The sequence below is a fragment of the Lonchura striata genome, chromosome 3 (assembly GCF_050655825.1).
Source record: "Lonchura striata isolate lonStrDom1 chromosome 3, ASM5065582v1, whole genome shotgun sequence".
In the NCBI taxonomy this organism is placed as follows: Eukaryota; Metazoa; Chordata; class Aves; order Passeriformes; family Estrildidae; genus Lonchura; species Lonchura striata.
In genome coordinates, this window is record NC_140705.1 from 101,550,738 (window position 1) to 101,622,826 (window position 72,089).

Below are 72,089 nucleotides of genomic sequence, written 5' to 3' on the forward strand. Positions count from 1 at the left end.
CAAGCCTGTCCAGTGTCTCTCAATCACATCCCTTTCCTCCATGCTGACCACACCACACAGCTTGGTGGTGTTGGGAAACTTGCTGGGGGTACACTCAACCTAGCTCTCCATGTTCCCGACAAAGATGTGAAATAATATAAGCTAAAATTAAAGAATTCTTATTTCCACCAAATGCTATTTTGATTTGCATTGGTTTCTTCCTTAGTTGGCTTGGTAAAGAGGTTGGTGGACAGTTCTAATCTGTCCTCACCACACACTGGCACATCCCACCAGGACAGTACCAACATGATGGAGCACAGGAAGTGGGAGAAAAAAACAGAAGGCGTCATGGGACACACATCATATTTTGGAATGCAAAAATTACAGAAAATCTGCATGAAAAATTGCCTGCAGCCTCAGTCAGGATTGCAGCAAGCCTGTAAGACTTGGATGAAATTTGCCTCTTTTCTCAATGCGTGCATTTCAATCACAACTCATTGCACTCTCTCAGATACCCTTTTAATTTTTGACTGGGGTCACTGACAAGTGCATTTGGGTTGTGCTGTCTAGAGATTGGTGAAAAGGCCTAGAGTTGATTTGGCTCTGCTTCAGCACTGGATCTGTGAACCAATACATCCAGAAGGTATCATTTAAAGTGTAAGTCAAAATGTGTTTCCTCAAGTTTTTCAGTAATCCACTTTCTGCAGATATTTCAGATGGTCAAGTCTGATCATACAAACATTATGGAAAGCAAACACCAAACAGCTGTGAGACAAATAAATCAATTTCAAATCCAGGGAGGACATCTGCAGAATTCAATAGGAACCATTATCCTTAGTTCCCAAGGAAAAGGGATCTCAGTTCCTCTTGCTGAATGTGTATTATTTGGTGCAATTAACCAAGAAGTTGATGTATCAAGGATTTGAGGCCCAAATCTGGGATATACTGTGAGGGGTGAATAGTGAGGAATATTTCTATCTACTTAAGCTTGGGCTTAGCCTGCAGTCACATGGAACATTTACTGTTGCTGTATGAGTGCTGTGCTGGATCCAGAACTGTTATACAATTATAAAATATCATACAATAATTTAAATGTGGGGGACTTAACTAGACCTCCTGCGTTGGGTACTTCCAATATTTTTCCCTTCCTTTTTTCTTCTTTTTAACTTTATCAATTTATTTATTTTCTCTTTGGCTTCTGGAACGTAATCACCTGGAAAAACCAGGCACAGAGAAAACAATGTTGTGGGGCTTCCAGGCAGGCCCAGCAGTGCCCCGGGAAACACCAGGGCACCGTGACTTTGTCTGGTATCAGGAGGCACTCAGCACCTGCACAGCTGGCCAGTGTAAATGAATGCTGGCAGCAGACCTGGACTCTGGGAGTAAAGGTGACACACCATTAGCCCGTATGACTTCTGCTGATAACAACTGCAGGTACCTGGCTGCATTCTTCCAGTCCAGATGACTGTCACCATGCACCCAGGGCACGTGTTATCTGCAGAGGTTTCATATTTCATTTCTAGCCAGGAGTTATCCATTAATAAAAACAGAAGGCGATTACACAAACGTGCTCTCTGCCAGGACTGCCCAGCAGAGCACTTGCAGAGCTTTTTTGGCCGTGCCTCCCCTCTGAGCAGCGCTGCCCCTGCGCCTCCCTCTGCAGCACAGCCGGGCACGGGAGGGGCTCCCAGGGAATGCTACAAACGCCTGAGTAATTCACTGTGGGGAAATGCAACAAGGAAATACTTGAACTGTGTTGTCCAGTGAAAAGGAAACAAGACCATCTTGCGGTGGGAGAAGGGGCATGAAAAGATGTTAATCGCATGAGCAGTAATCTCTTTGGCTGCTCAGTGTGCCACACTTGGGCTTTGTTTGCCTTTACTTATCTGGCTTACTTACCCCAATCCGTGTGATCATGGAGGTGCTGGAGGGCCTCTTTAAGTGTGCACGAGATCAGCTACTGGGGTAGGGCAATGAAACATTAAAGAAGAAAGGTGGAACCATTAAAAAAGCAACCTTCAAGGCCACCTATCTCGACAAAAAGGGCTCAGACGGGCAATAAATGCAGAAAATCATTGAGACAGCAATGAATTATGAAGGCTATTAAAACCCACAACTGAATTTACAGAATCAGCTTCCCCTGATGTATTATAAAAATGCTTTTCCCCAGGAACTGGAGATATCCAAATTTGTATTTCAGATTAATTACAGCTTTATTTAGCAGAACTGCAGAGGGGGAGTTCAGCTCAGTCAAAACAGCATGGGTGTTAATAGTGTTAAATTTTCTGAATCTCATATAGTGCCAGGAAATCATTAACATTACATTTAACAATTTCAGGTACTTCTGGTTTTGAACTCCAATTTTATTATTTATGGAATTTTGATTGCAGAAAAAACATACCCAGCACTTGTATTTAGATTCTGTTTACAAAGGAGCTCTGTCTTCTCCCTGGAACTTACATGAGAACAGAAAAGTAGATTATGTGGTTTCTTAATAGTTCTTCACAAAGAGTCTTCTGTTTCTGACAAATGGTTTATGCAAATGTATTCTCTCAACTGCTTTGAGCTGTACTCATGGAAAAATGACATTTTGCAAGAGGGAACAATGAATATTCAATGCATCATTTCTTAGGTGAGCTAATGGACAGCTTGTATTCTGCAGCTCCTGCCATTCTCTAATTTCAAAATTTTGACAGAGGTCAGAGAAGTATCAAGAGGCAGTGGGAACTGAAAAGCACTGGGTCTCAGACCTTCCAACAGAATTCCAATAAAGGCAATTCAAGACTTTAAATTACAGGCTGGAAACAAATTTTCAGTTTCCCCAAACTCAACCAAAGGGCCGTTTTACAAAGGGCATTACAGAGAAAAAAAAAAAAAATTATCTGCATCCTTGAAATCATAGCTACTGCTGGGCTGTGGAAGGGCAAGAGGGTGAAGGCTTCACAAAAGCCTCCCATAGATATTAATCCCTGGTGTGAATGGCACAAAAAAGAGGCAATTTGGAATGTACAGGCTGTATCTTACAGGCTTTATTCATAAGAGCAGGCACGCTGAAGTCAAAAGCTTTGTTTGTATTGGGCTGGGACTCGCCTGAGAGCAAAGGCTGCATGAGGAGCCCGCATTTTGCAGTCCTGTTCAGAAAGGGTGGGCTGCAGGAGGAATTTGACCTTCCTATGACAAAACCAATTTAAGTCATCAATTCACATGCAACTCCAATTTAAGTCATCAAATCACATACAACTGCTGTATAAAAATGATAGTGTTAATCTAATAGAGAGTAAGAAACCAAAAGGAGGAAGAAAGGCAAGTTCAAGAAGCTGGAATGTAAATGTCTTAAGCCTCCTTTGCCTCTCATGCACCTCACATGACAGAGGTAAGATTTTTGAGTAGAGTTCCACTAGGGAACACAATAGTTTAGGGAAAGTAGGCAGGCTTTTCTTTCTCCTCCTGATCTCTTTTCTGCACCCCTGCAGTTTTTCACAAGTATTTTTCTGGTTTGGAGATAGGACACAGGTTGTTCTCAAGTGTTGCTTTCAAAGGTAAGGGTATCTCATCCAATCCCTTTGTATTTAGCTCATATTAGTCCTCTACATTTACCAGAAAGCTGGAAACTATATCTGTGAAACTTAGACATTTAGAGATAAAGTACTGTTTAGAAAATCTTCACCCAGATTGAAAAGAGGATCAGGTTTCTTATGCTCATTTACAGCAAAGGTATTCAGCATGTGAAGCAGGGTAACTAATAACTTTGATTTCTGAGCTTCTCACAAGTTTATCACATTAAGTGCAACAAGAGATTGGAAAACGATTCAGGTATATAAATGAGTTCTAGTAAGTACATTTAAAGAATAGGTGACCTCAAAAGAGAAATTTTTGGACATGCTTTTAAACTCAGCCTTCCAAACAGGGAATTTAACAGCATTACGATAAAAAACATATACACAGTAGACACCTCATTTCCACACAGTCATCTGAAGTTAATAGTTCAAATTCAGAGTGCAGTTACCTCACCATAATTCCTGAATTAGTTCAACCTATAAGCCTATGCATTCAACAAGGTAATTGTGGACGAGAACTCAAAAACTGAGATTGGAAATCCTGCACTACAGTGTTGGATCACATTGAATCTACCTCAGTTGTTTTCACAAACTATGTATGCTCAGAAAAATCAGAAACTCACTGCTTAGTCCAGGTTTATATAATAGTAATATATGCCAAAAAAATTGCAGGGGGAAGCAATGAGTGATTCCAATCTGTCTGTAGAAATATCCACTGCTAAACATTAAAATTAATCTTCCAGGATGGTGAAAAATCCTACCTTCTTTGTGAGGGGGATGAGGTTTCACTGAACAAATGTTTTGAATGGCTTTCTGTGGGCTGTACCTGCTAGTTTCAAGATTCTATGCCGAGCACAGTTTCCAACTTCCTTTGGACAGCATTTCTGGCTGACAGACAAACAAATTCTGAATGCAATCCACGGAGGAAAAAAATTGCTGAAAACACCAAAGATGTGCTCCATTTGCAGATTTAATTAAGATATCATGCCAATAGAAAAGCACTTAGTCTTGGTGCATACACAGCAGCAGAAAATTGTTGTTCTGCCACTGAGCTGAGGAGCTTATTTTCAAAGAGGGAGATACTGGTCCCGCCACAGCTGCCAAGAGAAGTGATATAACACTCCTACAGACAATGTCTGGAGATGGTTTAATAATTTAAGCTCGTGGAAATCCTGATCGGCTGCTTGACAGGGAGGAGGAGGCTGTGAGAGGAAAGGTCAGGTCTGCACTTACTCTTCCCCTGGAGGTCAATTGCTGGACCCTGCCAGGCGCTGCAGCCGGGGTCACTGGCTGATTAGCCAGCCCCAGCAAGGCCATCCTGGAGCAGATGAAAGTTGCCTCCATGACAGACTGTCAGTGTCACCACAGCTTTGCATCTCAAACTTACGTGACCTTTCAAAATCCAGTTGCTGCTTAGTGCAGGGTAAGGAACTGGAATTTGTGACATCTGCCCAGTTTGCTTCCCTGGAACCACTCAGGACAAGTCCAATGCACACCTACACGTAAATCCATGGGGCAAAGCTGGGCTCTTCTCCCAGGGATGGTCATGGCCAGGGATCTGCACTGCTCACAGCTGGGAAAGGGGTAGAAATTAGAGACAACAGAGTAGGTGAAGCATTGTGACAGCTCCCATGGGGACCATGTTCCTCTGATGCCTCTACAAAGCCTAAACAAGAAGGAAAGGCCCTTTGTAACACGTGGGTAGGGCCAGAGGGAAAGGGAGATTTGGGATGCCATATCCAGTGCTGATCACTCCCTCATTAATTCTGGTGCATTCAGTTCAGGCTTTACACAGCAGAAGCTTTAGGCCAACTTACATCTTTTTAGCAAGCAAAAGGATAGCTAGGATACTTGCAGCAAATAAAAATGAATCATTAGTTTGACTGGAAATTTTCAGGGACTATTCTCTCTGACAAATAAATAAATAAGTACGAATGCATCTAAAACAGTAAATTAATGACCTCAGTTTACCCAAAGAATTGCATGTCAAGTTGCAGCTAAAATATCTCTCATCTATCCATGAGGCTGCTTTGTTTGTTATAAATAAATGCACACAAAACCATAAAACACCATGTCCCAGTAATTCTCCCCAGACTGGCACAGATAAGTCTTACTATGTTTGCAAATTACATTTCTGACACAGAGCCCATTCTGAAGAGAAAATAGATTAAAACTTGACCTGAATCAATACTGAGACTGCAACAGAAATGAGTGTAAACTCAGGCTCCTAATATTGTAACCTCAAAGTTTCTCTCGAATTCCTTCTTGGAAGTCATGCTTGCACTACTTAGAAAGATACTAAAATGTTTCTTATATAACTGCTCAGGAAAATCTGTACATGGGGAATAAACTACTGAGCTGGCATTAATTTAATTTTACTCTAGTGTTTTGAAATATGACATATTTCATATCAGCTTCACTGCATAAGGTTCTTCTATCTATCAACTTGAAGAGACAAGTTTGACATTAAATTTATTTCTTGGATAAATTACTGGATGCTTCTGAAGTCTACACTGAAGCATGAAGTGATAGTGTCTGCTGAAGCCATCAGTTCTTATTGACAAGTCTGGTTAAATTATCAGGTTGTATGTAATTTTATTTGAGTGTAGGAAAATGAAGGTTATAGCCAAGAACTTGGTGGGGTTTTCTTTCCTGAGATGATGATTTATTCATTTTGGCTTCAATAGCTACAGTGTCAGGCGTATTTTATATTTTTCCAACTTTGACACTTCAAACATTTGATTTCCCTTTGCAACTTCCAGCCTAAAACATGTTTCCCATTATATATATTCAAGTGACTGCCTTGCACACACTGACTCATGAGGCTGGTTTTTATTTTCACAAAATATATAACCCTATTTGAATAAAATACAGATGGTGTCCAATACATTAAACACAGCAAATTTGCCATTGCCTTCTCCATCCCCTCTGTGTTCCCCTCCCCAGATTTTCTGTAGCTGCATGAAATCTTATCAGCCTCAGCTTGGAAAGGACATGGCAACAGAAATTTGATACATTCATAAATGGTTTGCTGCAATAAACAATGTGCATTTTTTAATTATTAGCATTTTTCTGTAGGATTCTGCCTTTGGAGCTCTGCTTTAAAGTGAGCTTTGTGCCCCTTGGAAGGTACTGGACAGACAGCTTCACATTGCTCTGTGGTAGAGTTTGAATAAAGGGCAATCAACATGGCATATGGCACCAAGGTCCCAGGTGACAGCTGGAGCAGATTCAGCTGCCTCTTACGTCAACAAGCAATTTAGATGGGAAAAAAAAAGGGCCATATACAAGTGTACAGGAAATTACCTAAGTAAATTAGTAAAAACTGATGGAAATTAATTGAAGAAAAACCTGTTCTAGGTTTGCTCTGAAAGCATAATTATATTTCGTAGTGTAGATACATGTGACATTTACTTGGAATGCACAAGGTTTGGGGTTCTAAATAAGATTCTGTCAGCATCACTAGATGGCATTGGAGGGTGCTTTATCTAACCATAAGAAAATAGTCTATAGTAATTTTTATTAATTTTATTACCCTGCTGAATTTATCCCAGGCAAGCTGAAGGCATGTCCTATGGTGAGAGAATTGCAACATGAGGCAAGAACCAAGGCTGGCTGAGCAATGACAGCATTGCTGCAGTTTTCTTCTGTCACACATGAGGAGCCCACCACTGCTGAGCAAGAATGGGATGACTGAAACCTGGAGAGAAATAAATTGCAAAGGGTACTGAAGAAACTGTGAACTGGTATTACATGGGCTGGTGACTTTGGAGAGGTAAGAGTTAATCTCCCCCTGATATGTAGGGTGGAATTTTTGGACTGCATTTTTGTTTTTCCCCCACAGCAAATGATACAATTATTATAAAAATAGTATTTCTGTTTTTCTTATACACCTTTTTTACTATATAGTTCTCATATCACTTTCCTATTACTTTTAGAATGAGATGTGTTTGCCATCCAGTGATACTTTTTGGTTAGCTTCAACATCCACTTTGGAATTACTGCTAACTTTAGCCACCAATTCTTGCCTATTGATTGTTTTTGCACAGAAGCCATGCAGAGTCCAGTGCACTACAACTACCCTGGTTTCTGGATTGCAAGAGTATTTGTATATTCATAGAGCTCTCTTTTACTCCTGCTCTTTTGTATTCCAGGAGCTCAATCCCTAAGAAATGGACTGCATATCATAATAATTATAGGCCATGGAATACATTTTGCAATGTAAGGCAGCAAAATGGTGATTTCACATCTGCTACTTTGACTCACAATCCAAATCATTAAACTTTTCGGTTCTCCAGGTAGACAGAGCAGAGTCTCTTCATAAATTCACTGCATGAATGTGCATTATTTTTTGCTTCAGTAATATTCTTTCCTCTTAAGAGCTGTCATTGTCTATAATGAATCACAAATCAGGGCCATGTACAAATCAAAACCTGATATTTAATTGAAGTGTTTCCATTTTTTAAGCAGCCTTTAAGTTTGTATCTTATGGGGGTTAAAGGACAGGATGGTAAAAATGTAGAAATAGTAGCATGTATGATGATCAGCAGCTTGTGCCCAAGAATGAGATAGTACTTGCCAGTAAGTCATATGAAGTTTTTCATAGGTCATGAACTTGTACAAACCCAAGATCTTGTATAAAACATTAAATACACACACTTCTAAAAGTGCCACTGTGCCCCTGGTCATCTATTTGTCTGACTGGCTGCTCTACATTCCTTCTACTCTATTTATGGAAAGCTGTAATTTATAAATAAAATTTTGTACCATTATCTTCATACATGCCAGGTACTTGTAGTATTGAAAACTGGAACTTGTTCTTAGGGCATACTTGAAGTTGGCAGACGGATGATAAATAGGAATGGCATTATACCTATTAAACACTGAGTGTAAATGTGTAGAATATATTCCCTTCCTGACATTATTTATTAAATAATATGTCTTTAATTTTCTGTATCTTGTTGAAGCTTCCATCTAAAAGAAAGAAAAGCCTTCATGTTGTCATTGTTTAAATTTCACAGGAACCTATACATGTTCACATGGTCATGTATCTATGGGAAAATCAGTGCATTTTTCCTCACTTCTATGGCTCAAACATTTAGATCCAAGAGGTTGCTTTTACTGAGTTCCTTCTTTGCAGATACTTGAAAATCTAACAGTTTGATACTGTTTTACGTGAACATAAATCAAGGATTAATTGATCTATACTGGTAAAATCAAACTAAGTAAGATCAGATTCTGACTTTATCATTTCAAGTAGCCACTGGATAGTTTAGTCTCCCTTCTCAGCCTCCCAGTCATTTGCTGAAAAACCATGGTTAGCAGGGATTTTTTGTTTAAAAGCCACAATTTTCAATAAATGTGTTGTTTGCCCTCTGGCTTGACATCAAAGACAGTTTCATAATGAGGGTGGCTCCTACTGAATTATATTTTCCATCAGTTTGCAGAGAAGTGGGGCACCTATTACACAAAGGCAATTGTTGACTGTACACAAGCACAAAGGGAAGCAACACAGACTTGTTTCCTTCACATTTTTTAAATGCACCTCTTAAAAGCACCCATTCCAATCAGAAAAAACATCACTTGTACTTACTTGCAAGAAACCTACTTGTTAGAGCTCAAATGCCAAGGCACATGTCTGTGCAGAAGGAAGGCCAGGGAATCTGCATGCCCTGGGAGCCCTAATGGAGGGCAGCCCAACATGTTTTGCTCCTGCTTAAAACACACAGAGAGGAAACAAATATTATTTTCATGACCAATAAAAAAGGATTCAATGAACACATCTCAAAAAACATTAAGCAGAGTATGACTGTGAAGTCTTTTATACTGCATTCTTTACACTAATGTTCTTCTTCTTCTTTGAGTCCCATTTTTTGTTTCTGCAGTTGATTGATGAAAAGTTCAGATGAGTCTTTTCAACCCAAATCTGTTTGACTTCTTTCAACACAATTTCACATTTTGACCAAAAGGTTAGGGATATGTTTTCCTCAAAAAAACTTGTGAACAGTCTTGCCACTCCATTTTTTCTTTTTTTTTCCCCTCCCAATAGTAGGTTGTAGTTAAGCCTTCAAAGAATTTCGTGCTAAAGAATACAACATAAGCTCTCCCTACTAAATCTGAACAACAGTGTTCACATAATCACTGTTCATATTATTATTATTTCCTGACAGGTAACATAATATGATCTCTGGATATTCACTGCCACCTTCCATATGCTTTGAATTACAAACCCTCTTAGTACAAGTTGATAAGGTGAATTTCAGGGGCAGGGACAAGGTCTTCACTGTGCACCTACCATGGCCAGGTCCTGCCCCAGGTGAGTGTCCCCTGTGGCTGCACCACCACAGACAGTGACTGCAACAGGAAGAGCTGCCTTCATGCCAGGTTGCTGTCCTCCCTGCACCCCACTCCCCCTTCCCACAAATCCCACAAATCTTATGGGAAACTTGATCATGGCTGGCAGAAGGACTAAGCAAAATGCCTCAGTGAAGGAGTGAGAGGCAGGGCAAATCACAAATATTTGTACTACACTGAACTCCTCTATCTCATGTTGAAAGTACCTCTCTGACATTCTTCAGCAGCATCTCACTGCCCATCCAACCCCCTTCACTCCTTACACAAACTTACCTGAACCTCTCAGCTGGAAACAGGGCCCACTTGTTTTCAAGCTTTGTCTCATGGCAATGAATGTTCATGGCAGTTTTACTAATTCCACCATAGATCTCTCCCAGATGTGATGTGAGTTGTGAGCACCTGTTTGAAGCTGATTACAGGAGACTTCAGCTTTCTACTTAAAAAAACACACTGAAGTTGGGGAGAAAGCTCAGAAAAACGAGCTGAGATAAAACAGTAGGCTCAGAGAAGACAGAGAAAAATAGAAGAACACATTTTTATTTTGGTCTAAACAAAGATGAAAGCTCTTGGCACGAGTCCCCTGCAACCCTCAGGACATCAGGCTGAAGGTGATGCTGGTCAGTGCTTGTTTCATTGCCTGGAGCCTGTTCCCAGTGGTGGGGCTAGAACCACCTCCTCACCAAACCATCAGGAGACAGTGGGCAGCTCTTGGAGGTGCTCTGAGCCTTAGAACAGGCAGGACAACATGATGCTGGACTGGGCCAAACATTCAGCACAGCCCCTTGCAGAGCTGCAGCACCCATAGCTTCACACAGCTCTCACTTCTCCAGATGAACTCAACATCCTGTTTAGCACTTCATTTTGTGCACAGGCAATTGGTTTTTCACTGAGGAAATAAGCTCTCCCTGTTCAGCATGACACGTACATAAATACATATACACATACACACACGTGCATGTGCACACACAGACAGCAGTCGTTTAAAGCCCTGTGGGTGTCTTCTTTCATATTTCTACACTTGTGGCTTGAGGAAGCCAGGAAATGTAAAAAGCAGTCCAAAAGTTAGGGGGAAAACAGATAGAAATGCCTTTTCCACAGAAAACATGAAGCAGGCTGACTGGCCCAGACCTGCCAACTCGCTTTGTGCCTTTCTTCCTCCTCTTCCTCCTCCTCTGTGGCTGCTCAAGGGTATCCATGCCACATGTGCCAGTCAGGCACTGCTGAATCAGACCCCCTGCTGCAAAAATCACTTTCTCCACATATATTCAGAATTTTGCCAGTGCTTACTATGGTTGTTAAATTCTCTCATTGTAGTATCCCATCTAAGATCTTAATCAGCGTTTCCACTGGAAAGCCTTACTTTCAGAGTTATAAAACCTGCCTGTATAAATTGATTACCACTGAAATTTAAAATCCAGCTTCTTGGCTCCCAGCTATGCTTCTTTCTTGCTTACATGATCTCTGTTTGCAAAAGCTGATATAAATTGGTTTGGCAACTTTGTTTAATTCTAGGGATAAACAATTCCTGACTAAAGAGGCATTTTTTTTCCAGTGTACAGAAAATGATGGAATGAAATTATTGAGGTTACCTACTACAGCTTTAAAGTATTACCCTGAATGCCTTTTCTAGTTTTTTTTCTTTTAAATGTTGGCATTTTTTACATAGGAATGCAACTAAAGGATTTAAATTTAAAGAACGTTTTTTAAATGCTGAGTATTTTTGGAACTGTGCAGTGCTTAATGGGAAGGAAATCACAGGAGGTTAAAGACTTTCAAAATACATACCAGCACCTCAGTGCCAACAACCCATATCACTTCAATGAACTGTGCAGTATGTGTTGGCATGATTTATGCAGCGATTTTAAAAGAATCCATAGTGTTTGTTTATTACCACAGTATGATTGATGGGTTCCTAAGTGCACGGCGACACAATCAGCTGAGCTATTAGGGCTGGGAGTTTGATAATTTGTGAGTTACAGCCATTACAGGACTCACTTCAGCCAATTGCCAGAGCCATTAGGGCATCGGTGACCTCAGAGAAACCATGGGAGGCGAGACCCTCTGCCCGTGGTGCCACTGCCAGACCTGCCCTCCTGCCCCCCACACGCACTGCTGCCCCACCTCCCTGGCTCTCCTGCTCTCCCTCCCTGCCCTCCCTGCCAGGGGCTGCTGCCCGGCTTCCCTTTTGGCCCAACCAGCAATTTCATCACGTCCTGCTCTCACCATTGCCCCTTCCAAGTGCTAAAAGACCGATACCAGCCTAAGGCAAAGCACAGAGCAGCAAAGGCTGCTTAAGCACTGCCTGCTAACCATGACTCCCTCTGTGACAGGCACCACACAAGCAAAGCCACCAAATATTCCAGGTACCAGCAGACCCTTCCCTGGGAGACACTGGAACAACCTCAGTCCTTTCTATAGCAAGTCCTTTCATATCCCAAGTTTAAGTTTACATACAATACACTGAATTGAGGCATTTATTTGAAACATAAACACACAAAAAGAAAGAATAAAAGAAATTTTATTTATCTTTTATTTTTTTTACAAAAATAAACAATTTGAGAAACAAAAGCACATTTTTTCCTGACTGTACAAACTACAAAACAGTATGACATTGGTCACTTTAGCATTTACTTCATTGCTTTCACTGAAAGCAAATTCTCTAGACACACCCTGCCTTTAAGATGCATTTTATATAGAATTAAGGCTAGCATTCATTTGACATCATTAAGATCATTTACTTCATTCACTCTATGAATCAGCAAGCCATGCCTTAGAAAACTAAGGACCTGATTATAAAAGGTATGAATAATTGCAAGATAGTCATTAAATTAATACTGTTCAACCAGCTGGACTGCTTTGCCAGTCTGTCAAAGATGTGGCTTCCTGAACAATTCAAACTGATTCAACAAAAGTCTTAAGCACAGGCTTAATTGTAAGCATATGCTCAGGCCTATCCAGCAAAGCACTCGGCACTTGGGTAAGTCCCTGCCCTTTCAGAGGGACTATTCATATGCTTATGTGATTTGCTAGATCCACAAAATGGCTCTTTCAAATTAAAAATGAAACTTTATGATAACATTGGAAGCAAAAATGAAAATTAGTTGCAGTCTTGCAATTCTAAACATAAGCAATTCCTTCCGTTAGACAAATGTGCCGGCATTGCATGTTCCATAGCTTGAACACAAATGCTGATTGTCCTCAGCAACATTTGCTATTCAGCAGACAAACTGATATGCTTCAGTTCCTCTGTTGTGATTGTACGTGCTCAAATAAATACCAGTGTGGAGGATACAGGCTTCTCAGAGAAATGATCAGCTTTCATCCCTGGACACACATGTATAGGTCAGAAATGTTATGCTAACCTTGCTTAGAAGAGCCAGAGCTGCCAGCTGATTTATAACCAAAATTATACTCTAACAGTGTATCATCTCTTGTACTTTGCTTTGGGTTGTTTTGCTTTGTTTTTAAATCACATTTTCAAAATCTTGTTTTATTGCACATTCATCCTGGTCATGCAGGTTATTTCTTTAAAGTTTCCTTTAGCACTCTATAGATTAGAATGAGTAATAGTGCAATTATTCTCCAGCCACAGCCACCTTCTACCTAACAGCTGCCTATATTTATACACAAACAGCTCTTATCACTCACGTGTCAGACTGAGCCACTTTAGGTGTCAGTCTGTCACCTTCACATATGTTATCTTGTCAGGATCAGGCACAATATGATTTGAGGCCATCTTGAAGAAGACAAGCTGTCGACCTGCATTGAATAGGAAAAAGGGGGAAGGAGAAAATATTTAGAAGTGATGAGCAAAAGGTTGCCTACCTTAAAATGCTGACATTTCATATTCTACTTCAATATATGCATTCTTCAGGCCATGCAAGACTGAACTCTCTCTTAACTTCAGCTGGTATAAACCTGAACTGTTTTTGTATAAAATGACACCAAAGTTCCCCTGGTTTCAGTATCTTTACTCTTACCTAATTATGATTCAGATACAGCCATGTACAGCTAGCATAGTAAATGAAAGAAAGGTCTGAAGACTTTCATAAAAACTCGATGTGGTCTTTTAAAAAGTATTTTGAGATCCCCACTGATAAAATGAAGGACATTTGCTTGATTGTACAGAAACAGAATCATATTTGCACGCTTGATCTCTACAAAACTGATCAGCACAATGTGAATTAAACATGACTTTCTCTGAAACAGCTCTTTCTGATCACTTTGTAACTCTGGGTTTTAAACAAGCTGGAACAAGGTTTCTAGTCCTCAGATAAAAAGCAGCAGCAAGTGACAACAGCCTGGGTAGCATAAGGCACCTGCTGCATATATATTCAAGGCCAGTGGGGGCTGAATTTGGCAAGGTTTCTTTGTTTGGTCTCTGTGGGAGCCACAGCACAGCTCTTCTATCTCCCCACACTCACTGACCTGGCACCTTATTCACATTCCTGCCTCCCAACAAGCTCCTGCTGCTCCACAGACCTGCAAAATCCCTGCCTTTCCTTGCAGCCCAGAGATACATTCCATATCTGCTGTACTTCTGCCTTCCCTCTCTAAACTTGAGAAAATCAAATGCTATTTGCTCCCGGCCTGCCTCTCTAGGGGGCTCCCATAACACCATTTTCTTTAGAAGTATTACATGGCAAACGGGATGCCTTTAACTACGGAGCAAATTTCTGAGCTGCAGGTTTCAGGGACTCGAACGCTCATGCCTCAGGAATGGTATGGCAAAGGGAATGACAAATAAGAATACAAATATTGCTGTTAAGTCCCATTTGCTTTTAATATTGTAACCTGAGATAGAAGCTGCTCTAAACTTCCTATGTGCCAGAATAAATACTTTTTTAGTATAACAATTAATATTCCAACTACAGATGGCCTGACATGATGACCTAGTAGTCACTGGTTAGCCATAGACAAGGTTAACAGGAATTAGATTTTTCTTGGTTTCATGGAAGTGCTTGTTCACACCTCCCAGAAGCACAAAAATGCTAAAAAATAACATTTCAGATCCTGTGGTTTGGTAACCTGGGATCCACGTGCTTATCCCTCTAGTGCCAGCTCCTGTGAGCCTGTCTGTAGTTTCTGCTCTCCTTACAGCTGGCAAAAAAGAAGCTGCCTCAGATGAACATTCAGAAACTACCTCACTCCTAGATACTGCTCCTGGCTCCCACAGCCCAGCACAATACATTCCTCAAGCTGTATTAAAACACTTAGAGCAGCCAGAATAAGTGACCCAGTTCTGCTCCACAGCATCCAGGACCTACCTGTCCAAGTCGTCTGATTAGTCAGAACAAAAGCTTTGCACTGGGAGTAGCTGTCACAGATCTCAATGGCTTCGTTGACATCAAATACGGAGAGGAGGCAGCCCTTGTGATGGTAGGATGGCCAGCATCTGTAGTTCTCATCAGGAATAAAGGCTTCAGGCACCCGTCTGTACTCTGCAAATAGGAGCAAAGCAGTGGTTGGAAAGCTCCAGTAAACTGGTTGTTTTTAACAGGGTAAGTTTATTAGAACAGCTTAGGAGCAGGATATATGATGGAAAAGCTGACAGTTTAGACTGTACCAGCTCTGGTTTACTCCCAAACGTGTTTATAGCTCTGCACTTTCCTTTCCTTTTCCTTTCCTCCTTTCTTCTTCACACCTTTTTCTCCAGAAAGCATCTGTAAATAAACAGTCTGTGCACAAAACCCCTTCCCCTTCCCCACCGCGGAGGCGAGGCTTTGGTTTTATTAGAAGTTTTACAGGAAGAATGCCCCATTGAATAAACAGCATCCACTTGAATGAACTGACTCACTGTCCTACTTCTCAACAGCGAGCAGGATTGTCGGGGTGAGACCTGACCAGGCGTTCCCAGCCCTCCCTCTCCCTCAGAAGAGCATGCTATTTTTCTCTGGCTCCTTTAGAGAAGGAAGAAAAGACAGGCTTTTAATTAAGCAAACTTTTTTTGCTTGCTCAGATTAGGACAAAAGAGGAGTCGCTTGATGGGCCTCTGAAGAGAAGGGAGGGGGGAAGCAGCGGGAGCATGGCAGCGTGGTCCTCGCCCAGCCTCCGCTGCCCCACCGACTGCTCCTCTCCCTTGGCTGCCGTTCAGTCTCACTTGCCTTTATGAGCTGCCTCTTGTTCTCTGTTCACAGCTCCTCTCACTTTCCCAGCCACTAACAGGCCTTTCTCTAATGAATGCATCAGCAAATTCAACTGATCATTTATAAACATTTCTATTTAGCCTCCAGACGCACAAATTAGTGGTTCCCTCCTGTCTCTCCTCCCCACGTCCTATTCAAAAAACTAAATACATTCTATATTTCTTCTAATTGTATCTATTATGGAAACCAGAGCTGCCTGCCCTGACTCACAGTCTATTCTTGAGTCACTTTGGTTCAGGCATTTTCTGCCTGCTCTGCTGATTCAGCCTGCTAATATTTCATACAGCACATTGTATGAACACCACTAAGTCAAAGGCAAGTGTGTCTGCTACTCCAAACTGCCAATATTTCAACTGGGGAAAGAAGTGCACATTCATGAGTGCTCATTCTCACCACACGGTCTGAAATAGTTGGAAACAAATGTAGTAAATACATTCTATTTTAGGCCCTAGCTCATTTAAAATATCATAAGAAACATTCCCAAACAAGAAGTAAAATCAGAGCTCATCATGTCCCAGTTAAATCAAAAGCAAAACAGTTTTCTTAATTCAGGAAATGTAGATTCATGCACAAGAAAAAAAAAAAAATTGAAATGCAGTTCCACATTATGACTGATCATTTCTCCATCCAAAATATTTATGCATTTCTTCTGAAGAGAAGTCAGAGCATAAATCAAACTGTTGGCTAGGTAAAAGTCCCTTTTTTCCCAGTTTCTGTATCAACTGTAGTGTAACAATAATTGAATATAACAGAATGTTCTCTTATCTTCACATGGAACTGCAGAGTATTGATTTGTACCTTACAGCCTAGGACAGTAAAATAACGTGCACAAATTAAAAGCAAAAAAAAAAATCAATTCCTTGTCATTAGCACCGTATGTAACCATTTGTATCAGCACACATGCAGTGTTGATTAGATATAAAATGTGATTATCCACAGCTCCTCCTTGCACACCACAGAAAAGCCACTTCACACTGCACTGTGCCAAGCCCCATGCCACAGGGGGCATTCACAGAAGGATGTTCCTTGCTGTGGCAGCAGGAGATGAAGCACCTGCCTGATTCTCCTCGTCAGCAGGGAGCATGTCCCAGCCCTTCTCCAGGGCACTTTGGGAGTCTGACAGGCTCCACACTGGGCTGGAAGGAAGCTGTAGCATCCCTCAGCACCATCGCAGCACTAAGACCAGCCCTACATCACATCATGTGTTTTTCTTCACGCAAGGGAGAAAGCCCACCTTGAGGACCCTTATTTAATATTTAAAATATTTAAACTCCTCTGAGCACACATCTGCTTCTTAATAGGCCTAATGCCTATTAACAGCCTAAAGCCCTTCTCCTCAGCACTGCTCCCAATACAGCTCTCAGGGGTTAGGCTCTCAGCTGGCATACACAGACCTCAAAAGAGCAGCAGTGATTCTGAGGTAGGAGATAAAGTTCTCCCTTTCCATTGCCTTTTTCAAGGTGACCAAGCCTGGTAAATCATCTGGGCAGCTCAGACACATTAATCAATTGAGTTGAGCCAGCAGTAACTGCAATGGCAAGGCCCTGGTTTGAATCTGCAAGTGAGGATGGAAAAAGCCATGCAAGGATAGTGTCACCATGCAGCAGAGCCCTGTGGCTGTCCCTTCTCTCCTCCCTGCTCTCTGACAGTTCTGACATGAGGGAAAGCCACAACCATCTCCAGTGGCTCATGGGAACAGGTCACAGGCACATGGCAGCATGACACAAATGCAAAGAGCATTTTCTTTGGCTGTGAGATCACCAAGCAGCACGTGGGTGGAAACACTGCCACTGGAATCTGAGGGAAGGCACACTGTCACACAGGCTCCACAAGGGCAGCTTCTGGCTGCACTGGCAGGAGCCACTGGGTACCTGCAACCTGGGGACTGCTGCCCACAGAGAGGGGAAAAGCAGGAGGGCAGCCCCTGTGGCTGGCATGGCAAACAGCCAGGGAGTGCCTTCCCTTAGGAGCATCCCAATGGGAAGGCAGCCACAAGGAGTGGAGGGCAGGACATGTGATGATGGCCCTGCACCCGGGTTCCTGCTCCCACACCAGCCACGCACTTCTGCTTGCCCTGGGAAGCCAGCATGGGACCTCCTCTTAAATTATTAGTCAGAACTGATGAGAAACTCACTGCAACACCAAGTGATGATCTAAGCAAACTGCACTTCTCTTCAAAACTCACTCATCTCCAGAGATGTATGAGTTTTATTTGTATGAGTTGTGAAGAAATGCGCTCCTCTCACATGAACTAGAAGGACCCTCCTGAAGGATGCTTCTCCACTGACATGTGTCCCAGCAATGACATTAGGTCCAGCCCTCAGCAGAGGTGGGCTTCACCTACACCTTTAAATTGGACACCACAGTGCAGCTACTCAATTAAGCAGTACTCCAATGGTTTAAAGACAGCTCCAGCTCAAGTTTTTGTCCTGCCCAGACCTGGAACTTGCTTAAATGGAGTCCTTGGAATTTGAAGGCTCACAGCAGTAAATCACATCATAAAAAGGTCAAAGTTCTGGTCAATTTCCAGACTAATGGTGTTTAAAACCAATAAATGCTTGCCTAATACTATAAATGCAGCCATAAATTTACACTTTTGTGTACATATACATAGCTTGACAGAGAGTACATAAAGTCTATCAAGGTAATGGAAGGGAATAGATTAGAGAAATGCAAGGCATTCCTACTGGTATCAGCAGAAAAAGAATCCTTTCCTCCATGTACTAATTTTGTGAGGATTGAAGCAACTAAATGCAGTGCAGTAAGCCTGATCTTGATATCACTTACAATGGGTTTATTCCAGAATTTAACACAGGGGAGGTAATACAAGAGCTCACAGTTACACAGACAGATTCTACTCCAAAGCATTTTTTCTTGTAAACATTTTGGGTCTTTGAGATACTTTGCTATGCTGAAGCCAGGCAATCCTAAAAAGTTTGTTTTGTGATAGCGTTTATAGTTTTAAATATTTTTACACAGTTGTTCTGATCAATCAAAACATGCTGTTTTGTTCAGGCCAAAATCTCAGAAGTTTCTTACAATGTTAGTCACATCTCCATGATGGCCACACTGATCCTCAAAATAAGATCACTCACTTGTTTGTGACAAGTAAGAGAGGCATTTTTAAAAGCAATCTGCAGCATCACTGACCAGTGCAAGAGCTATTAAAAAAGCCAATGCTTTAAATTCTTATTCTATTTTTAAATTCTTATTCTATTTTTTCCATCAAAAACCAACTGCATTGTCCCAAAGCCTACTACAATCTATAAACATACTCATTTTCACTGTACTAGACTGAATTATGTAAAGAGCTCCACAAGTATATAATAAACTATGTGAAACCGCCTGTGGTTTCCCCCTTTTAGCCTGTCTGAATCACCCTAAATCTGACTTTAATCAGTCCTAATGACCGTTCATTTCAGCCACAGCAGCCAGACTGCATTTTTACTACCAACTACAGCTACTTGTTGGAGATTTGCCCAGTTCTCTTATCACCTGCCAATACACTGTGGGTCAATGACAGAGAGACAACCACGTTCATCCTTGAGAGAAAAGTCGTGTTGCTCCTTTTTCTCCCTCCTTTTTCCCTCCAGCCACAAGAGGAACACCGGCAGTCGACTCTGGAATTGCTTTCAATTGCTTTGCTCACAAGTAAGCAGAAAGAGTCTGATCTTGCCAATATCAGCAAAAAATGGTATTGAGCAGTGTTTTGCTCTACAAACAGTCCCTTCCGATTCCCAGGGAGCTCTTGGAGAACATTATTGGATCCAAAATAGACACTAATACACTGATGTTTTTAGTATGCTTCGTTTTATGCTGAACTTTTCCTCATGTTCCAATACCTCACATTTACACATGCTTCTGAGAGCAGGCCCCTGGGAGCGCCCTGCACGGTTTGCTACAGCGAGCGACGTTTTGGTATTTCTGAGGAAGCGAGGGGGCAGGCCTGTCCCGCGGGCTCTGCTTTCACTCAGGCTGACGCATCCCAACCGTTGGAAAGCCAGGCTGGCCTGGCAGGACACGGCTTTGCCATCGGGCAGGAGATCGCCCTGCTCCTCGGGGAGCGTCTTGGCCGCCCTGAGCGCGCCACCCTCGTGCCGGCAGCGGAGCCGCGTTTAAATCCGTGTTTAAATCCGTGTTTAAATCGGTACGCAGGCTGCCACCGAAACGCAAATAAATAACGAGGGAACGACATGTCCCCTTGCATTTTACTCCTGTTAACATGACACAGCTGGAGCATTTTCCTGCCCCACATCCTGGGGAGCTGTTCCATACCCACAGCCACCTCTGTGGTACACACCAATCTACCAAAGGCCCAAAATGTCCTACAGACACTTAAACATTGCACATGGTCCATTCGATCTAAAAACAAGGATGCTGATGATGGACAAAGCAGAAGTTGCCTAGGGTCACGCATTGGGGCATTTAAGCTTGAAGACAGATGCCCACAGGATCTAAAAGACATTCAGTGACTTCTTTAGTGTTCTGGAAGGGAACTGAGGACCTCAGCAGAAAGTATTACGCTGTGCATTGCCACGTTGGACAGGGAGAATTTTAGCATTACTCAGGGAACAGGGTAAATGGTTTGCACGGTGGTGGAGATACAAGTGAGCAACAAGCAACTGGATCTGCAGAGATCCACTGAACTGCCAGCATCACATGGGTACAAAGGAACGTGCTCCTGTGTTCTGTGTGCTGGGATTGCCTGGCTCCTGGTGTGAGAGCCCTCCCAGCAAGGCAGGGTGCAAAGGGAGACTTTCTGCCCTGTGCACTTTCCCCCTCAGGGCTCTGGGAAAGGGACACCAAAGGCACATGTATGAAGATAATATTTAAAAAAATATAAAGCTGATAAAATTTATTATAATATATTTTGATAGAGCAGGAATCTGGGCTGCAGTTTGTTCCTGATTTCAATAATTCTTGGGTAGACTTACAAATTCCTAAGCAGGTTGCTATAGTGACCCTGCAGAATATTTTTTTCAAAACACTGTTGTACTGTAAATATTTACATACAGCATAATCCTGCCAAATTGTCTTGAGACAAAGGAAAACACAACGTGTCTTTGCTTTATGTCCAGCCTTCCAGCTTTTTTAGCTTTGAGAATGTGCTTTCAGCTAACAACGGCAGCTAATTACAGCTTTCTGTGGGCTTGCACACCCCCAGACCTAATAATGGGTCATTTATTAGCTTTAATGAATAACAAAGCTATCTGATTTATGAGTGTTAGCTGATTTCATGCATTTCTGAGCAAATTCTGAGTTAGCTGAAGGGCTGGGGCTTAGCTCAAGGGCCAGATACTTGGTACAAATCACTGTTACTTGATTGAAGTAATAAAATCCTTGATACTGGGGCATGACTTTACTGATGAACATCAGTAGTTTTTTTATAGTCTCCTTAATCTGGATAATTAATGGAATTATTTAATCATTTTTAGATAACATATGTCAGAAGAAATACACGGTTCCTGTTTTAATTCACATTCTTCTGGATTCCAGCAGGAGAGGCCGACAGCCAATGGAATATAAAAGCATTTGTTCCTGGTGTTGTTTTAAATGCTGCAATGCTCCCATATCAACATGAACAGCAATGTGATTTATGATTGCAGAACACATACACAGCTATCAAATGTCTCCCACGCCTCTACTCTAGGATACTAAACCAAAGTCCAGAGCATAATATAATTTACAGCACTATAAAATCTTTACAACTGAAGCACAGTGAAAGCTTAATATCTAAGACCTTCTGTAATATGACTATGTCATCTTGTTAAACTTTATTTATGGGAACACGAGGGCTGACAAGAACTTTCTTGGTGCCACTTCCCTGCTGCTTATCAGTATCACCTTTCTCACTTTGTAGTGTTCATAGGAGGAGGTCTTCCTTTCAAAAACATAAGTTCACATAGATAACACACTGTTTCCTCAAGGTTAATGTTTTAGTTATGGCCTTACATGACATGCCCAAGATCATGATCTTGTCTTTTCTACTATGAATTTACAATGGTCTATCCAAGATAATGCCTAATTCCAAGTATTTAAGACCTAAGACAAATTCTGAAGCTTCTGTAGTTTCTTTTCAAAACCTGAACCTTCTGTAGTTTCTTTTCAAAACCAAACCAAAGCAAAACCTTACAATTTTTGGGTCTGAATTCTCCTCCTGTTCTTTTAGGATTTCAAAATAGGTTGTGCACCTGAAAGACCTTATTTCATCACTAACCCTTTAGATGCCAGGAGATTGACATCACAAATTCCCGTCATTTCTACTATTTGTGAGAGCAAAAGTCCCAGAAGTGAGTCACCTTGTGAGAGTTTTATCATCTGGAGCAAAATGGATGCAAACTTGTGTCTCCCCCATCTTGGCACCCATTGGGGTATGAATGCAAAGCTCATTAGCTCCAATCTGGCCTGAGAACCAAATGATCACCTTTAATTTTATCTTAACTTGGCACTGGGCTGAGAAACACCCTTCTTGAACTTTGTCTATCCTGCAGAGCAACACAGAAAATATTTTATAAAATTGTGCAGTCTTAAAATTTTTTTTTTTATTAAAAAAAAACCCCAAAGCAGAATCTCAACCTACAGCTTGGGGAAAATATCCCAGTTATTCCTTTTCATCCCTGTCTACCACTCTACCAAGATCTATACAAAATACTCAATTTGCTCAGCTGTTCAGCCTTGGTTTCAGGGTGAGGATGCAATCGCAGCTGGGAGCATCCTACCAGTAAAAGAGGCTGATTCCCTGGACACCACTCCCTTCCAGGACACTTGTCATCCTCTCCTGCAACTCCACTGTACCAAAAGAGAATTCCTCATTCTATTATCTCGGAATAAATTCTAATTAATCATTTCTAATTCCATAATCTCTGGATTGAATATTTAAAAAATTAATTACAACACAGTATTAGTATCAGATAGTCAAAAATCAGTTGAGGAAAGATTATGGTTGGAATTAAAATTATAAAAGTAGGTATATAGGCACATTTTAGCCCTCATGATATGACTTCTTCATATTTGTCTGGCAAGGAAAGGGAGTCTTAAAATAGAAATAGATTACAACACCTTTTCTGTTTGGTTAAAGTGGCCTTAGAACAAACTAGAAACAGGTCTTTACATCTTAAAAGCATGGCAGCTAAGTCTAAGAATCTAATCCAAGTGTAATTTCTAGTAAAATACCCAATTCCTCAGGCCTGTCCCTGGTTGAGAACATTTTCCTATCGATGAATTCAATATTACACTCACAGTATTTAATGTACATTATCCAATATGTTGCACAAAGCATCTACAGATTTTCAACATCTTTGGTCACACTGTGAAGTGCCTAAGTCCGTTAGCAGTGTCCTACAAATAAAACAGGCTCTTTGCAGAGCAGGGAATCTCCAACCATGGTTATGGGGGTAGTGGATTCTGTGTTACGTTATCCAGGACTCTACAGAATTAAAGGAACACAAAAATGTGTAATTATTACAGTAGCTAAATATACACAGAGCTCTGCTTCGTATCCGTGGAAACCTGCACTGATACATTGACTACTGCTGTCCAAAGCTTCTCTCCTTGTGAGTCTTTGTAAACATGACAGATCTCTAAAACTCAAAAACTTCACCTCATCCTAATATATCAGTTAGAGCTGGGATCAACCAGCATCACAGAACAACTTCAGCTCTCCTGGCACTTCTTCAACAAAGGATATGTTTGTACTATTGATTGTACTGCTGAAAATAATTTTGCTGTGTTGACAGGTATCACTCAGCACAGATGTGATGAAAAGCTGAAAATTAGAAAGTTAAATGAACACCTGCAACAATTTTCCTGCCAATTTACAACAAAATAAATATTGAATTATTCTGATAAGTGGGTCAAATTCATCCCTGGTATCATGGCCCTTTGAGGTTAACAGAGCCACAACCAGAACGAATTTGGCTCCTGTGTCTCTTTCACTGAGCAAATGCTTCACTGAACTTTTGAAACCCCCTGTGCCAAAATTCATCTTCATTTAGAACCCATCTTTCCCTCTTTACTGAGCTTTTGCAGCAAAGCCATAATTTTCCTATCAACTTGCAGTCAATTATGTTGACAGTTTGACATGAACATTGTACATACACAAAAATAATTTGCAAAACAGCTTTTACAATTGTTTGGCTTAACAGTCATTTCCAGCACACATAATATTCTTTGACATGTACAATTCCACAGCTATCCTTCTAGGAAGAACATGCACCACTTTGTACCACAGCTTGAATAGCACACAGTCATATTATGAAAAAGATACTGTTATTTAGCCTTGTTTTCATCCTATTCTTTTTTTCTATTTTTTCATTCTATTGCTAGCAGAAGATGAGGGACACACTATTTTTCCCTTGCAAAGGAAGTAAAAATTTTAGTCTTTCAATCTATAAACATTTATATTACAAGAAATTTAAGTCCCAGGAAACCCATGGGGCATTGCAACCTCATGACTGGATGCTCTCCAGTATATGTTCAGGCAGGTTCTGATACTACAACAGCAGTGTGTGGATGTGATGAAACAGGTTTTCCATAAATCTGTCATGGAGAACTCACTTTGGATTTCCTTATTCCCATTACAGCCTGCTCACACGTATGGATGTCCAGCTACATCACACAGTGATGAGTTACAGGAGGCTCCCAGGAAGCAAAAAGCAGATAAAATATTGCATGATTTCAAGGACCACTGATTTCTGCACATTAGCCCTTGCAAACCCCACAACAATGACAAAATCTCATATTTTAAGTTTCAAGAAAGATGACTTTACCAGCTTTTGGCACCCGGGTTGTGTTCTGCAGGTACTCCCCACTCTTATACAGATTCAAAACTCTCTCCAGCTGAGCAGCTGTCTCATCTATTCCCCAGTGAAGTTCTCCTTTAAAAGCAGAGGAAAAGAATTACTTAGATGAGGAGCAACCTGCACAGGACAAAACAAGGTTTAATCTGAATGAAGCCCTAAGCATGGGAGTCTCACGGTGCCCTGCTCCATGGCAGGGTGGTGATGTGGGCAGGAAATCCTTGAGCTCTACAAGTCAGGTCTCACACCAGACACAGCCCAGGCATTCCAGAGGCTGACTCAACCAGCTGGCAGCCCCAGGCCTGCAGGCACAAAGCGCTGAGGAGAACTCCTCAGGACACCAACATCAGCCAATACAGGGAACTCCAAAGCTTTGCTTGCTCATTAGCTTTAGCCCAGCATCACTTATTTTCCCTTCAGATGCACACTGGAGCAAGGCACTGAAAAACCCTCGAATCAGTGTCACAGGCAACTAGTCTTGTCTCAAAGCCATTCCCTTGGTGATCAGTGAAGATCTATGGAAATATCATTTGTGGCTCTGGCTCCTGAAGTATAAAATATCACTAGTATCATTGACAATGAGAAAGTATCCTGGGTTTTACCATTAAAATTTCCTTTTCCAGGGACAGAAGTTCTTTCAGACCCCACAAGAAATTGCATTCTGATGCATGCAGTTCACCCCATGCTGAGGTGTCAGGATGACACAAATATCTCTGTGAAGCCTAGATAAAATCTAAAAATGGGTTTTATCTGGTCTATGGGCCCATTCTTGCCTTCTTGGTATGGGAGGAATTTTAACCTGGATAGAAAAACCGTCTAGTTCTATTGCAGTGAGCACAAAAGCAGCACCCTCCCCTCCCAACCATAATAGTTACACTAAAAAAGCAACTACTTGGCATTACCATGTTTATTGTGATTACCTGTTGCATTGACTATCTTATCCAGCAATGGTCTTAGTGAGGATGGAGCACTGTGTGGAAGAAGATAGGTAAAAAAAAACCTGCAATAGAAAAGTAACCGATATTGACTTTTTTTTTTTTTTTTTTTTACAAGAGTTTACAAATATCTCTGGTAACTCCTGAACATCATAAAGAATAAAATTCCTATTACTTACATGCCACTGACCTATTCAGGAAATATAATAGCATTCTATACTCAAATAAATACATAGCTGAGACTATTCACACACAGCTGTCTGGCATACCTAGACCACACTGCTACATACAAGGCTGCCTTGTACCTATGTGTAAATGTTCCATTAATGCAGCAATTTGCTGTGAAGTCCCATGACTATTGGCAAAGCTGTCTGTGCTCCAACAAACTAAAAGGATGCCATCAACCCCATAAATCTTGGGCTTGCTTTTTTTTCAAACCTTGAAAGTGAGTAAATTGGATTTCTGTTCCTTTCTAATAAATGAAATTACTATTTTCTTTACTACAGTTTTCTTAGACTTTCAAATTAAGTGCCAGGAGAAAGCCAACTTCTATTGTTTTAATGCTGCTGGAATACAGAATGTCCTCTCTGTTCCTATCATTTATCTATAATCAAGATGCATTCATGTAGGTATTCACCAATGGAGGTAGAATGACAGAATGGGAGAGGTTGGAAAGCACCACTGGAGGTCAGCTAGTCCAGTCTCTCTGCTCAAGCATGGCTCCCTAGAACAAGTTACTTAGGATTGCATCCTCATGGCTTTTAAATATCCACAGAGAAGGAGATTCCAAACTCCTTTTTAATGATTACTACAAAAGAAAAAACAATATGCCATTACCATCCCTGGAAGTACATTTAATATTCATATTCCTCCTTCAGAGTTCTGCTACTCTGCCAATACTACTATATATTGCAACTAACTCAGTGTCACAGAAACCTAAGATGCAGATGGACAGGTCAGGATATGACAATACAAAAAGAACTAATGGTCATAAATATTAGCTAATGAAAAATACAGGAACACAACTGGAAAATTGCACTGCTTCACATCTAACTTGCAAAGCAAAGTAAACAATTTTTCATATACAAAGACCACATTGTCAACCCCCAGGGGAGTCATGCTCAGGAGGGAGACTAGCAGATGCTTTACATAAACACAAATTAGAAAATCCAGTTACTGATACCAAAAATTGATCATAGAGGCAGGTATTATTGAGCTGACACTCCGTTTGCACAATAAATATTTCTTTGAGAATGTAACTCCCTTTTCCATCCCAAACAAAAATAATGTTTATGGTTTTCCCAAGTGGGATAATCCACTGGTGGGTTGTCCTGATGATGAATATGAAACAGCCAATGTAAATACTTACAGAAATCCAAAGAGCAGCACAACATTTTTAACAAATAATTTGTCTGGTAAACTTTAGCTGATTGTTTTTGCTTAGAAATTATCCCTAAAGCAGAGTCCAACTGATTGTGAATAGTTCTTTGCAAAATTCAGTAGCTGTCACTAAGTTTGCCCAATGCTGGCTGGAAGCAAGTCACTGAGGTTGTTGTTTTTCCGTAGCTCCAGGGCTACAGAGACATGCAACTGTTCTACTGCAAACACCCACATGTCAAATCCTGACGTGCACAGACACTGCAGTCTGCACAACTTAATTGCAAGAACATTTGTTATTCATCGATTCCAGGGCCAGTGGTATCCCCTGTGATCTGCATAACACAGACTGTCAGATCATTTTATATTCATTCCTACAAATGGCTTCTTTTCGAGAACTATCTGATCTTCATTAAAGAATTCTCAATGATGGAGAGTTCATCTCAGCCATTGGTCAACAGTTCAAAATATGAATTATGTTTACTTTCAAAACTGCCAGTGCTTCGAAAACTGTTGCTCCAAACACTTGGAGGAAAACACAGTGAGACACACTTGTGACAGGAGGTAACCATCTGAAAGTCAAGATGGGCCAGTCCTTGTAGATATTTCTCCCAAATGTTTTCTCTCCTTTAATTATTTACCTCATAAAGAAACCAGCAAGATAGGCTTAAGTATGCTTTCAAGGTTAGGGTGTGCTATGTTTTAAAATTACAAGGGGTTTATGCATTGTTTGACATATTGCTGCTTTTGACTTCTAACAGTTTCAGAGGGCAACCTCCAAGCCTACAGCAACAGAGTGCACCTATGAAAATAACAAATTTAGCAGCCTATCCCTAATGAATTGAGGATTTCACCTTCTGAGACAAGAGCATAGGGCTTGATGTAATACCTTAGCATGGGTGGTCACAGCCTCTCACACCATGAATCCACCGTTCAACAAAACCCCATGTCTCTATGGAATTAAAACAAAGCAGGGGCTGCGAACACTGGGGCACTATGCATGAAATACACACTTGAGAGCAGTTCAAAGGCAATACTAAAAACTCTATTAGAAAAAGACCACTTCCTTCAGTGTGACCAGCAACCTGCCACAAGCCCACCACACCACAGACATGTCCCCACTTACAACCGAGATGGATGGGCGCCTATTAAAGGCTGCTTACCCAGAAACAGTAAAACTGTCTTAACCAAAAGCTAGCAAGCTAAGCAAGATCTTTAAGCCAAGCAAATGGAAATGGAAAATCTTGCAGGACACGCTAAATACTGTGCTGCACAACTGCAGATGCCTGTCATGTGGTGCAGCCCATTTCAGTGTGGTCAGCTAATGCAACACACATGCTGGTGAGCACCCTGTGACCAAAGAGAAGGCTCTCTTTGGAGCAGCCTCTCCTCACTGTGGTCTGGAAGGCAGTGAATGGCACAGCACTTGAAAGGGAAGCCTAAGAAATGAGCACACCATTATGGCACAGCTCTGAGATCTCCTCCTCCTACCTGGATCAGCCAGGGTGGCCACCCATCCCAGCAGCACCCATCAGATGGAACAGCAATGGCGCAGGATGAGCACAGCACTGAGCATCCACTAGTGGCTCCCTGGAAAGCAGTGACATGGCTCCCCCAGCATCCCACACACCCACACAACCCTCCGGGGCTGTGATGGTTGATGGGGAGAGCCAAGACCACAAACACAAAGCCATCACCCAGAAGGACCCAGCTGTAAATCTGGACACAGCTTTAGAATCAAATTTGGAAGATTTACAAAAGCTGAATGCTTCCTTCAGTGAGGCCAACGGGTCCAGCATGGCCCATCACCCATGTGTCCCCCACTGTGGCACAGCACTGGGAGTCAGTCCCACAGCACCTGCTCACACAGACCCAGGGCTGGGAGGGAAGGGTGAAAAGACCACCCTTGCTTTAAGAGGTTTGGGCTTAGACCCCAGAATGTCAGCAGCTGAGGATGGTCCCAGCAGCTCCAAGGACACATTGAAGCTGTTATCACCCTACCACAGCAGGCTGCAGCAAAGCAGGGAACACTGAGCCAGAGGGCAGTGGGTGAACTGAGCTCTAAGTCTCCTGCTGAATCCAGCCCTTTGTTCAGCTGGTAGTGCAAAACATGTGATGACCCCTCTTAACTCACACCAAAGAGCTGCTGGAATTGCCTCACCATAGAGCTTGTGGGCACGAAGCATCCAAAAGTGCTTATGCTTCACTCCTATGAAAATCTCTGCTTGAGTGAAGAATTCAGTGGGCTTCAACCAACACAGAATTAGACTGAGTGATGAATCACACTCAGAGTATGCAAAATATTTCAAACATTATAAATGCCATGTATTTTCACAAATGAAACAATTATTCATGGCTTCACTTACTCTTGGGCATTGGTTCTGAGACAGTATGTGCTCATTGATGTGAATAACAGTAAAGGATGCTGGAGCTCTAGGCCCACTCTTAATTCTACATGGCTTTATCTGATCACAGACCTGTAGGCATTGTAGAGATTCCTCTTTTCGTTCATGCTCTGACACCGTCCCTCAACTGAGCAGGGCAGGGTGAAGTTTCTAGCAGGGAATTCCATGAAGCAGTCGCTGTTACTGGTGCAAGAGCTCTCCTCAACACTGGCATCATCCAGATCTGTCACCTTCAGCTCCCCATCCACAATCACAAACTGCCGAGGGCGAAAATCCAGTAATGTCACTGAGCCAAGAGGAGAGTGAGCCAAGTAATGCAGAAGCCGAACTAAGCTGAGACAAATCTGAAACACAAAAACATGGGCACCTCGCATTGTTTTCTCAGTGCAAAGTATACAACAAAACCACTTTAGCTGAAGATATGCTCATAAATTTATGACTTAATATAAGCATTATAACTTGCCCTCAAAACTAAATGTTGCAACCAAGGTATTTTTCACAGGATTAGCATAGCTGACTATAAAATCCTGAGAGACTTGAAACAAAAATAAGCTTCTTTACAAGTGCTTTCCCACACTATTCTTGAAGCAGGGTTCATTGTTGCTATTCTTACTTTTACCAGAAATAAAAGCATTAGTTTTTAATAACACTTTATGCACAGGCGTTGACCACAGAGTCTGATCCTGCTCTTTTACAAACTCTAGGTCTGGAAATTTTGGCTGGACTGCCCTGCACCCGTGCCTGGAGCTCCAACTGCAGACAGAGTCTGTATTGCCTCCTGCCTCTTGACTGTTTTTATAATTTTTTCCACTGTTTCCTTTGATTTTTTTCCTTTTTCCAGGGGAGAAGGAAGCAAATTCCCAGGAGCAGGTGCTCCACAGGTCCAGTGTAACCCTGCACTATGCCTCAGGGTAAGGGTATATACCTATCTGCCTTGAGGGTCTGCCGTGGTGGACCCTCATGCACCACTTTGAGGCTGAGGTGGGAGCTCTGTGCTGATGTTTCACTTTTCCACTGCAGATTAGAAACTTGAGTAACTCTTACTAGGCAGCAGCCCTGATGAACACTGAATTCAGCCCCCTTACCAAAGTCCTGTTTTCAATTCATGCATTCCTTTAGAATCCACTATGTAACCTATTAATCCAAAGGTAGCAGTAATAAGAACACAGTTGAATACTGGAATTTTTATTTTATGTATTAAGTAAGTAACAGGTCATATTCAGTTTAGCAGGCTTTTTACTGTTATATATAATCTTTGTTTTCTATTAAAATACAATGTCAAGGGCATATGCATTGAAGTAGTCAAACTCAAATTCAGTCTAGGGGCTTAACCAATAAACTCAAGGGTACACCTCAACACATCCTTGATAAGAAAGCTGAGCAGAGCTGAAGTTATCCCTCAGACCCTTCACTTGTGGGACATTAGAACCATCTCATGCTTCTACCTAATCCTTCTCCTGGTTGACCAGACAAGAACATTTTTTCTCCTACTTACAGGATACCATAGTTCATATGGAGACATTTGTGGGTGCATACAAGTGTGGTTACGGAATGCTAAACTTGACCCTTACCTCCCCTTGAAAGGACACAGAACTCATGTCTGTGTTATCCTGCAATACACTGCAGAGAAAAAGCCCATCCAGCCCAAGATAACCTATAATACAGGTATCTTCAAACAATATAGGTATCTCCAACAAACCCAGAATTTAGCTTGAGCAAACCCACAGGTTGTCATCCAAAATTATTGCCTTTTCTCAAATGCCAAAAAGTCCCATGACCCTGCACCAGCAAGCTCTGTGCCCAGCCCCAACAGGCTCTGCCATGCAGATGTGCTGCAGGCTGGCACTGCAAATGCCTCCTTACAACAAACTTTAAGCACACAGGTGAAGGCTTTGATCTGTGTTACACACCTCAGGCTCACTCAGCTTGCTGCTGAGTCCATCCACACAAGGAAATTATCATTTCATGAGGTTATTCCTACAATTATCAATTGTAAGAATAACCTCATGGATTTATGAAGTCATTTTCAGGACTGGACCACAAATAATTCTCACATATCAAGAAGACAATTCTATTTCCTTCCTTTCTGTATTAGTTGCATCTTAGACAAATGAATGAGCATGACATTATTTAGGACTTCATTACAATGGTCACAGGAATGTTTCACCTGTAATTCTACTTCTGTGAAGGTCTTAATCTAATTCTCCTTTATCTCCCTTTGCAACTGCTCACTCAGAAATATCCACACTGGAAAGAAACTTCTCTGTTTATTACCCATAATCTCACATCTCTCTTGTCATTTATTTTGTACATAATTGCTATCACAGTCCATTATTTGCATTCCCTGGATGAGATGAGCTAAAGGCAGGTGGTCCTGTGTTTTGGGAACCCTGCTGAGTACCTCAGCTGCTTATCAAGACCACACTTCTTTCATGGAAAGGGAGCTGAAGCTTAGTGCAGAGAACACCCTTGCTCCAGCTGTATGAGTAAAATAAACTCTGCCAGGGAACATTCCTGAGCACAGAAAGTTAATCCCACATGCACACTGGCTAGCACAGTCTCTGGCCAGGTCTGACCAGCACCAAGGCTGTTCTCCCGCACTGTCCCCAGGCAGGACCCAGAAGGGACCATTTCCATCACGTTCCAATCCTACTCACAGCCTTCAGAGGGGGCAGGAATGCAACGGCACAGCCCTGGGCTGCACCTTGCTCTTTTCATTCCGAGTTCACTCAGGCGCATTTTTAATTTTCTGGCACAGATGTAGCCAAGCAATCCAAAGTGTTTCAGATGGAGACTGCTGCTGCCTCTCAACATCCCAGGGAGTTAACCTCAGACAAAGACACATCCCCATATACAGCAAGCGAGACAGCTGTCTTGATCAAAGCATTGCTGCAGTCTGGCTTCATTTTGGACAAATTAAGTATGACCTTCGTGCTCCTGGTAAATTGCCAGTGTGGTGGACAAACTGGGTTTGAGATTTGTGTACGTTTATTTCACTCTTTCCCCAGGAAAAAAATGAACAGAGCAGGAAGCAGTAGAAAACAATTATAAAACAAACCTATGATAAGGATCAGGAGAGAAATGTAACGTCCTTCTATTGTTTAAATCCCAGTTGCAGAGCACAATGCCAAAACTCCTGTGTCTCAAGCTTTAACAAGTAAGAAATGTTTCGAGATATCATGTAAAAACCATGTAACTGGTTACAATTAGATAATATTGACAGACAAAATAACACAGTGTCTTACACACTACAGAAGGGGAGTATTAAATACTGCTTCTAAACCAAGATTTAATCATATGCAAAACAAACATTTAATAAATGTGAATTGCACTGAAAATTACACAACCCCTGCTTCATAATATTATTTCTTGGTCTCCTAAAGATCCTTATGAAACAGCTGTTACTCACCCGAAATCTGTCTTCCCAGGAAGTCTGTAAAAGCTGAATCATCTCCAAAGGCGAGCCCAGCTCAGTGATGGTGGTCAGCGTGTCTGGGATGTCATTGCTGTCTTGGTAGCAATAGCCATAGAGCTGAAAACAACACAACCAGGCAGCATCAGTGCAGTGCACCTCGGCAGGTGGATTCCCAGAGGAGGCTGTGAGCAGTGCTTCTGGCAGGATGTGTCACCCTGCAGGGAACACAGCCTGAAGGACTGCATCCACTGAGCTACACCCAACCCACTCTGGACCAGTTGGTGAAGAACTGCAATCCATGGAAAGGACTCAGCACCAGAGGTGCTCATGGAGGACTGTCTCCCATTGGAGGGACCCCACACTGGAGCAGGGAAGACTCATGAGTCCTCTCCTGAGGAGCAAAGAGCCACAGAAACAGCATATGTTAGCTGAGCACAACCCTCATCCCCACCTCCCTGCACTGCTCAGGAAAGGAGGCAGGGAAACTGGGAGGGAAGTAGAGCCCAGAAGAAGGGAGGAGTGGGCAGAAGGTGTTTTGAAGATTTGGTTTTATCTTTTATTACCCTACTGTGATTTGATAAGCTAAATTAATTTTTCTTCAAGTTGAGTATTTTGCCCATGACATTAATTGCCGAATGCTGAATTGCTGAATTTCTCCTTCTCCTTAACTCAATCCATGGGCCTTTTAAAATATTTTTTTTCCTCTCTCCAGCTGAAGAGGGGAGAGAGAGAGAGTCGCTTTTGGTGATACCTTGTATCCAGATAGGATCAAACTCTGACAAATATATGACAAAAAAAACCCAATAATAATAATTTAACATATCTGTGAATGCAGAAACAGAAACTAACTGAGGAAAGGTCATTTAACCTATGCAATACCTGACTAAATAATACTGATTTTATGCTTAAAAAATATTGTAAAATAGTTTAAATTACATTTTCCATAGGATTACTGTTTGTGCCTTGAGTGGCAATGTGTTTTCAATGACACAGCACCTTGAAAATCAATTGAAAAGCCAACAGTTATATTTCCCAGCCAGAAATCACCTCTCACTATATCTGATGAATTTCTGTGTACAGCATCATTAAAGCAGGGCAAATACTCCAAAATACTATCGGCCAGTAGCTTCTGCAATTTAAAAGCATTTAAATGGCAATTTCAGCCATACTCCAGCTTCTTCTTTTATTTGCTTTCCAAAGATTTTTTAATTATTTCCACTTGCATAAATAATTGCACTAGAAGAATATTTAAAGTCTGTGGAGGAGAGACTGCCTTGCTTTATATGGAGTGGGACAATGTCTGACAGGCTAGGGGACAGGCTTTTATGAACTCCCTGCCAAGCCCTGGCAGAGAGGATATTAAATGAGCCAGATAAGGATCTGATCACAACTTTCCAGCCAGAACAGCATGCACATGAAATAAAATTAAATGTAATCTCTGCCCCCAGTCAAATAAAATATACAGTAAAAGGGCTGATGTGAAAATGCACCATTAAAAAAAAAATGCCCTGCTGCTACTCCTCTGCTGCCTTGCCTTGAGAATTTTGATTATTCAAACCTCTTTTAGTTTTAAAAAGCTCAGGGAAGATGACAGGGTGTTCCTCAGTGCTGAGGGCGCTCAGATATGGCCCTGCAGAGGAAGCCAGACTCAGGCAGCCAGAACAGGTACTGATCCCAAATCAGGAGGAAAGCACAGTGTCATGGCCAGAGGGAGTGGCTGGGGCTGAACACAGCCCCTGTGAGCAGATTCCAGCATCCAGCACACGCTTCGAGCTTGTGACCTCCCCAGGCAGAAAAGCAAAGACCAGGCTAAAGTCAGCAAATACATGATTTGTTATGAGCCATGCTGCTAGTTTTGACTGTAGCTGTCTACATTTAAAGGAAAAAAAGGTGCCAAAAAATGTAAAAGAAGTAAACAATTTTTCTTTTTGGTGTAAAAATGGCACTGTATTTCAAAACAGCTGCTTAAACATGGCCATTAAACTAAACAAAAAAAAAAAAAATAGCTAAAAGATTTTATTTTAAAACAAGCCAAAAAGAAGATATGCGATAGATGCCAACATGAACATTTGAAGTGGGAAAATGGACGTTTGTCTTTACTGCCACAACCATGACAAAGATACTAACAGCAATAATTTCTCCATCTAGAGCCATTCAGACCAGACTTGGGTTTGTTCCTTATCATCCGTGACACCACTTTTGTGCAGTTTATTGCCAGGAGTTAAATCTTAGAGGATCACATCAGTAAACTGTTTAGGCTATCTACACTAACCAAAAGTTGAATTAAATGAAAATATTTACTACAATATATATTATTTTCTCAGAGAAGGTTGGATTCTGCAGTCCCTACCAGCTACTTCCCACCTCTCGTGGGTGTGGGCACATTAAGGATGAAGCTCAGCAGGTTTGAAAACCCTCACTGCTGAGTGAGGGTTTCTGTATCATCTGCAGAATTCACCTCTTGTCTTTAGCACAGTAATACTATCCACGGGGAAAAAAGCCATAAGGGGAATTAGTAAGCAATCCAGACTGGGAAATGACAGTACTGCAGTAACTGTTGATTCACAGTAACACTGAATACAAAAAAGGTATCAGTCTCCCTTAGACATTGTCAGCATTCATGCAAGCAACTCTGGGAATAGAAACACAGAAGACAAACAACCATTATCCATTCCTTTTGATTATACAAACATAATACATATATATATACACAAAAAAAAATACTGAAAAATGAGTTTCACTATCTATTTATATGCATTTGGTCACAGGAGTAGAAATTTATTACAGTACCTATTTGTGTCTATTGTATCTCGATCCATGAATGTCAATAGCAATAACATGTTAGGTTTGCTCTCCGCTGAAATTTTGCCCACAATTCTTTAATTTTAATGTCCAGTTTGTACCTTGGGAAAAGTCTTCACTGCCCAAGTATCTGACTATATTTATAAACTAACCTGAGCTCTTTACTGATTTTACTAAAGTAAAACCTCTCCAGATACAGTGTTACTACACAAATAAATAGAGTTATAAAAGCACAGAAGTCTGAGATAAAGAGGATTTATTGGGCCACATTTGTACTTTTTGAAATGAACTCCTGAAACTAAATGCAAAAATGCACATGTAATTACATGGCCATGTTTGTATGTGCAATCACCATGATTACAAACTGGGCAAGTCCCAACAGCCCAGTTGAAAGCATCTGAAATTGTTACATTCATCCCCTCCTGATGAACCACCACCCAGCACACAGATGTTACAAAGTACAGAATATATATGGATACAAAATATTCCCAGGCAGGAATACTGAGGCCTTCCATTTAAAAAACTTACACAACACAAGGGACAAGTACAAGGGTACTACCCAAAGCATTTTTTTTAACTTCCTTTTGTTTTTGTCCAATCCATTTTAAGGTCAGAAATGAGACAGAATGGTTTGTATTCCCAGACAGTGAAGTAAGAAACAGATAGCTGGTGCATACAATAACAAGAAAAATAACCACACGGGGAAACTGAATATAGCTGGAAGCAAAAGATGAGCCAAAATATCTTTTCTATCTGAAATTCTATTAGGTTGGACATCATTCTCAGTGTCACAAAGCTACACTTCAGACATATTGAAGAGTGATGGTTTTCATACACTTTTTCAGTATGGTTTCAATTAAATGAATGGAAAGAAATGCAATCCCACATCTTTTTGCTATCTCAATCCGCTGCATTTAAATGCCACCCCAATATATTTTTGTGTAGAATCTAATAGCAAACAGTCACGATACTGGGATGCCTTTCTGTCTGTTTAGAAATATGTATGCCAGATATGAAATGTTGACCTGTTCTCACATCATGTGTCATAATTCATTTCTTTCGAGTAGCCCTGTTTACCAAATTTTTCCCTCGCCATCTGGATTTTCTCGTTCATAAATGCTCAGTCCTGCATTAGTCTTTCTGCCCCCAAAATTCCCCCTGATTCCCAACAGTTTTTAGGCACACTGGGCATACAAGGTCAGCCCCTGTGAAAGTCATATTGCATTGTAGGAGCCCGTGTCCCTACAGCTGGCCAGTTCACCTCCCTTTACAATTCCCTTTTACTACAAATTATGGGGACAGAGGTGCCCCTTTCAGAGAAGCTGGGGCAGCAGGGGAGGGCAAAAGCAGAGGTCACCCTCTACACAAAAGCCAACAAGCTTACTGAATAAAAACACAAAAAAAAGGCTTATTAAGCTGTCATCAGCAGGGTAAGTCTGTGCAAACGCTGAGCCCTCCCGCATCGGTATAGACACTCCAGCCGGACTTTCCAAAAACTAAATGTCAAACCAGAACCATTGCCAAAGTATTACATTTCCTTTGTGGAGGTTGCTCAGTCACAAACTGTAGGACCCACCTTTTCCAAACAGGTCTCCAGCCACTTTCCCCAGCTGGGGCTCTGCTGCCAGGCTGTGGCAGGACTGCTGGAGGGCAAAATGCCCCTGCACAGATCATACCATTTCCCTAAAAATTACAACACATTGTCAATATTCTTTTCTCTCTACAACCACAAAAACTGGTAATTTCCCCCTTTTTTTCTCCAATGAACATGAGATTTCTGTGAGTCCCGGAATGTGAATTTCAAGCACACTGTTACCAGCTATAATATAAGTGACAGGCTCAACTGCATTACACCAGAAGTAAATTTCAGAAACCTAACTCTCTTCTCTTTCAATTTGGACAGCTTTTCTCTTGTAATTTTGACTACAATAGGACCCAACTTCTGCCCACAATAGAAAACTGCAATGAAATACAATCTTACTACGTATGAAGAGTGACAGTAGTCAAGACTTGACACAGCCTTTCTTTTCAGAAATACATAGGGACACAGTTGCTTAATCAAAACTGGTTGTGTCTAGATTGTATTTTGTAGTGTTTTGGTGCCCGGGGGAAATAAAAAGCTCCTACTGGTCTTTCGATGATCTATTTGCTTAAGCTGCTATGTTTCAAAACCAGAACAGCATATTTTAGAAGCTCTTGATATTTTATTGCTAAGCTAATGTAATATTTTTAGGCAATTAGTCCTTGGATTCACCTTTCATCCTTGAAGCACTCAGTACATCCCTGCAAGAACAGAAATCCCCTGCACAGCCTGATACAGCTACAAACTTACCAATACATGATTTGAGACATTTCTGTCACTTTAAGATTTACTAATCACTTGTATTTTAAAAATTTCCCCTCACTGCTGATGGTACATACATCTATATGTATACATATATACATATATACACATATATTTTTGTATATACAATACATATGCATATGCTTGTTCTGATATCTAACGTACACACACAATATTTGCACATGCATTTTAAAATGTTTTATATATTTTTAAAATACATACTAAATATTTGTATATATTGCAAATCAGCCCAAAAGCACATGCAAACCTGTAGCATGCAGGGAACCTGGAAAATGCAGGTAACTCAATGCATAAATTTACTAAAGATCGACCCAATGCCAACTTTCCTGCTATAGAATATATCTAGATGGCACATAAGAAGTAAATTGACTTTCTCCCATTGAAATCTAGCAATCAAGTCCTGCAAAGTGCTGAGTTTCACTGGAAAAAGACTCATACAGAACATCCCCAGCACCATGCAGAGCCTTTTGAGAGTGGGACCCAAACTGTGTGCTGACAGCTGTGAGGTGGGATTTTGTCTGCTGGATTTTGGAAATGAGAGAAAGTAGTGGGTAATTCAAATATTACACTCTAAATTCACAGTTCTTCCTAGGCTTTATTTATAAATGTAGCATTGTGATTAGCACTAAACTCTAGAAGTACTAAAAGGTACAAGAATCTCATTTCTGGCACTGTTACTAAACATGTTACTAAACATTTTCATTAATAGAAAAACTGGAATGTAGTACTCAAAACAGAACACTGTGTTTTTACCCATATCCGTTGCTATATCCATAAAGGTCCACAGATATCTCCATACATTTCAGAAGTATATGTGTATACATATCCATACATACCTGCTGCTCCAACAGATATTATGTTGGCTATAATATTATGATTTAGTAACCTTATCTCCCTTTTACTCTCCCTGCTTTCCTTATACTCTGAAGTGGAAAATTCTTCTATTAAAAACATTTACAGCACTTTGAATTTGCATTGCACTGCACAAGCTCAAGGGCCAACCCTGCAAATATTTAGTCACTCAAGCAGCCTACTTTTGTAAAGCCTTCCAGTGAAGACAAATGGATCACTCATACAACCATGATTTCAATGGAAACAGGCTGATATCACTGGAGGCATAGTTCATTATCTTGTAAATAGCCAGATCAGAAGCTCCCCTGACCTCCATTCATAGCCACGGCACTCAGTTCCACTGCACCACAACTTTAACCCTTTGTCATGACATGATTTTGCATTACAAAACTGTCAAATAACCTCTGTGCATCACACATTCACAAATGGAAATGCTCGTCTTGGGTTCATTATAATAAATCAATCTGTATAATTCTTCTTTCTTAGGTATGAGTCATATCATTTTGAACTTTATCATGGCAAGCTTTAAAATAACTTTGGAGTCTATCTGCAGCTACATAGTCCAAGAAAAAGGCAAGTCTATCCAAACTAAGCTGTTCCAAATTTGGCCTAAAACAATATAAAATATCCATGTCTGGTGTCTGTTACCTAAACTGAGCAGTTCAGCTATGTGTGATGAAAAATAACAGGTCCTTTAAAATTAGTCAAGAGTCAATATTAGTATTAGCAGAGTGCCTGTGAGAACTAGTTCTTGTTAAGTTTTTCACAGCCATTACTCAAATGAAAAATGGCAACAGAAGGTAGATGTCATGGGGCATCTACCTGAACCATCAGATGACTGTGCTGGCACAAAAATCCATTAGAAAAAACATATTTTTAAAAGCCCAGCTTGCATATTTGACAGATACTTCACAAACCTGGCCTGTAACACTTCCAAGCACAGCGTGAGCTGATGCCTGAATCCACCAATGCTGCAATGAGCAGAAAGACAGAGGAGCAGAGCTATGCCAGACTTGGTGTCCTCTTCCAGGGCTCCTCTCCTCCTCCCTGGCCAACCACCACATCTCAGCCTGCCCTTCCCAAACGGCTACAACTAGAAGACCGAGATGTGCAAAAGGACCATAATGATCCAATTCAGGGATATAGGATTGGATGGGATATTTCAGTTGGTCAGTTGGAAGAGACAGGAAATGATCGTGTAGTCCAACTTCCTGACCATTTCAGGGCTGACTAAAAGTTAAAGGATGTTATTGAGGGCATTGTTCAAATGCTTCCTTAACACTCCTAGGCTTGGGGTATTGACCACCTCTGGAGGAAGCCTGTTCCAGTGTTTGACCACCCTTCTTAGTCTCAGGTCTCAACCTTGCCCAGTGCAGCTTTGAACAATTCCCCCATGTGCCTTGCCACTGGATATCAGGGAGAAGAGATTTACCTAGCTATCCCACACTGGGGGGCAGGGGGAATGAAAGGATAATTTATAAAAACCATGTGCTCCCCTCTGCAATTCTGTCCTGGTCATAACCAATTCCAGGTCAGGATATTGACCTCAGCCTGGAATGACCTTGTTCATTCATTGTTGCTCCCATGAAAAACAGCAAGCAGCAAGGGAGAACTTGATCATACCCACAGCATCCTGTGGTGACCACTGATCTCTCCAAGACACTGAGCAGAAGAAGCAGTGCTGGGCTCTCCTCAAAGAAACTGGATGAGGTTGCAAGTCATCAACTCTCATAAAGGAGGCAGAAATTCAAACCAGTCTTCTGGAGTGATTTACGTGTTTCACACATAAAACTGAGAAACAACCATAGAAATCATTCAACAAATGATTGGGATTAGTTTTATGAATGCTACTTTTAAAAGGAGGGACAATGTAGCCCTTCTAACTTATGTGATGACATGTGCCTTATGGAAAGTCATTACTGCCAGCAGCTTTGCAAGTTCAACACCCTCTGCCAACCCAAGGAATTCAATGGGAAAAAAAATACTATTTAGTGACTTGAGCATCAAGATGTGCAGCTTGCCTTCAGGGACAGGAACAGTTAAGAGTGGGTTTGCAATTGTATCAGCTCTATGCTTCCAGCAGCTCTGGAGTTCTTGTTAACAGATCCTTTCTTCACTCTTAAAAGTGCAGGATAACATCTGGGCCTTTTGGGAAGCAGTCTCACAATAAAGAAGCACTTGGTGTAATTCTTCTTTCCTCGCCAAACCGCATCTGTCTGCTCTCCCTGCCCTTCTCCACTCCAAGCCGAACTCCTTGGGGCTGTGGGGACATCTGCTAGCAGCAGTGGGCTGTCTCTGCCAAGCCATCAGTAGGTGGCACTGCCTGCTTTTTTCTCTCACCACATGAATGGCCACCCCCAACACCTTCTGTCGACCACCACTAACCATCTCGAAGGGTGCCCAAGAGAGATAAATACTTCATCTCCTTTCAAGGTGCACCTACAATCATGTCAAGCAGTGGATTGACTGGGGCAAGGGAGCTGCTCCATCCACAGCTCCCCAGGCAGTGGTGGTGGTGGCAGTAATTTCCAGAGGAAGGAGGTGGCCAGCAAGAGGTGGCAACTTCCCCTGTCACTGAAAAGATATGACAGGCTCATCTGTCTGGGAGCTGAAATTCCTCTAAGCCCAACACCAGTTAGGCAGCCACTATCAGCCTGGTCATGCACCACGTGTTGGCCTCACTCACCTTTAACCAACCTGTCCCAGGAGAAACTCAACTGAGGTAATTTAGAAAAACATTCCCAGTATTTTTCATGATCTTCCTAAATTACATGATCCTCATAAATTTAGCAATCCCATATCTGTGCATGGTCAGAGCTCATCCAGCTCCAGCCTCAAAGGTTAATTTTCATTAGGCGCTTAGTTTTGAAAAATCTGATCCCCAAGAACTGGGAACTTCTGCTGCCCCATCCAAAAATTAAGAATGACAAATTCTCCATATAGACTCCCAGCAGCTGCTGTCAGCAAGTGCAGCACTTTTCTCAGGTCAGTAGTCCCAGAGTCCTGATGGCCAAACTCCAGCCAGACTTGTTGCTGGGAATCCTGCACTGCCACCACAAAAGCAATTCAATGCCCACCCGCTGGCAACAGGGAAGAGGTCCCTGAGTAGCTGTTTCCACTATAGCACAATCTCCCCTTCCCCCCTGCCTTCTGTGAAAACAACAGTAGATTCCTGCAAAAGGTAAAAGGACCAGGCCTTTAAGATTTCACACAATCCCTATGCAAATAAGTTTGCACTGGAAATTAATTGTATAATGACTCTCTTCAGACTTGGAAAGATTGTCTGCTTCCACCTGGAATAAGCAAACCATATACAAAGCTTTATTATTTTAATTCTCACATTAAATTTAAAACTGCCTATCCTGTTGGCTATGCATATGTATAGAGAAACCATCAGGGTAAAAAAATCTCTTAATTATCACATCTAAAGAAAAGAAAATCCTGTTTAAAAATGGGTATTTAAAAATATTGTGATCGGCTAGCACATCTTAAGCCTACTTGTCAGCAGTAAGTGATGTATTATTTGCAGTCTATTATAATCAATTAATTTTACAAGAGATAAATAGTCTCCTGGTAAATCATGACCATCTTTTAAAAAATCAGTTATAAATACAGTAGAGCTAACTGACCCAGTTCATACAGAAACTGCTTTGATATTTGGATGGTGACTTTTCTAGCACAGATGTCATCTCAGTTATTTCAACTGCACATTTTAACTTCACACTAAAGCTAAATAAGCCAAATGAACTGGCCTGGTCTGGGCAGCCAGCAAACCATTGGTGCTGTTAGTAGCTAAGTGTCTTCCACCAGAATCAGACAAAGCCAACCCTTATCCCTGAGCTTTTGTGTGTGTTTTTAGAAAGAGATCGGTAGCTTCTTCTTAAATGAATCATTGTGAATTGACACTGAAAGTGCTGATAAACAGCTGTCACAGAAATAAGCTTGCACTTTTCCAAACGTCTGCAGTTTCAGACCTCCCCTCCCTTCTCTTCAGCAATGCAAACGAAGAAAGGATGGCACCACCCTTAATTCTGATACTCCAGGGCTATAATTACATTATTACAGTAAATCAAACATTGCCTTTGTGTCACTACAATTGTGCTCGTTGTTTGAAATTAACTGCAAATGGTTTGATTTTCTTTTCTTCCTCAAATATGGGCAGGGAGGAATTAAAGCACTCTAAATCATCTCCCCCACTAAAATGCTCAGAAAGCCAGGATTCAGACAGCAGCATTTGAACTCTGCAAGAAAAGAAATCGCAGCACGGAGTGAAAGGAAGAGATGGGGCACTGCATTCGACAGAGCGACTGCAAAGCAATTAGCGGTCTGCTAAATCCTCTGTTACAACGAATCAGTGACCCAGTTCCCCCTCTTCTCCAGTGCCCTTCATTAAAAAATCAACTTTAATGAACTACCCCTCTCTTCGCCACTCCAAAGCAAATATATTTCCACTGCAGCCTGCACCTGCCCTTCGCAGCGGCTGCCGCCCCAGGGCGCCTCAGGCAGCCCCAGACGGCGGGGGCAAGGGGGGTGACTGCCCAACGCTGGCTCTTCCTGCAAGTGACGGGGCAGAGCATTATAATAAAAACAGGAAGGCAAGCTGCCTTCGCCTCAGCATTGCCTAATGTGAAACCACTCTCCCTCTTGCTAGTTTTCCCTTTTTCTTTTGTTAGATTTGATTCACCACATCTGCCAGAGCTGACACATCTGGCTCCTTCCCCGGGCGGAGGGCACGGTGAATATGTCAGCATGCTGTCTAAAGGCACTGGTACTTTCTGGAAAGAGCTCTTTTCCCCTCTATTATATATCGTACAACAATCAAGTCTTTTTAAAGGATGGCTAAAAAAAAAAAAAAAAAAAAAAAAAAAAAAAGAAGGCAAAAGCTGATTTTGACAAGAGACAGGCCAGAATGAGAACTGCTGAGACAGTAAAGAACAAGCCTGTTATCTTACAAACTACACTTCAGGCTGTCAGCTGCCAGAGATTTACAGGAAAACCCCCTTTCCTAGGACTGAACCGACACGAAACTTTATTTTCAGCAAAAGAAACTCAGGAACGCACTCACCGCCACCAGTCCCTGACCGGGGCCGGGGATAGCCGGGAGGGTTCCCGCTGAGGCAGGGCGGCTGCCGCCGCCTGCGTGGCCGCCTCCCCGGGGTCGCTCCCTCCCACGCCCGCGGCGTGGGGAGGCGGAGGAAGAGCTCCAGCTCTCCTCCAGCGGCCCCGCTTGGCCTCCAGCCCCGGGCGGCGGCCACGGAGCGCCCCGGTGACCGCCGCCGCCCTGCCCCGTCCCTGCCGGTTCCCCGGTGCCCCAGCCGGGGCTGCCCGCCAGCCCTGCCGTCCCCTGGCACGGCAGGGTGACAGGAGGGTGGCACGTCCTCCCTGCTATTTATAGCAGCCGGCTCGTATTTGGGTATGCCGGGAACCGCCGGGGAGGGGGGAAAAGGAGCAAAACAGAGGTAAGAAGCAAAGGCAGCTCCCGGCCCTCGCCGGCCCAGATGTGGCATCGTGCCTTTGGCGTCCGTAACCAGTGCGATCCTCCTGCTCCAATGGGAGCTGGAGCGCCTGTCAAAAGCCAGAGGAAGGAGGAGACGCTGGCTTTTGAACTGATTCCTCTGCCTCGGCAGCAAAGCCTGGGCATTGAATTCTAAGCCCGGGGCCGGCTTTTGCTGAAAACAAGTTAAAAAACATTAAGTCAGCCGATCCTGTCCTGTGTGAAATTTTAGCAGAGGCACAACCAATATATTTCATGTTGTTCCCTGGTGCCCCATTTTCCACATCGGTTCCACGACTCCTGTATGACACCGGAGACTTGCTCCTGGCCCACAGCGTTGTCCCGACAGTGTCCAGATAGCGCCTGTCAGGTCGATATTTACCGTCTCCTTTCAAGGTAATGCCTTATCACACGTTTGGCCCTGACTCATGCCGCAGCGCCCTGGCCCCGTGTGCCCCCACAACGCGGTGCATTAAACAACAAAGCTGGGGACGTCTGGGAGCGCAAGGTTCTCCCGGCCTGGCAGCACCGCTGGGCTGATGCAGCAGGAGGGCAGGCAAAAAGAAACACAATGACAAAATCGGAACGAATCTAAAAACATGTTTCTGCTTTAAGTGTAATCTATTTTTAAACGGGGTGGCATGTAAATATGAAGCCTTAACTAACAGAAGGGATTTTTGCCCATGAGAGCATTTTCCCAGCACGGAGGCTGGGCGTGCTTCTCCTGGCGCTGGTGGAAGTTCCTGCTCATCCTCCAGCTCCTCCTGCCCCGGCCCCCCCGCCACGGGACACCGTGCATCACGCCTGAGGTTCCCTCCTTCAGAGTCCACCTGACATCCCGGACTGGAGAAGTGAATTCCTGCGGCTCCTTCAAGGTTTGCTGTGGGGGGAAGTGAGGCACCGGGCAACCTCGGCAGCGCTGACAGAGGATCCCCCACCCATACACATATGCGGGGACAGACAGCATACCCCGCTTCCTTTTCATGAGAAGGACAGCTCAAAATTAATGCCCAATTAATTCTTCCAGACTAGAAAACTACACATGAGTAAAACAGGAAAGAAATGCTAGTGCCTACCAAAATGACTTAACTTTTAAAAACACAAGCTGGCCAACTCGCTTACACTGAGGAAAAAAACTCAACAAAACAAAACCAGTCTTGGGGGGGGGGAAACAAAATCCTTTCAGAGCAACTAGTAATCATGTTTGCACCCAAGGATGGCTTTTCCAAACAGAATTAATCACAGCTTAAGAGGAGCAACTAATATCCTTCCTAGGAGCACAGGCTTTTGCAGTTTGCAAGATGCTGTTCTCCCTATACATTATAGTTAAGACCTGGCCCCACAGAGAGAGGAAGGACAGACGGATGGATGGATGGAAGGAAGGAAGGTTAATATATATTTTCTTGTCGTGGATAAATCATGACTAGCCTTTCTTTGAACAGTATATGAAACTCGAGAGCTTTGATCGCTGGGATCTGAAGTTCTCGTGGGGGAGCTGGTACTCCTGCTGCAGCTGCTGAAGAAGAAACACAAAACTCCTTTACCCGATTCAGTTCAAAAAGCACCTACTGTGAGACCGTCTGTTCTAACGTTCATTTTTTATTCTACTGCAACGCTCATGCTATGCGAAACGCAATAGGAATTTCCATACCAGCATTTACATCCAAATGGACCCGCTGAGACTCACGCTGATGTGTAACAGCCCTACAATGCAGCCCCTTCTGGCAAGTGCCGCGGTGCCGGCGCACCGGCCGGCAGGACTCCCACCCGGCCTGTGCTGGGTGAGCCCCCTGGGCTGACCCGTGTGCCAGGGCTGCGCGGATCCAGCCGAGCCCGCCGGGAGTCCCAGCAGAGACTTCCAGGGGTGATCGCACCGCTTCCTTCTCTCCGGGGGTACCGGAGCCAGGGGCGCTTGCAGTCTAGCCGGCCTTTATTTCCTGCATTCGGGGGGTGTTTGTGGATTTTCGAGTCCTTCCTCAGCCTCCCCCTGGCCCCTTTCCTCGCCTCAGTATTCGATCCCGAGGAAGCGGGATCAGAGCGCAAGCCGCAGGGCCGGCCGCCGCGGGGGGATGCCGGGCGGGAGGGGGAACGCGCCGCATCCCGCACCGCTCCCGGCCGTGCCTGGGGCCCGGCGCGCCCCTCCGGGGCGATTCACTTGTCGCCGCGGGGTGAGCACCGCCGCTGCCAGCGGAAAGCGCCCATCGACGCGCCTTCCCGCGGACACGCGATGCGGACGAGAGGTACGGAACCGCCGTGCCGGGGACACATCTGCCCCGGCGACCGCGACCGCCGAAGGGGGTGCGGCTGCCCACGGAACAGAGGACGGCGGTGCGTGCGCGAACTCTCGGGAGCTCCCCGGCACGGTCCCGGCCCGCTCCGGGACTGCCGGCGGTAGCTCCGACAGGTTGCCCGCGGAGGAACTGAGAGCGCCGGGGGAAAGCAGCGCGACCCACCCGCCCCGCGGGGCTCCGCGGCCGGACCCGCGTACCTGCAGGACGTTGGCGTGGCGCAGCCGCTGCAGCAGGATCATCTCTTTGACGATCTTGTAGGCGGCTAGGCGGTAGCAGTCCCCCAGGGCGGAGAACTGCCGCACGCAGTGGGCGATGTCGTGCCCGCCGAAGTCCACCGCCTTCAGGGCCACGGCCAGCGTGCGGTTGAGGACCGCCTTGTAGACCGCCTTGGTGTAGCCCGAGCCCAGGTACTGCACGCCGCTGACATCGCGGATGTCGCGGCAGCCCAGCAGCGGCGGCTCCAGCGAGAGCTCGGCCGAGGCGCCGGCCCACGGCCCCGCCGCCGCTCGGCCCCGCGGCCCCGGCTGCTCCGCCGAGGTGCGCGGCGGCGCCAGGTCCATCAGGCGCCGCTCCCGCGGCCGCAGCGGCCGCCGCCCCGCCGCCGCCGCCGCCCGGTGCTGCCGGTAGCGCAGCACCTCCTCGTAGCGCTCGCGGATCTGCCGCGCCAGGGCGGCCTGGCCGCCGCCGATCTCCTCCTCCGGCGGGTAGAGGGGGGAGCCGGGCGGGGAGGGGGGCAGCTCCTCGCGGGGCGGCGGCGGGTGCTCGGAGCCGGGGATGAAGAGGAGGTTGAGCAGGGTGCCCAGGAGGAAGGCGAGGCAGCAGCCGACCGCCACCGCCGTCTTCCTGCGCCTCATCGCCACTTCGCTGACGGCTTGTCCAGCCTTTCGGGCTTCTCTCCTCTCGCCCCTTCCCCGGGAACCAGCTCCGAGGCTTTTTTTTTTTTTTCCTCCTTTTTTTCTCCCCCTTTTTTTTCCCCCCTCCCGGCTATGCCGGCGGCAAAACGGCCCCGGGCGCTCAGCCGGAGCTCAGCCCCTTACGACGCGCCCGCATGACACTTGCCTCCCTGCTTTTAAGGCTCTGAAGCACTTATTATTAGCGGGACACGGGGCGGGCGGGGGGATCCCCGTCCCGCTGCCCCCGCCGACGCGCGCTGATTGACAGCCCGGCCCTTCCCGCGGCCCGGCCGAGCAGCAGGGGGGCCTGGGAAACGTAGTCCCCCGCAGAAGCCCCGCCGGCCGCCGGCGAGCCCGGGAGCCGGGACTACATCTCCCAAGCTCGGCCGAGCCCCCCGGCGGAGAAGGCGCGGAGAGGGGCGGGACGGGCGGGCGGACCCCCCCCGACGGGCGCTACCGGGCAGGGCGGGCTCTGGGCGCTGCCGCCGGGCGGGGAGGGAGCAGTGCGGCTGTGGCTCTTCCCACGCGTGGCCGAGCAGCACGGGGAAAGTCGCGCCGACAGTGGTTTGGGCGGGATGCCCTTATCCCCGTCCCCGGCAGCCAAAGGGCTTGGGGGGTGTGTTGTACGAGCACCCACGTAGCACCGCAGAGCCACACAAAGGAGAGGGGTTCTCGATGTCTTTTCCACGCCAAAGTAAAGCGAAAGGAGCAGGCTGCAGCCTGGAGGTGTGGGTTCGTCATTCGGAGTGAAAACTGCAGCGGTCGCGCCCCCTCCAGCCGCGGCACAGCGCGGAGGAGAGCAGAGAGGGGATGGGGCTGCGTGTCACCCACGGGAAAGAACAGCCACAAATCACGGGCTCGGCAGGGGGTAGCCCCTGCCCCGTTGGAAATGTGAATTGCAGGGGTGAGCGCTAATGACATGGTTATCCATCAAGCCCACATTACGATGCTGTTAGCAACTAATTAACAAATACAATCAGCCCGCGAAACTTCCACAAAGGAGAGACCATCAACAAGAGAAAAGCCGTAAAGAGTCAGGCGAGGCAAAGTTCACCACAATAGAAGTGGGAAATCATTTCCAATAAGGGAAAGGGACGAGACATTTCGGTAATACACATCGGAGAGACTGTAGGGGAAAAAAAAAAAAAAACACACAGAAAAACCCCAAACCTACCAACCCCCCTCCCCAACCCCCCCAAAAAAAACAGCAGCCGCGATTCCCGCGAACTAGTGATCAGTGATCGTCAGCCTTTCCTCCAGCGCTGACAAAAAACGGAGCTCGAGAAAACTCAGCCCTCAGATCCCGCCCGTTCGCTGCCGGCGCCCAAACCCGCGAGGAAGCGCCCGAGGACCGGAGGCAGCGGCGAGACCGGGAGGAGGCAGCCTCGGCAGGGGATGTGGAGACCGACCGTCTCTCCCAGCAGCCTCGGAGTCTTTCTGTCGCCGCTTCCCGAGAGCCCTCCGCAGGCACCGGGAGCACGGCCCACCCGCGGCCCCGCACACGGGACGGGCAGAGGCTCGGACTGCTGCCGGACCAGGCGCCCCATCCCCGCGGGACCCCCGAGCCTGGCACCAACAACCGCAGAAAAGTGACGGGAGGGAGCGTAATCACCAATTAAAATAAAAATAACAACTGTAGGAAGGGGGGGCTGTCTGCCCCCGAAGGGACAGCAGGCTCCCGGGCGCCCAGCCCAGCCTCCGCGGGCGCGCCGCTCCCGCATCCCGCTGCGCGCTGTCCCGCGGTACTCGCTCCGCCCGCCGGGGCGGTGCCACCTGCCCTCCCCGCCGGTGAAGGGACCACGGCTCGGGGGGAAGCTTTTATGGATGGAGTGGGTTTTTTGGTTGGTTGGAGGTTCGGGTCTTCTTTTGTTTCTTTTTGGGTTTGGGTTTTGTTGTTTTTTCTTTTTCCCCTTTCCTTCATCGTTTCTTGGGGAGCAGCGTTTTACCCTCCAGAGGCAGCCCATTCCTGCTGCGATAAGTGGGATGTTCACGGGTGTAGAGGACGGGTAGGAGGCCGTTTTTACGGGTTTCTTTCCAAAGTAAAGGCGTTCATAAGGGTAGGAAACGCATTTCCAAAGATGTTGTGACACCTGCAGTCCTCCCTGTTTTGAGCGGGATCCCTCCCCAGCCTCCGCAGGCGACGGGAGGCTCGGGTTGCCTTCCCGTGGTAGGTGCGGGAGATCTGAACGCACCGGACCTCCCCCGCAGCCGAGCCCTTCCTCCGCCGGCCCCTGGCAGGGCAGAGGGCTCCTGGAGAGACTCGCTGCATTATTACCCAGCCGGTCAGCCCATAGCCAGCGCTGCAGGCCAAGCCAGCGCGGAGGTGCCGGCGGTGCGCTCCTCCCGCTGCCCGCCGTCCTGCGCATCCTCCGGGGAAATCACGGCGATTTGTCTGTGCCTTTGAAACGTGCACGCTCGGCCGGATTTACGACTTGGTTGATAGGAGCCAACGCTTTTTATTATTGCACAGATAAAAGTCAGAATATAGCCGCGCTCAGTCGGAGCGGTTGTGCAAGCTCATAGAGGAGGCGGCCCTGGGATCCTTACCAGCGAGCGATGTGAGCTCAGCGGAATATTGCTTACAGGCCAGACCGGGGGTGACCCGAGGCCAGCGGGCTCACAGAGTGAGGAGCCGGCTTCTCCGAGGGGCCGTGCCGCCACGAGAGCGGAGTGTGGTCCTGGGGATGCTGAAGCCCCGTGGCGGCAGCTGAAGGCCCCGGCAGGGCCAGCGCGGTGAGAAGAGAGATCTTGCTTTGCCATGCACCTCGCATGGTACCCGCAGCTCTGCGTGTTTGGGGGAGGTGCACATGTCCCCGAGGCGGGGGCAGTGCCCGCTTTTCTTGCAGGCCGGGAGGAGGAGGATGCGCAGCGGCACGGGGGTTCTCCCGTGGGCATCCCCGGGCGCCCCGGAGGTTGCGCGCCCGCGGAGGTTGCGCACCCACCGTGTTTGCGCACTTTACAGGAACACAACTGGACTGCAAAACAGATGCTCCGCAACAGCGGGCCACCTGTTTTTCACATCATGTTCCGTCTCAAAGCCGGTTTTCTTCATTATATCCTTCCCGACAGATACCATGAAATACATCACTCATTTAGATATGGGAGCCGGCCTCTGGAGGACGACTTGCGCGGCGCACTTTGATGTTGAGAGACAGATTTCAAAAGATAGAAAGCCCCTTCGATGTTTCTAATTACCCCGCGCCCCGGGCCTGCCACTGATTAGGGCGGCGGTGCCGGGGTGATGCCGAGGCACCGGGCCCGCGGGGGCACGGCCCGGCTCGGCCCGGCTGCGCGGAGGGGCGATCCGCCTGCTGCATCCGCCGGCCGCGCAGAACGACGCGGGTGCATCAGCAGGGCGCCCTGAAGCCGCAGCCCGTGCTGGCATCAGGAGGGGCAGCAGCCTTCGCCCAGCGCCTCCCCGCCGCGGCAGGAGGTTTGGGAGCAGGCGGGATCTGCTGCCGCAGCCAAGGCCCTTTTGCAAGAGGCTGCGCTGAAAGCATTACAGCCCTTGCTAACACTTGTGCTCACATGCGAGCCTTTTATCTCGGCAGCGCTGTTGGAAAAGCTGAATCACCGCGGAGAAAGTGAGGACTGAGAGCTATTTTTTCATATGCAACAAGCTGCTCTTTATTTAATCCTCACAGCCCCTATTTCTATCAATATTCCTTGAGCTGAGAGATCAAACACGGAAAAATTAAAACCATGCTACCACACTAAATAAGATTAAGATCGTGGCAATACACTGGCTGCTCCTTGGGGAAATAATTTTGTTGCTGCAGGAGCCATGGCCATCCTGCAGGCAAAGCTTGTGTTTCAGAAACCAGTGATGGGAAATACAGTTAGGAGCTGCCTCCAAACCCAACCAGGAGCCACCTCAAATGCCCAAGCTCCTGTGTCCTTCTGCTCCCAGCCCAAACTGCTTGGGCATTGCTTCTCTATGGAGTCAAAGAAATTTGCTATGCTGAGCTACCTTATCCCTGTTTTACCCTCAACAGCAGGCATCTTCAAGTGAGTCCCACTGTTGGTCTCAAGGGATTTTGACTCCAGGCCTCAAAAAGAAGTCCCACATTTTCAAGCATAGGTAGCTTCAAGATCGCACTTTAAAAACCACAAATGGAAGCTTGCAGCTGGCATAATTCAGAGTTTCTGCTGAGGAGGTTTCTTTTCTGAGCTGTCCTGTGCTCACATGATTCCTCTTTGACGCTTAAGGAATTAATTTTATTTTAAGTTTTAGATTACATCATAACCTTTCGAATTCCTGGCCATCTATTCTGGCTGCTTATGTGGAAGAAGAATTTCTTGCAAAGTCCATCCTCAGACATGAGGCCAGAAGTCTCTTGGAAACAGAGTCTATAGACTGCATGCCTTTTCGCTGATGGGTCTTCCATAGTCAACCTCTCCTTCATTCCCTGCTTTGCCAAGGACTTGTCAGCTTTCAGGGCAGGGTGGAAAGCCTCTCTTTCCTCAGGGATGTGGGGCCAGCAGTGGACCCTTGCACATGTACATTTTGTAGCCTTTTTTAAGTTTCCTTACAATCCCAATAGTGGTTTTTACTTTAAACAGGATCTCTTTTTCTGATGTTCTTTCTTTTCTCTGAGGAAACCCACTCTCTTGTATATTTGAAGCAAGCTGAGATGCAGCCAATTGTATTAGTTCTGGCTGGAGCAAAAATGCATAATGAAACATTGGATGTGTGGTATGAGTCCAAAATAAATGGCCACTAGCAGAGCCAGCAAAAACCTACAAGCTCAGATAGCCTGCAAAAAAAGAAAAGCTTGGATTTTACCTGCAGTGCTCTGCATTTTTCCAAAGGGCAAAATGTACTTTGGATTATAGAGAGCTTGGGAAGAGATGCTGGGGTACTGAGCCTTTTTCATTACATTTGTGAATTGTGATGATTCTTGCATTTTTCATGAATACAGCATCTGTAAGTGGGAGAAAGTGTTTTATCTCCTAACCTGTTATTCTCAAAGCACAGCAGTTTGAGTTTTATGTGCCAGATGTCAGTGTGTCCTGATTCTTCAGGCAGTTGGGATTAAAGCTTCCCTGTATCAGAGAGGTGTTATAAGGATAACTGTGTTAATGTATGTGGAAATCTGGTACTGCAGCGATAAAGACCCTGTAAATATTTACACAGACAGACGAGCTCATGGAAATTTTACATTATTAGCTTAACTTCATTACAAGGAAGTAGTTGAGAAAGTCAGCAGTATATTACATTCGCTTTTTTTTTTTAATTAAACATTGACAACACATCTGGTGCTGCTTCAAGCCACTAGATTTAGAGGGTCACTCTTTTAAATATTTTACAATCTGCAGGGAAATATCAAGTCTCAGGCAAAAGAGAAAAAAGAAACATAGCTGCTATAAGAATAAATCTTGCCAGTCAGACCTTTTACACTTTTAAGAGTTAATAAAATAGTGAGTAAAGAACAACCAGAGAAAATAATTTATTTGGACATTCAAAAGCCTTTTGATAAACACCCATACAAGAAACTGTTAAGGAAACTTGGTAACCACAAAGTGAGAGGTAAAGTCCTGTCATGGATTAAAATCTGGTTATAAATGGGTGTGGAATAAATGGCCAATTCTAGTAGAGAAAGAGATTAATAATGAGGTGCCCTAGAGAGTGAGACTCAGACCAATATTGTTTAATGCTTTATTAATAACCTGGGGGTGAATAGTGAAGTGGCAAAAGTAGATGTCAATAGAAAAGTACTTAGCTTAGGTCAGGAGCAGCTCCAGAAGAATTTAATAAAATGGCAGGACCATATGCAGAAGTATGAGGGCAGTTTGGGAAGTGCCTTCAAAACCTACAGCAGCTCTCTCGCTTCTTCTGGCACATGGGTGCGTCTCAACAAAGCTGAGGGTAGATAGTCAGAGGACAGGCAGATATTTCCAAGCATCTCAAGTACTTTTTGACTCTTTTCAGTTGCTGTTCAGCTCCCCTATTTATGCCAGGAGGGAAGAGTGAGCTCCCACATGGCCCCTTTACCAGTCTCTGAGTAGTATCTTCACAAGCTCTTCCAGTAATTGTTTAAAAAAAAAAAACCATTGTGAGTTTCCATGGCTGATCATTCCCTAAGGACATGCCAAAAACTCTGGAGGTCACCTCTCACAGACATTTTAAAAATTATATGTTCAGTCTGACAAGCATGACATGGTAACAAACCTCAAGTCCACTTAGTCTGAGGATTAAAGCTCCTGAGTGGTGCCTGGCACCTGGAAAAACAAAACCTGCCAGCACAGCTGGGGTGAAAATATCTATGTGAACATAGTGGTCACTTTATCTGGTGCATAAAATAAGGGGTAAAGCCACAAGCAGCTCCCTGGACAACTGGGTGAGTTGTTTAGAGTAGTTGTTTACTCTGAGGCTTCTTCTTCCCACTGATTTCTGTGTGGCTGCATCTTAGGTGAGCTGTGCTGATGTGAGCTGTGGCACCCTGAGCTGGCACAGGCCTGGCTCACGCTGCAAGGTCTGTGTTTGAGCCTGCTGCACACACAAATGCACTTGTGGCACTCGGCATGAGGACCCATGGCACCTTCTGTGGCCTCAGTGCTGCCAGCCCTCAGCACAACTGTTCTGTCTCCACAGTGCCCCCCAAACACTGCACAGGCTTTTGAAGGTAATGGAAACTCAAAAGGCTGGTTTGCACAGGGATTTAGTATTGTTTTGTTTTTACCCAGTGGGTCATTTCCAAGGATACTATTCTGGAAAAGAAAGCAACTCATAAAGATTTTTTTTTTTTTAAATCCTCTTGATATGGCTTGTAAAGTATTTTGAAGTACCAGCAACAAAAGAAATTATTTTTAAATCCCCTCTTTCATTTGATGATTTATATTACACTAGAACTGCCCTGTGTCCCCAGCATTGGAACCCCAGAGGAGTAGGTGTGATTTTATACCCAGGGGGAACTGGAAGATGTTGCAGCCCAGATGGGAAGTCCACATGCACATGGGAAGTGACTTATCTGATCCTGCAGCACCCAAGAGACACCCCAAGACTCTCCCCTCTCAGTGAATCACACTGCCTTGCCTTATCCCCATGTTTGTAGTTCAATCCAAGCTCTCCATGGCTTGTAGGCACTCTTGGGATTCTTCCAATCCCAATCACTCTTTTTTCCATAGTCTGAAATGGAAAACCACACACACATGCACATAACATCTGGTCAGCCTAACAACAACCTAATACTTTAAATACAGGGGGTGGGCTTCCAGTGTGAATGGGCTTTGTTTGTGGAGCTCTATGAGTTGACATCAAATGAGGACCTGCTCAGAAGGGAAGAAGCACCTTCAGAAGTGCTGGTCTAATCACTGAGCACATGGAACCAGGGTTCTGCTGAGGATCACACTGGACAGGAGCAATTTTAGAGGCCAGGGATGGGTGCTGTGCTCCTAAGCCTCTGACTCCTAAGCCACAGTTCTCTATGGCCATGGCTCACACAGGAGACAAAATGTTCAGGCAATATCATGGTAATATTTGCAGTAATTATGATACTACACAAGCATAGTGTGCAGTAATGCAAACATGAAAGTCATTAAATGTCTTGGGATTTATGGCTTACAATTAGTACATTCCACAACCATCACTTTTCTCCATACAAAGATAAGCTTTGGGAGCTTGTTCTGGGAGTCAGGATAGGCCAGAGTTTAGAGCCCTGTGGCCCTGGGCAGCTGCAGAATTAAAGCAAGAAGGACTACAACTCAAGTATGTGACTTCAAACCACTGAGGCAGAGCCCTAGCATTCCTTGGAAGTGGCTGCCCTCTGCCTGCCTCCCCTCTGATGTGGGGGGAGGTATGGCTCTTCAGGTTCTTCTTAAGGTCTTCTTTCCTTTCCCATCTTCACCTCTGAGCCTGCTGCTCCCAGCACACCCCCTTTTTCCTTCATGAAGCCTCTCCAGTCATCCCTTCTGATCATTCCTCCTGTCAGAGACAAAATGGTAGTTTCTCAGCCTCCTCCTCCTCCTCTGCTCTTTTGCACACTGCAATGGCTGCATGCAGTGACCGAGCCACTTCTAGTGGGGCAGTGCTGGTTCCTCTCCTCATTCCCAGAACAATAAGCAAAGGCTGGCATTTTGTTAATCCAGGCATAATTAATCACCACCAATGCTTTTATTTTAATTCATCTGTTAACATAGCACTGAAGAGGTTTAGGAGCTGTGAGCTTTTATGCATGATTGTGGAAGATACAGATGCAGTTATTTTGCCAGGCCATAAAGTCCTTTGCAGCAGTAGTAGTTTTTTTTAGGGGCTTAAGCAATTTTGGATTAAAATCAGCACAGAAATAGAAGGGTCAGACTGGAGGGGTACAGAAGGAGTACCTCTGAATCTTAGTTGTTCCAGCAGCACAGAACAATGGAAAGGAGCAGAAGCAGAGTATTTTGTACTCAGAAGATGATTTCTTGCTATCTACCAGTTCACAAAGACATGGCAAAAAGGAAGGCCTAGATCTGTAGTTTATTCCTGTGCCTTTGGTATCTACCTCCAAGGATGCTGGCAGGCAGTATAATTGCAGTAGTGGTTTCTAGAGAAGGGAATACAGTACTTTCTGTGAGAGAAAAGGAAAGATGTCAGGTCCCTTTACAGTCTTTCCTTTGAATAGACAAGATGTTTGAATTGTTTCTCAGAGTCACTTAAAAAAAAAGGCATGTGAAAATGTCAGAGAATTTCCTCTTTCCCTTTCCCACCCAAATACAAAATCAAATAAAAGCAAACACATGGGACACAAATACAAGAGCAGCCCCTCTGCACGTATTCGCTGTGATACCCAGGCTGTTTCCAGATGTATGGATTAGATTTCATCCAACTACTGCTTAAAGCTCAGCCTGACAGTATATACTGACCAAGTTGGAAACTTCTGGGGAAACTAAAGCACTCAGTGGCCAGGCTCCTGCCTTTGGATATGATAGTGGTTGCTGCATCTACTTTGTGACCCTTTTGCCATCTCTTCACTCCAATTAGACCATTTTCAATCCTGCTAAAGTATAAACTTAAAGTCTCTGATGTGTAATCAAATGAGAAATAAATTATGTGGGGTTTTTCTGTCTTTTGCCTGAATATTTTTAAATCAACTGTTGGCATAGTTTAGGGAACATATAGCCCTGTCAGCATGAGCAGTGAAGTACACTCACATGAACACTTCATTATTGATAAAAACCAATTGCATCATGTTAAAAAACCTCACAAACAGTTTGGAATTTTCATGCATCATGTGGATGAATCTCCCACAAAACTGCTTTTACTAATTGAATATTTGTGTGTGTGGCTGGACCCTGGATAGGAATTTCTTTTCATAGGTCTGCCTTCAGTAATAGTGAGTATATGGCTCAAAGGGATCACATGTACAGACCTGATGCCAAAGGCTGTAGTTAATACTGCCTAACTTGGTTAGTATTTTTGGCTTAGTATTTTTGGTCCTCATTCCAATCCTGGTGATTAGGATTGTCCTGCAACCCAGGAGACCTACACAGCTGAATCCCAGAGGGACCAGAGTTATCCCTTGTCCCTCCTTTCTTACTGGAGTACTCTGGCAGGAGACTATATGATGAGTTTCCATCATGAATACTCATAATGGGCTGAGTATTTAAAATTATTACAGAAATTATCCTGTACTGCAGTACTTTTTATCAGTTGCTGCATAAAAGCATTTAGTCAGTCCTTGATTCAATATGTATGAAAGAAACAGAAACACGGCACTCGCATTTCCAGCAGCTGGGGCAGCTTTAACAACACAGAAGATGTATTTAAAGCTCATTTTGCTGGTGTTGACCTTAGGACAGTTAATGCATGGACTCACAGATGGGGGGAGATGCCCAGGGGGTTTCTGCCAGGCCAGCCAAGCCCTGAATTGTCTGCAGAGTGAAGATTTTCACACCACATGGCCACGGGAACAGGAGTACACTGCCGCCTTGGCTGGTGGAGACTGACCTGCCAATAGGGATTGGGCACCCCTGGATCAAGGTTAAAGAGATTCCTGAGGATTCTTCACATTATAGGCTGTTATTCAGGGGAAAAATAAAACAATACACCCCCACCCCAACCCCCCCAAAAAAATTGTTTTAATCCTCAATATAGATTAATTCTGGAGCCACCTCTAAATCTGGCAAAATCACACAAATCTCTACTGCTTTGAGATAAATGCTGAGAATTTTTTATTCTTTGAGCACCCCAATAGGTTGAAAATATTCCTGAGATATTATTGGGCTCTCAGCTACTGCTCCAATTCACAGAAATTAAACCTTCCATCATCTGGTTTTTATATTTGGAAAATGTCAGCTATACTTCCTATCACATATACTGTTGCTTCAATGCACTGAGCCTTCTGTGAATTTCAAAACACATAACTCAGCTCTCAAGCATTTCTTTTGTAAATATTGATAATGGTTTCAAGTTCTTTATTAAATAACTTTTTAATGAGTTTGAGGACAAAGAACTATTTTTTCACAGTCTCACAAAGATAAGAATCATAACATATCTTTCTGTACCATGGAACACATGGTTCTCAATACCCCATTGTAAAGCATAGGCTTTCCTCACTTTAAAAAAAGTTTACTTAAACAAAAAAAGCCCCACAATTATGAAGAATAAAACCTAAGCAGGCCATACTAAAATGTCCAATATTGCATGCAAATGCTATGTGAGAGCTTTGCAGGAAAGTGTGTGCTGACATTGGAGCAGCCTTAGAAAGCTCCATTTAGTCCAACAGCAAGAAGAGCTACAAAATGCCGCCATCACTGCTTAATAAGTTCAATGTATAGAACTCTCCTTGCTCAGCATTATTTACTGCCCATGTTTTTGCCAGAAGGGATCTCCGTGTATATGCTTAAGATCTAAGACAATAAAATATTATGATGAGGTTCACCAGGGGAATTTTCCAGGGGGAGGTTTTTTATCAATTTATGGGCATGGTCAAAGTCCTGCAGGAGAGCTCCTCTTTGGAACTGGCTGTAAACAATTTACATGGGGAGGTAATAGGAAGCCTTTAGGGTGCCTTGGAAAATATTAAGTTATAGAAGTTCTGACCTCTGTCTTCTAGACCTGGCCCAGAGGATCAATGTTTACCAGCAAGTATGCAGCTCTCTAGGAAACTGCATGCTGTCAGTGAAAGAAGGGTATTTTTTTAATATATTTCAATTAAAAGTTGGACTGGGTAGCAGTATACTCAATCAAGTACGTTGTACAACTAATTTTCTCTATAAAAAGCCAAATGTTTACCTTTGAACTTTAAAATGTTGCCTTCAGGCAAATTGTGTTCCAGCCAGCTGTAGTTTAAATGCCTGGTGCAGGTTCTGTAGCTTGCTTCTTCATTCAACACTCAAAATCATTCATGTTTGCTAAGTGAAATTAAAAGCCAGCTAGGAACAGATTAGTGGTCCCCTGATATTAGCCTTTCTTCTCATACATTCCCTTAAAGACTTTCAGGTCTAATAATAATATTGTCCTGTGCTGATCCTATTGACAGCTTGAAACCTTAATGATGACCCACTTCAAATGTAAATACCTGGTTTTGCTTCGAGGGAATTTTATGGAATTTTTATTGAATCACTTAGCTGTGACTGAAAACAGAGGTCAAGAGAAAAACAAGAACATTTAGGTGATTTTAGATGCTGCTTTAGGCCCAGCCCATCCTGGACATGTTGTCAAAGTTCTGCTTTCCCAGCAAGCTAAGAGAAACCTCTCAGACTCTCCAGTCTCCACCTGATCAATGGCTCTTCTTAGAAATAGATACAAAGACATGCATTGGCACTGGTGGTTGGGGGTTTTGGGTTTGTTTCTTTTCTTTTTCCTGCAGTCAGGATGACAACAAAGCCACAGAATAGCTGTGTTGAACATGAAACAAAACAATAAGGACTGGGAGATAAGCTGTTGTTGATTACCAGCTAGCAGGTTCTTATTTGCATTTATTATTTCAATGATGTTGAGATGTGCCTTAAGTATTTAGGACGAGTTAGGGCACCAAGAGCATTCCAAGGGTGTCTTTCCAGCCGTTTCCAGTTAAGAAGTCTGTATTGCTGAGTTGTGAATCAGAAGAACCATTCAATCTTCCATCTTTGTCATTGTGCCAACACACAGGAAATTACCTCTTCCTAAAAGCTGAGCACCTGCAACTCTCATTAAGATCAGTCCAATGTCACCCATTGCTTTTCAGACTCCAAAAAGGGCCTCTTACAATCTACCTGTTTCAAATTCCCTGAGGATTTATTGGCTCAGAACATAGATTACTTGTCTTGGTATCAGGGATTTCCTTTCTTTTGAACAGGAACATAAAAACACAAAGAAAGCCTAAACTCAAGTAACGTGAAAATATTGTGTTTGATTCCAACCCATATATTCAAAGTTACAGATGAATGCTTGACTTTAACTTGAAATGTGATGCCTTGAGTCTGCACATGATCTTGCTACATATAAAATGTTTGGAAGCCTTTGAAAAAATGGAAACATTCTTGGCTTCGGTTGCACTCTTATTATTATGCTTTCTTTAATGTGTTTATAGTTGGCTCAATAGATCTTTACGTATATCAAGCTTGGGTAGCAAGTTCCAGGACTCATGAAATCTGTGTTATTCCTGGTTGTAATGGCAGCACACTGTCATGTCTGTTGTGCACTTCACACACGTTATATCTTTAGGTGAGAGCATCCTCACACATAAATGGTGTAGTCCGAAAGCTTGATCCAAACCTTCCTGAAATGTACAGCATAAAAGTTTATTTCACTGATATGCAGGTCTAAAAGTTTGAAACATTGAGCTCTCCTTTCTTAAGAAGTGAGCAGTAAATTACAGGCACCTGCAACTTTACACTGACCTGAAATTGCCCTACTTTTGCCCTTCTAAATTCAGACAAAGCAATAAAATTTAATGTATACATGCACTTACTGCATTAAAATTAATGGTTTCATTTCCAGACTGATTACTGACCATGAGCTTAAATGAAATTAGTTCTCCTAAAAGATGACTGAGTACCCTTAGCAGAGAATACTGGTTTTTAGACATTGTTAAAATGCACCATAGAGGGCAATGAAAATTTCATGCTCAACATGCTCAAATGTCTTAGTGATCTCAGGGGATTTTGATAGGTTCTGACAAGAAATAATCTCTGAGCTCCATTCAACAGCTCACTCAAGTCAGAGTTAAAAGGGAAAATACATCAGTCATCTTGAAAGGTTTAAATGTAATCCCTTCTAATGAATATTTTTTTCCATTGCTGTATGCTCACTTATAATCCTATGAGAAGTCTTCTGTAAGAACACCTGAGCAACTTCATAAATGGCTTCTTTTATAGAAGAGATTGTCCATTCATCAGGCATGTTCAGCAATGCTCTCCCAGAAGTGACTTCTGTATCATGAGAGCAAAACTTTAAGCACATAATTAAACAGCAGTCAGAACTAGCTGAATGTAAATGGACATGAAGAGCTTGCAATCAGAACAAATTAACAGGCACATAGTTTGCAGTGCTTGCACACTTACAGTTGCATTCAGGCAGATGCTGAGTGACTTCAGGAAGGATACAGTCCCTATCCAACAAGTATTGGAAGGAAACCCTTTGCCATTCTGTGATCTTCCAGGATTTTAAGCAATCCAAAAGCTGATGTTTTTACCCATACAAAGACTGATCAATGGTTCACTCTTCAATCAGTTGGCTTGAAAGGCATTGAATTGCTCCAAGGCTGGAGTATGAATCAAGAGGAATTACTGTATTCTCAGATAAAAGATGGGAAATGGTGTCTGAACTAGGAGTTGACTGGAAAACATGGTGTTAAATAACCTTGGAATGAATTCACTGGGACCTCAAAAGCTCTGAAGCCAAGGCTGGTTGCATTGAAGGTTGTGTACTCTCACAAGTCCTATTGAAAATCTGGCAAGGTATTATCTCCACAGCTGGTCATGGTGGGCAGCTGACGGATGATGACAATGTTTTTGTGTGGGGACTGTTGCACTTGCAGCACTTCCTAGTAGAGTAATCTTTGCTTAGTGTTGCAGTCATTCCATGTGCTTTTAACAGGAGCAAAGTTGTGAAGTGTGAGTTGTGTATCCAACTTTGGAGATATAGCCAGAATACAGGGGCTCTCCCTGAGTATCTTCTGTCTACCTTGTTGACAGGCATACATGCAGACTACATACTTAGTAATCAATATCCAGCAGCTTTTGCAAGCTTAACTATCAACATCTGGAAAGTTGGCAGAACCAAGCTTGGGATTTGGATTACAGTTTTTTTCACAAGGTGTGCAATTGTCCTGGCAAATAAAACCTTTAAGCCCCATAAGGAGCTTTAGAGTATGCAATTACTTTAAAGGAAGACCATTTAAAGGACACTGAAAGCCTCACAAAGATTTATAGCTTTTGTGGCAAGACCTTCTGACTCTTAACTGCCAAACTCAATCCAATGATAACCATTTGTCTTCTGGGAAAAATGCCCTGGTAGGTGTTTCTAATCCTACACATAGTTCAGCAGCTGAGGACCTATGGGTGGAATGGCACAGGTATTTCTTTAATTCTTTTTATTAGGTACCTGTCAGGGAAAAAATAAGTGAGTTATGTAGGTAACCAAACATTCCCCTTCTTTTCTCCCTGAATATGAGCTCTGTAGGGCTGCCAGGGAACAGAAACATCTTTATGTTATATTGCAACAATGGACCAGAGGACATATACCTGGATCTAATCACCATATGTGAGAAAGGCAGCCTGGTGTAGGAGCCAGAAGGAAGAAGCCCTTTTGTAAGATGTTTTCTCATGGAAAAGATTTTTTAAAATGCTGTTGAGCAGCTAATGTCATATTTACTTTCCTGGTTTTGTTTTAAGACAGTCTTATGTAAAAGGAGACTCCAACACACTCACCTGGCACTTCTTGCCTGAGGCAATGAACGTAGCAATTTCATCTATCAGTTACACCAAACCACAGCAAGATTTTCTAAGCTTAGGTTGCTATTGTCTCTCAGGCTGCAGAATAACTCAGGGCAATGGTACAGTTACTGGCACTGTAAATGTTTTCAGACACTGAAGCTAGCAATATGCAACCTTATTTGAATTAAATTACCTCTTTAAGAGAGTCTGAAACCGGATGACTTCATCTAATTCATTACGTTTAAGAAGGCAGTTTAGTGTGGCAAGTTAAAATCCATTAAATTGCTCTGTAGTTTTCTTGGCAATGGTTGTTTTCCTTAAGTGCAAGTAATTAAACATAAATATTTACTAATATCCCAGACTGTGAAACTCTATAGCAAGAGGAACAAGGAGAACCAACCCAGTGCTGGCTTCCTGCATTAATACCCCACAGTGGCTGAAACATTCTTGCTGGCTTTTGCACAAGCAGGGCTGGCTGATGTGCAGCTCTGATGGGGAAATGGAAGCTGAGCAGTTGAATTCATTTAAGCAAGAGAAGGAAACCACTATCGGATATGATCTCTTTTTTGTATATAGGATTCATGCAATGGGCAGGGCAGTAAGACAGCACAAGTAAATTGTCATTTCCCCCGCTGATCCTGGACAAAGACCTGCTCCAAAAATCTTCTGTCAGTGGAAAAAACTCCACTGAGCTGCATCAAGGCAGCATGTTTGTAAGCTCTGTGAATGAGCAGAGGTGAGCCTAGCCACTGAGGCAGCAATTCCTTCCCCTGCCCCAGCCACCCCACCTCACTGCTGCTCTCCCCACCAGCACGAGTGCTGGGGGGCCCTACAGAGGACCAACATTGGCAAATACCAACCAGGGCTGGTGGCCCCAGCTTAGCCTAAAGTTCCTGCAAGTCAAAAGCTCCTTTCTGCCAGACTACTGTAAAGCTGGTGAGATGACAGACTAGTAGAGGCAGCAAACCCTTGTTAGTCTGGATAGTCCAAACTCCCAATGTGCATGTTCCTGAGTGGCCTACCAGGACACCAGCAAATGGGTCCAGACCGGCCCAGTGTGCCCAGTGAACATCTCAGGGTTAATACTCCATCTAAGAGCTCTTCAGACCTGATTTTTCAGAGACAGGCATAGAGGATTTAGCCTTGAAACAGCACTCTGTGCTCTCTCTTTATACCGATCTGAAACTAAAGGCCTCTTGCAACTTTTTAGGACTTCAAGGTAACACAATTAAGCAGGCTTAAATTAGTTCCATCTATTAATAGATTTTTCCCCTTTCTGCACAGACTGGGTCCACTTCATGCTTATGCAGTGACCTCTCTTTGCCAGCGTCTGCTAAAAGAATTCTCATAAAAGACCCAAGACCTCCTACACTGTCAGAAAAGTATGAACATACTTAGCTTGAGGAAGATACCAATTGCTGGTCCAGGGGCACTACTACCAAAGTGAGGTACCATGCACTGGGAAAAAGAGCAACAAACCCCTAAAGTGGATGGTGATTAGTGTCAGCCTTATGCCCAATCCCCCACCCTCTCTGTGCATGCTGCCCTCTCTCGCATGCATGTGGGGGGACGCAAGAGCAGCCGGTGCCTCGCAGCATCAGGCTGGGCCAGCACAGCCTTTGCAGGACAGGAGGGGACAGGAGGCCTTCCCAGTCCTGAGGGTGGGTACTGACCCCTCTGGCCCCAGCACACCACTGCCAGCACACAATTTCTGCCAAGACACCCCAGGACTACAGTGGCGCCCATTAACTAAGGGCCAGTCAAGCAAGACTATTAAAAATACCATGAAGACTTAAACCCAAGCAGCTCAGCTGAAACAGGTGTCAGGCAGGAGAAAGCTTGAGTTTCATGGCTGGGGAGGTTTATTAGCACACTCTTAAACTGAGCATTTACCCAGAGATCTTGTTGCTTCATGTTTAACACTGCAGATATGGCTGTGCCTTTTAAGGTGAGTGAGGAAGGTGGAGTTGCTGGATTCGTGTTTGCCATCCACATCCACCCAGAAGGGACTGTGGAAGGTTTGCTTGGCAGGGTGTTCAGGGTGTTCCTCTTCTCAGGCAGAGAAGAGGATTAGACCAAGGATTATTAATTTGTGGAGTGACGTTTTTGTGTCCTGTGAGTAACAGCCCTGTAAACGATCTCTCCTGCCCAGCAAGCAGATGTGTCATGAAGAGTGATGCAGCACTCTTTTACTCCTCCCTGCTGACCTCTCAGAAGACACACTACAAGGGTACAGGTCACCCCAGAGCCAGTGTTTCTTTACATCCCCTGCCAAGCAGGGTGGCAGTTCACACAAAGCATGCTCTTAAGGCACATGATGTATTTCAGTCATGGTTAAGTCCAAAACCTTCTGCCAAGAACAAGCTTGTTAAAAGCTGCTTTAGTCAAAAAGATGGAATACTAAGCTGCCTGCCTTTACAAGACAATTGCTCATAGGAGCTGAAATTCAGACATTTTCCTTTGGAATAAGCTGGCTGGATCATTTCAGTCTTTTGGGGGTATAAAGCACAAAGAAACTGCCAAAACAATTTTTAAAAAATGAGTTCTATACGTGGCTGGGAAGCAATCTGTATGTTCTGCTGGAAGAGACTGCCCCACATGTGCTGGGTGCCTGCAGATCCAAGCCTTCCTCCTTGTGCTGGAGTGCTTTGGCCTTGGCTGCTGATGGGCAGAGCTTTTAACACGGGGCTCTTGTGCTCCTTGGCAGCACTGAAGCAATGGGCTGATTTTTCTGCCAATAAGGGCCAATGGTAAAAGGGAATATCTCACATTTGCTAAGGCTGTTAGGTATATAGGAAGAAAATTAGTTTAAACTATATTTCATGAAAAAAACAAGCCCTTACCTAGTTTATAAATCAGTCAGCCAGAGCATCCTCCAGCCATATTACCCCAGGCTGAATTTTTGTCAGATTTTTGTCTCCAAATCAGAAGCATTTGAACAAATGAACACATGCAAGTTTGACATGCAAGTCAGACTGCAAAAATAATTCAGGTCCAAAAGCAATAGCTCAGTAGATAGTATTTTTCTAGCCAAATAAATACAACTAAATAAATATCAAGAGCAGGCTTAGTGCTTTTATTTGAAATCTGGAAGGCAGCTTTCAAAGTCTGAGAACACAGTCTCCTTTAAGCCTTTGGTACACAAAGGACTCCTGGAATCCCAGATGCTTCGTGGAACCATGGAATTGTTAAGGTTGGAAAAGACCTCTAAGACTGAGTCCAACCATTAATCCAGTGCTGCTAAGTCCACCACTAAACCATGGCCCTAAGTGCAGCATTTACACGTCTTTTACATCCCTCCAGAGATGGTGACTCCACCACTTCCCTGGGCAGGCTGTTCCAATCATTGAAAACTCATTTGGTGAAGAAAATTTCCCTAATATCCAGCTTAAACCTCCCTGGCACAGCTTGTTCTATCACTTGTAACCTGGGAGAGGAGTCTGACCCCACCTCACTACACCAGGTCAGGTATTGCTGAGCCAGTCCTGGCTGGCTGCATGCTGGTGGCCCTGAGAACATTGCCACGGCAGTGCTGGACAGAACAGAGATAAAATCTCTGCTAGGTCTGGGAAAGCATTCATGATTTTATGTCCCAGACAAATCTGGTTCCCAGTGCAGCCTAACAGAGAGTGAACTGCTTTTGGTTTTTGTTTTTTTTTTTTTTTTCTCATTTTCTTATCCAAAAGGTCTAACAAACTCTCAGTAGATGTAGCAAATCTGATGTCAGCAAATGTGGTAATTCTGTACCTTCAGGGATTCTTCTACAAATTTATCCTTTTACTCTAATTGCTGTGAATATTTCAGTCCACAGTGTAATTCAACTGAGCAAATCAAGGAGAAAGCTGAAAAGGATAAAAATTTCTTTCCATTGCATTTAATTGGGAGTTTCCCCACAACCTGTGTGGCAGTAATAGGCTTAGAGTCTTATTTGTACAGTAATGCTTGATTTACTTGTTTCTCTTCTTCTTCCTTTCTCTTCCCATGGTGGCACATTATTGTTTCAAACCACTGATCTTTGCTGTGGTCTCTTGTTTCCCACAACTTGCATTGCTGGGATGTTTACTTCCTGGATTTAATTCTAATTTAGCTACTACACTAATCCTTAAATAAATCTTTTTCAGTTCAACTCTTTCCCTTAGCCCAATACACCAATGTTTACACTAATTTAAATAGGCAGGATATTAGATTAAAGTTAATTGAAGGAGTCAACACACTAATCCAGTTTCTACAGGTTTGCACCCCTGAAGAAAATATTAAGAGCAGCCATATAAATTTCCATTTCTCATAGAGTGAGGGGAGAATATATTTGGAGGGTAACCCACTATTAGGTTTTAGAAACCCAAGTCTTTTGTATCATAAGTTTTGTCAAATAGTCAAACACAATGTAAGACAACACAGGCAGTTAAGCTGAATTCTCTTGCTTTCCCATTCCAATACTCAGGAAAGCTGTCTGAACATAGTTGGAGAAACTACAGGTTTCCATGTGAGCAAAACTCAACATATTATCCAAGTTTAACAATCCATACAATACTTCCAAAAGCACAACTACAATTAAAAAAAAATAATTCTCAACAACTTGAGTTAAATGCTTTGAATGTCATGTTTTTTTAAAGAGACAAGACTGAATTTTAAAAACAGCCAATCTAGTAGTCTGATTTCTAGCTCTCAAGTTATTAGACTTGTAAATTTTCACCTTTGATCATGCACAAAATTTGAAGTATATAAGCATTTTTCTAAAAGCTGATACAGTGATATCTAAGCTATAAAAACATAATCAGATTAATATAGGGAAAAAAAAAAAAAACAAAACAGCAACACCATCACCCAAATACTTGAAAAAATTATGTTCCACAGACTTTTTGTCTGAAGATTATCTCTGCTCTGTGTGGGCTGCATGTTCTAGCTATTTTCTTGCATTGTGAGGGCACAAAAGGCTATGATACGGACATGGATGTTGGTGGGTATTTTTTTATGATGTAACACTGGCATTGCGATAGAAGATTCCAGTAATAATTTAATTGTGTTCTGTATTGCATGGGTGCATAAGAATAACTGCAGCTGTGTGTTTAATTTCTGTTTTCAAGAGTTAAAAAAAAACAGTTTAAGTTAAAAAACTTATCAATGGAGAGGGAACAGAACTGCACATAAAATACAAATCAATACCTGTGAAATATCTCCTCTTGGAAAATGAAAATCCACTTTTGACTGTGACAGCCTGGAGTTACCAGAGCTGAATTCCACATGGAGTCACACCCCTTTCCTTTCAAACTGCTACTACCTACCTTTTATATCTCCCTGTAACGAGTTAGATGCTGACTTACACCAATTAATAATGTGACCCAGGGTGAAAGTCAGCAGTCAATGTCAGGAAATCAAATTCTGAACTCCTACCAATCGCTTACCCATAGCCCAGGCACATATTTATGCAATAAATCCACTCACTGTACTACGTAGAGTCCTGTTAAACCCCGAATGCTCTGGGGCAGAAGTTGTAGCCTTTCCCTGCCAGGTAGGTGTTTACGAGCCTGGTAGCACCAGAAGCGTTTCTGGAGCCCACAAACATAATTTAGCTGCAGTAATGTGAAATTACTGAGCCTGTCTCGTGCCGACATGTGTTACACGCAATTGTAAAAAGGAAAAAAAGTTTAACAGCTTAGCCACAAAGGAATGTTTATATCTGATTACACTAACTGCTAATTTAATGGTAGTTAATCAGTGGCATGTAATACAAGCCGAGCAGCCCAATGGATTTATTGATGAATGGTATTTAAAGTTGTTGCTGGAAAGCCAGTGCAGCAGTTGGATTACACAGGCAGGCACAGAGCCCTGTCAAGCAGCAGTGCCTCTGCTGAAGGCACAGTTCTGCTCCAGCCTACGGTGCTTCAAACCCTGAGCTGCCCCCAGCTTCCCTGAACAGCAGGGCAGCAAGAAAGCTCAGGCCTGCTCCTGCACAGCACAGAGGAGATCCCCTGGGGTCATTACCAGTAAGTGCCACGCTGCTGAGATGAGCTCTGAATTTCAGGGAGAAGCAGGAACCCTCCCAAGCCTGTGTGCTGCACTTGCCTACCTTCCACCAGTGGGACAACTGTTACCAGGGCTACAGTTTAAAGCTTAAATACTGGGGTAGTATTTTTATTCTGTGCTCCACATGGCTGTAGGGACTATAAGCAAGAGGAACACTTCTTCCCCACTGATGGCAGCAGGGGCTGAGAGATGGATGCAGCCCCAGTGCAAATGCAGCATTGGCAGCTAAACAACAGCTTCACCTCCCTGCCTGTTCCTGGGCTGGTGGGGTTCATTTAGGGGTGTGGTAAAGAATGGTACAATTGCTTTAGCACCTCTGGCAAGTATTGATTAGCCTGGATGCACACTCTTCAGCCCTCCAAACCTGACCCACACAGCTGCCACGTAGCATGGAGCTCGTTTTCCCTAGTATGAAATACGAGAAAAGGGAGTCTGTGATGCAGCGCTGGAAGCAGATTCTCATGGAGTGCATCTATGTCCGAGATTAAAATGCAGAGAAAAACTTTTAAAGAAGATCAGACTGAACCCTTTACTCACAGAGGCTTCTTGGAAAGGCTACTGCTCCCTGCTCTCCCCAGAGTGCTGCAGCATCCAGATATCCATCTTCAGCCTCCTGACCCTTTGGCCAGCTGAAATCATCATGAAATTTTACTCCTGACTTGGTTGGGATGAGGCCAGCTGCCAAGCAAAAGCATCTGCAAAGGAGTAAAAAGTTGGAAATTATGTCAGTTATTTATTAATGGGAGGCAGTTTACTGAATGCTGCCAAAATTTAAGAGCTTCTGTTTCTTTGCAAGCTTCAGTTCCATCTTGTGCAACTGTCAGGAACATGTCCAACATTGCCTATTTCATAAGCAATTTCCTTTTATAATTTAACTGGAAGATTTCAAAGACACAAGATGTGAGTTTTCAGACTATTAGCAATGGCCACAAGAAGAGTAAGTAAAGAAAAACTATTTTACTTGGAGAGATCTGTGAAATAACGTGCCTTTTTACCCAGCACTATAGGACATTGAAGAAAGGCACACTAGAAACACAAAGCCTCATCACAACCTTGATATTGTATTAAATTCATCCTGATGATATTACTGCAGGAAAAGCAGAAAAAAAAGCATGGCAATAATTTCATGTTCAGAATTAAGTGTAAGCCAGCCCTGAGAGGACACACTCCATTAAATCATCTCCCAGCTCCAGGGGAGGCATGGGGAGCCCCAACAGGCTTCCAGTTCCTGATGGAAATAGTAGGTGTTGCTAAATCAATTGCATCCTCCTGGAGCTATTAATTTATTTATTAATAAAATCTGACATTAACATTATAACTCATGGAAGTTGTGCATGCATACTTAAAAAACCCAGTGCTGCTACCCTCCTTGGTAGCCCTGGTGAGGCTGGTGCACATAGGCATATGTGCACTTGGAAAGGACTGGGAGAGGTGGGATGAAAATCCTTTTCCTTCTTAGGCATTGAGAAGCCAGATACCTAATCCATCTACACATCTAGGTTTCCTCTAGATGCAATCAACAGCCCACAGATGAGGTGGGATGAGACCCTTATCACGTGCTTTTTGCTCATTTCTGGATCTAGTTGAAGAATCAGCCGCAGGAAATTCTCTTCACCAGCTGTTCAGGGCCCAGAGCTGACTAGCAGGAGGTGAAACCGTTCCCCTTTGGGCAGGTATCACTGAACCTTATGCCCTTTCTCATTGTGTTCTTCCTGAGGGCCACAGCTGGGAATGCACACAGGCAGCCACAGGCCCCTTCCTCAAAAGGAAGTCAAATTGCATTTTTGGAGTTAGATGTTAAATGAGAACAAAACTGCTGTAGTGTGAAAAAAAAAAAAAAATCAAGCTTGCATTTCCCAGAAATTAAGAGGTATTTCTGATCTTCCAGGATCCACACAAACTCAGCACAGAATCAAGGTCTCCAGCAGCATCTGGACAGTCAGCACCTCTCTTAACAGGTTTACTGGGACCAGCAAGATAAGCAAGTTAAGGATGAGCTTTCCTCCTTGTCTTCTCTCCAGCAGCTTTCCCCCTTGTCTTCTTCCTGGGAAAGTCCAGAAACAGAGGAGGAATGTCATGGTGGTCTGTGGGGAGCTGGGGCTCAAGAAAGAGAAACACTGAATAATTTACATTGGAAAAGACCTTTAAGATCTTCACTTTGTGTGAATCCCATAGAGATGGATGCTGGCAGCTCAAATCAGTGCGGCACTGTGGAAAGCAGCAGGACAGACACCTACCTTGTCTCACAGCCTGACAGGATCCCACTGATCTGTAGCCAAGAAGCTTTTTAGTAGTACTGCAAATGTTTATCAGTTACATGAAGGGTACAAACAGCACAGCTCACCCAGGGCAGGAGGACTGAGCTCTGTACATAGCTCTGTCAGAGCAGCCCATGAAGTCATCCAGAAGAGAAATATTCTAATTAAACACAGGAGGCTTTGCATGTGTGGAGCTGCAACCAGCTGCACCATGAGCAAACCTGTGTGTGCAACTGCACCAGGTGCTCACAAATGTGAGTTCTGTGACCCTGTAGATGGAGACAAACATGAACTGGGACTGTTCACTTTTTTCTTGGCCCTTCCCCATCATTTGCCATTGCTGTTGTGCTGATCCTATTCTCAGCACTGCATATTTTTGAAAAGGGCACTAAATAGTGATGGTGCTGGTCACTTCTGAGGCAAGGGATACTCCATACATAGGAGGGGTTGTTGCTTGTTGATTTCCAGAGCTGAATTTTTCATTTTTCATTTCTTTCCAGCTCTGCACATAGCAAAAGCAGCAGTGCTAGACACAGAGTGTGCTGTGGAATTTGTTGCTGGTCGGGTATAAACAGCCTGTCCTGTGTATTGACCTAATGTAAACAGCCAGTAGCCTGTATAAACAGCCAGCAGTGGAGCTCAGGCTAGATGAAACCCCAAAGTATGTTTGAGCAGCAAGAAATCAAATGTCAATACATACATTTCTAACTTGCAAGCTGTTGTTTTCTGCTTGCCAGAGAGAATGACCTTTTTTGAACATTTCTTGGAAGTTTGGCATTGTGTTGTTAGTTTCTCCAGAAAAGAGGGTTGCCAGGGGAACATTTCTGCTATCCCACAGTCCTGTGCTCGTGGATGAGCTTCTCCCAAAATGGGGTTGCCATGGGATGAAGGAACACAGCAGCACCAAAGGAGCCCCAGAGGAAGCAGATTCAACCCTAAAATTCCAAAGGAAATTCTGCAAGTTTCAAAACTTCCCCTTGGAAAAAATTAAGATTAAATTATTTGCTAGATCACATTTGTGTATATGAGCATCCATACAGTCATCTTGAAGAACAATACTGCCCTGAAAAGTTGTCTTGTTTCTGAGAAAACCCCTCTTTTTTTCAGGGTAGAAGTTTATCAGAAAGCAGCATCCATTCCAGAAATATGCCCTCCCTTTTTCTTTTTACCTCATTTGAGAGGCAGCTTGCTTTGAAAATCCCAACCATTCTTACAGAAATGTATGAAATACTCTTTAAAATTCAGTTCAGAGATTAACATTTACTGTAGATTTGACCACATGAATATTTTGCTGCTTTTCTCA

At 43.8% G+C, this 72,089-nt stretch overlaps 1 protein-coding gene across 1 annotated transcript; it reads right to left on the reverse strand.

Annotated features, from left to right (window-relative positions):
* Positions 1–12,391: 12,391 nt before the first annotated feature.
* On the reverse strand, positions 12,392–47,786 carry PKDCC (protein kinase domain containing, cytoplasmic). The gene is made up of 7 exons (XM_021547551.3): positions 46,968–47,786; positions 32,961–33,083; positions 29,624–29,895; positions 25,755–25,834; positions 24,805–24,912; positions 15,158–15,331; positions 12,392–13,649 (listed from the first exon to the last, which is right to left on the reverse strand). The coding sequence occupies exons 1-7, from the start codon at positions 47,622–47,624 to the stop codon at positions 13,564–13,566; spliced, it is 1,500 nt and encodes a 499-aa protein (XP_021403226.2). The 5' UTR covers positions 47,625–47,786; the 3' UTR covers positions 12,392–13,563.
* Between the last annotated feature and the right edge of the window lie 24,303 nt (positions 47,787–72,089).

Excerpts from the sequence above, each read along its gene's own strand:
- PKDCC (XM_021547551.3), bottom strand. The coding sequence starts at position 47,624 with ATGAGGCGCAGGAAGACGGCGGTGGCGGTCGGCTGCTGCCTCGCCTTC. Across the intron at positions 29,896-32,960 it reads CCTGGGAAGACAGATTTCGG|ATTTGTCTCAGCTTAGTTCG; the intron begins GTGAGTAACAGC and ends TTTGTGTTTCAG. Across the intron at positions 15,332-24,804 it reads AACCCGGGTGCCAAAAGCTG|AGTACAGACGGGTGCCTGAA; the intron begins GTAAAGTCATCT and ends TCCTATTTGCAG.